This window comes from Budorcas taxicolor, chromosome 2 (assembly GCF_023091745.1).
Source record: "Budorcas taxicolor isolate Tak-1 chromosome 2, Takin1.1, whole genome shotgun sequence".
NCBI lineage: Eukaryota > Metazoa > Chordata > Mammalia > Artiodactyla > Bovidae > Budorcas > Budorcas taxicolor.
Window position 1 is genome coordinate 80,965,604 of NC_068911.1, and position 72,089 is coordinate 81,037,692.

At 36.9% G+C, this 72,089-nt stretch overlaps 1 protein-coding gene and 1 pseudogene across 2 annotated transcripts; one reads left to right on the forward strand and one right to left on the reverse strand.

Moving 5' to 3' along the window:
• Positions 1 to 1,983: 1,983 nt before the first annotated feature.
• On the reverse strand, positions 1,984 to 48,062 carry MARCHF7 (membrane associated ring-CH-type finger 7). Of its 2 annotated transcripts, XM_052657262.1 has the most exons (10): positions 47,895 to 48,062; positions 32,566 to 32,730; positions 23,893 to 24,082; positions 22,163 to 22,315; positions 19,424 to 20,531; positions 16,617 to 16,786; positions 9,991 to 10,100; positions 7,314 to 7,427; positions 5,858 to 5,906; positions 1,984 to 3,290 (listed from the first exon to the last, which is right to left on the reverse strand). In XM_052657262.1, the coding sequence occupies exons 2-10, from the start codon at positions 32,716 to 32,718 to the stop codon at positions 3,232 to 3,234; spliced, it is 2,106 nt and encodes a 701-aa protein (XP_052513222.1). In that variant the 5' UTR covers positions 32,719 to 32,730; positions 47,895 to 48,062; the 3' UTR covers positions 1,984 to 3,231. The 2 variants fall into 2 exon arrangements, with proteins under 2 accessions (XP_052513222.1, XP_052513230.1); XM_052657270.1 differs by lacking the exon at positions 5,858 to 5,906.
• Positions 48,063 to 55,987: 7,925 nt separating this feature from the next.
• Positions 55,988 to 56,753, forward strand: LOC128060636 (60S ribosomal protein L7-like 1; annotated as a pseudogene).
• The last annotated feature ends 15,336 nt before the right edge of the window (positions 56,754 to 72,089 follow it).

The window sequence follows — 72,089 nt, forward strand, 5'->3', positions numbered from 1 at the left end:
ATGTTCCTATCTATCTCATGCTCCCCAAGCCTCAGTGAAGTATTTCAATGACATGAAAACTATGTAAGCAATAACTACAGAGAACTGCATACTACTGTAGTGATGATGTTCAAGTTTCTGGTACGTATACTGTACATTTTAAGACAGAATCATTTGGTGGTAAAAAGTGAAAATGCAGTACAGCTGAAGCAAGAATGCTTTCTTTAGCAACTTTTATAACTTAACATTATTAGAAAAGATAAGGTATGTACTTAACAAAATTGTATTTACTATATGAAGAAACATGAAAGTGCAAGGAAAGTGCGTCTCTCCCTAATGCATATCCCATCAGTCATTTCATGGGAATACTTTTCATATGTAGAGATACTCTCTCAAGCTTAACCAGTGGCAACAAAGTCTTGGCTTGTGACACCTGTTTCCACTGGCCACCATGAAGCAGAATCATTCCTCATCACAATTAATGGCAGTTTTTTTTTTAACAAGACACGAGTGAACTACAAAGTGATGATAATGTATGTGTTGTACTAAAGAACTGGGTGTTACTACACAATTATGTTTTGTAATATTGAGATTTTGTGTTATTGACTGAAATGTCTATTTTATTAAGAGTATTAACAGGGCTATTAATCGTGAAAATTAGACTGGAATTCCTTCCTGCTTTTCTAACTAAAATTCTACCAATCCTTTAAGAATTAAGACCAACTTTCTGTTCTTAAAACTTTCTATCACAGATCTTTACAATATATATTTTAGTAGCCACTGGCTACATGTGGCAACTTAAAGTTCACTTCCTCAATTAACACTAGCCATATTTCAAATGCTCAGATCACATGCAGTTAGTAGCTACCATATTTGGCAATATTTCCATTATGATAGAAAGTTTCACTGGAAAATGATGTTCCAGTCTCCTGTTCCATTTCTAAATAACTAATAATTTCTTCAGTTCATTTCAATAACTTCTACCCAATGACAGCTCTACCAAAATGGTTGTTCTAAGTGACTTGATTTTTCATGTTTGATTTCAAACAAGTCCTTAAAAGGCCCTGGTAATGCAGTGTTAAATCTTAATTCTCTTTATATATTTGAACATCTGTAACAGGCCTTTGTGTCTATTCATTGTTCAACAGATAACTGGATAATTCAAGTCTGTATTTATTTTTAATATTAGTAATAACATAAGCATGCCTGTTTACGCTCAGAATGTATAAACTGCTTTTCTTCAAATGTCTTGATTCTATCTAATAATGACAATGTAATTCTTAGCTTTGGTAGCTGTTGTTACCATCCTTTCTTTTAGTTACCATTTACCATTTACTTTTAACATTTTATTAGAAATCTGTATTCTTAAATTCTTAGGAATTTGAGTATTGTATGGTCTCTATTTTGTTCAGAATCTAAAAAATGATAACCAATGAAAGATTTTTCTTATTTCCTCTAATTCACATTTATAGGTAATTAGAAGCTTATATAATATTGAAATCCTAAGTAGTACTAACAAACTATAAGAATACTATAAAGCTCAAGTCACTGGGGCCGCACAGAGTCAGACACGACTGAAGTGACTTAGCAGCAGCAGCAAGTCATTGTGTATCTGTCATTCATTTAGCAGTTAATTTAGCAAAACTATAAATAAACTATATGCATATCAATGGAATGTATTCTACCATTTACTTCAAATTTTTAAATAAAAAATTTTGTAGGTTAAGAAGACATTACATTTTCATACTAAGTTCTATTAAAATGCATAAATGTTTTGAATTCAAAGCAAAGACCTGTAGTAAAGATACTGATACTGGCATCCTTAAATTTTGCATATCTGCTTTAAGGAAGGTAATACAAAGATAACAGGCAGAAGCTGAGCAAATGTTTAGAAACAGTTATTTTCATATAAAATGGAATTTGAAACTGTAAGGTTTTTGGCTATAATATTTGAAGGCTTCTTTGAGCACCAGTTTAAAAGGAAACATTTCAAACTATAAAGTAAATCAGTATGCACTTTATTTCAAGCCAAAGTTTTACATTAAGACCAACAGTCTGAAAGTGAGCAAACTGTTGATTCACATTTGGGAAATTACATAGTTTCTATTTAGATTCTGAAAAAGTAGTCTGACATAGACTTTATTTAACCTGAAACCACCTGAAGGCATTTTAAAGTGTATCCTAAGGGTGCTGATGAAGAAAATATACAGTGTTATGGATGTATACACAACTCAGGACCACAGTGTTAATCTAGTCATGGTGAATAGGTGATGTTCATCTCTTCTCTAAAGGTAGTGAAAAATATTAGGTCATCAAATAAAGGTTTAGAATTACCAAGGAACAGTTAAAAACAACCAGGATCCAAACAGGTTATTTATATCTTACTTATCTATAAAGAAGTGACAACACTAAAAAACACATTGAAAACCAGTGTTTTAGACTCTGAATGTGGGCCTTAAAAGTATCTCATTAACTTGAGATTGCAATAATTTTTTTTTTTAAACAAACAGCATTTGGCTAGCAATTCTGATATAATTTACAGCTGCAATATTCCTAAGAGGAATATCTACATACTACATACTATGGTCTATCAAATATAATCTGCATTTTCCAAATCAATACAAAAATTTATCCATCATTTGTACACTTTATTTTTATATACTTTTTTAGAAAATTAGATTTTACTGCTAAGTGAATTTAGAATTCAAATTAAATTTGGAAACCTAATATAATGCTCTTAACTTTCTCCCTATTTTTTTTTAAACACTGGAAGCAAATGATTATAAAACTGAAACTGCAACTTAAGGCATTTTAAAAATAAAAATACTTAGGTGCCATCTGGCAATTTATTTTGAAATCCTATTTTGCCCCACTTTTACCACTAACAGACCAAAACACCAACCTTTCTTCATAAATATAACTACAGTAATCAGAACACAAAAAAGGGCTGTCAACATTGCTTATTTAAAACAAGGGTAACACTTTCCCCACTCATTAAAAGAAAAATACTTTTAATTACCAGTTTATAAACATTAGATTCACTGGCCATGTTAAAGGTCCAGCAGAATTTTAATTCAGTAACACTTGAGAATGAACATATATATACATGCATAATGTGTATATATGAATATATATATATTCATTCTATAGAGAGAATATATTCAACAGACATTTCCCCACAAAATTCACTCATACGTAATTGCCAGTTTTAATAACGCCTGTTCACAGATCATCCATTTGTCCTATTTGCAGTTAGGCAATATCAAATGTTCTGTTATGGTCTCCATCTTCTTCAGAATCATCTTCTGAAGCTGTTGAAAGAAAACAGCATGATCAAGGATGATTTTAAGGGGGATGAGAATGGAAGTGTAAGTATGAAGCCAGAACAGCCATGATTTATAAAACAAAAATCCCAATTTATTATATACTGTTTGGTCAAAATGATAAATTATGATGACGGCATTAGGGTAGTTTGTAGGTGACGCCTAGCCACAATGCCCCCACCCCCACAATTTTTTGTTATGTTAGTTTTTATTGAAATGAAAATTTTAAAATGTGGTTCAAGAACATCTAAAACATTCCTGAGATCAGTTTGTGTCCATAACAGCTAATGATAAATACACTAGACAAAGAGTAAACTTGAGGCAAGTGCTCTCACACACCTGAGGAGAATCTGGCTTATTACCGCTGCATGTTTGATGTATCCGATGACAATGAAAAAAAATGTACATAGAAATAGAATAATAGGTTATGGATGTTCTTGCAATTTACATCAGAGCTATGTCTATAGAATGCCAAGAAAAAGTTCTGTTTAATCAAAAAAGCTTTATATAGATACAGCCTAAATTAAAATAATTGGATTTAGTAAAAACCTTTTGTTGAGAGTATTTCTATGCCTCCATGTTGTCAAAGACTCACCACTCTTGCAACAGTTCTGACCTCAATTTATTTTAGAGTCATTAGTAGCTCAAGAGTTTAATAGAAAACATTCTTGAATGTCTTAGGACATAGTAAGTGTAAGACTGTATAAACTGTATGTGAAGGAAAATGGAAATTCACTAAACATCTAACCAGCATCTCCCCTATTATCAAGAGCAGAAAAGATAAATGCACTCTTCTTATATTTAATACTGGACAATTTAAGAGCACCCAGCAAATGCAATCAACAAGAAAAAAATCATGCAGCCATGTACAGATGAAACTAAAGTCTCCATATATTTACCTTGCAGAAATTTTAAATAAATGATACCAAGCATAGACTTAATTAGCTCATAAGGAGTAAAATCCTACACTTAAGTTTTATATATATCATGGAGAAATGTCAAACTAAAAAATAAAATAGTTTTTCAGAGAATTTCTGTTTTCTACTGGATTAACTCTACAGAAGAAAATTCAGTCAAAACCAGTTTTCAGAATATATTAGTACTCTGGTATTTAGGAGTCAACTAGTAACACCCACGACATCTTTCACCCTCAGTCTGGATATACATATTTCAACTCCATCTTTTCCCTTTCATTCACGTGCTTAATAAACTAAATTCTAAATAAGAACATTAGTAAAAAAATTAACAGCAATCTGGGTAAATGTACACTGCAACAGATTACTCTCATCACATTTGACAAAATATAAATTGTAACTTACAAAAAAGAGATCTTTGTATTAGCCAACACGATGGACCTGAACTAAGACGGTATGAAGGAAAAAAAGATTTACACTCAATGAAGTCCCACTTTATTATACCATTTTGACTCCTTTACATCCATTTCCACACATACTAACCAAGACTGTGAAACTGTATCACTAACTGCAGCTCTAAATCCTTTTAAAACTTAAAATTATACAAACTCAATGACAAAAACCCATGCCTAAGAATATTCAAGGAATTAAAAAAAGGAGGATTAGGTCCTTTTGAAACCTTACTTCAAAGGATGCTAAATTTTCTTTAAAGGTAAAACATTACACAGACTACATATAATAGTCCAAGTATTTTAAAGGTGAGTATAGAAGATAATCAACTGGATAACACTTCAAAGAGTGTACTGGAATCTGATCATGGGGAGTGCCAATTGCTTTGGGTAAAAAAGCACAATAGCTAAGTAGGGTAATCTTGGATTCCCAAGAACTGTTCCAGAGCCACCAATATCTGTGCCCACCTGGTATGAAGCACCCTGGAGATTGTAGGACTTTGAGAAGAGGGTAAGCTGTGCAGATGCCTGTAAAGATTTGGGCATTAAGTGCCTTCACAAAGGAGCCCAGGCAGAAGTCCTAAAGCTGGAACGTGATCTTAAGAGATTGGAGCTGCTGGCGTAGCTGGCTGCCTATTAAAGGTCCATGAGGACCTGAACAAGGAGCAAAAAAACAAAACAAAACAAAAAAACAAAACAAAAAAAACTATGGCTTCTGTTAGGGACTCAGAATTAGGACTCTTTCACTCCTATTTTCCTCGAACTGTATATAAACCCAGGGAACACCTTTTATGATCTAACAAAGCTAAATAACAAAATTTCATACACGAAATAAAAAATCTAGCCAATTAAGAAATGTGTTTTGATTGGTAAACATGTCTTTTTAAAAAAAGTGTTAACATTAGAAGTGTTAAAATTAAGGTGATTAAATATATTTTTATTTTATATAAAAGCAAAATACTGATGGTTAAAATAATATCCTTCTATACATTAAAATTAATGCAATTTAAAAAATATGCTATTAAACTAATGTCAGTTGCCCAACCCATCTTTCCCAAATCAATTATTCTGGTATTATTAAGCCTATAAATTAAGCTCTAATTTGGTAGAGTATATATACTTGGGTTTTGTTCTATGGGTTTAATTTGCAAAAGTAAATTCAACAAGTCTGGGGAGGGGAAATTCCACCTACTTTCGAGATCTTCCATATGTGCCTGAAGAGTTCTTGCAAGGTTAATAAACTAGAAACAATGCAGAAAGAAATACAGTAGTTTAAATGTAGCAAATGGATCTAGAGAGAATCAGTATAAGAGATTCATTTCTACTTAAAAGTCAAACATAATTTTAAGCCTTTAAATAGGGGGGTCTTTCATCCCCCACATCAAAAATTACAAGCTTTTAATGATATGACTTTTAAAAACATCTTATATATCATTATCAGTTATGTAGAAATTATGTATTAATCATATAGAAACTGGGAGCAGATAACAATAATCTTATTCAATACCACTGTGTTCTTGCATAAATATAACACTTCCAAAAACTATGGAGAAAATTAATCCTTTGCAATTTGAAACCAAATGATTTGTTAGTGGTCAACTAAAAAATATAAATCAATTATTTTCCTGCCTAAAAATATGACATATGATTCTGTACTTTAAATGTATATACCTTTTACAAAGGCATGAATTCAACAGATATTAATTAATATGGTTCATTTATTCTGAAGAGACAAGTTGCCTTTTTAGAAATCAAGAGATTTTTGCTCAAATTCTGAAAGCCTTTGAGAGTTCCTTCTCTTTTCTCTGAATGATAAAAATTAACAATTGGCTAGTAGGAATAATGTTTACATGATTACAAAAAAAGTTCTATCCATATACACTGAATTTGTTATTTGATAATTTTCAAAATATAACACAAACGTTATACCTCACCATAAACTCTGCTGAATTTTTATCACCAAAGAGAACATTTGTATAAAAAACTGTCTGAAGGATATATTTATGAAGACATTTCAAGAATCACGTGTTCAGAATGCTACTGTAATGACATGCAGACTCTAGTCCCTGCTACATAAAATGGCAAGGCAGTAGAGTATAAATTTCCATAACAGTACCATTTAATTAAAAATACCTAACAAACAACTTTCTTACGTGTTAAACTAAGACAATAGTGTACAGAGTAAACACCAAATAGTCCAAATTTTAAGTAGTTTGAAATACAGATGCTTAAAAACTACTAGAGTGATAATCTTTTACAGGATAGTAATGAATAAAATGAAGTTAATTTCCCATACTGTCTCAGTTTTTGGAGTTCAGTATCAGGTTTCTAAGTTATAACACTGAGTCTTGTTAGAAAGAGCAGTTTCCGTAGTCCTTCCAAGTCCCTGTTTCTCACTGACAAATATTCCAATTAACTTCTAGAGCTAGAAAATTACTTCTTTTTAAAAACAGCTTTATGAAAAATTTATGCTCCTTGATAAAGACAGTAATTTCTATTAAAACTACAATACCTTTACTTTTAAGAAAGCTTTTAATATAGGAACTTCCCAAAGGAAATAGTGTGTGAACATATAAAACAATCTGCCTTCCATTGCAAACAACTGTTGCATCATATCCTCCCGTTCCCCCTGCTCCAAGGTTACTTACTCGGACACGTGTGCTTGGTTCATTCGTATTTCCAATCATATCAGAAAAGCTTTGTTCGCACAAGTGCAATAACACAACTAGGTAGAGACCAGAGCTGATAAATTCATACTCAGCCTTTAAGAGGGAAGCAAACGAGAAAAAGAAGATATATGGAGAATGAAAAATTAATAGACAAGAGATTGACATTCATATACTGATAACTAGAGGAAATGTATTCATATCCAGTTCTTAGAGATATAACACCATCTATTAAATCAAGAAATATCCTCCATAATATCGTAATTGTACTAATGCTGTGATACAAATAGGTGTATGAATATCCTCTTTATTTAATTTATAGTCTTCTGTCATGTAATGACTTATATGTAAAAGTGGGGCTTTTAACTCATTTGAGGGCAGAATGAATGATCTAATTCTATAATGCACCTAACAGATTTTATTAATACAAATGGCTATAAATGTTTACCTAAAAATTACCATTTCATGTATAGCTATGTATCAATATATGCAAATAAAACCTATTCAAATGGGTCAAATACTTATTATATGATATTATTAACTTTTAGGCAACAATACATATAAAGGTAACAGAGTAACTGTTCCTTGGATGATTCACATAGAAATTTCTAGTGGGTAAAAACTGTCCTTTGGTTCAAAATTATTGTTCTGAAGCTAACAATACAAGTCATGAATATAGTGTTATTAAAAATCTAAACTATCCTGTAATTTTTATACAGTAAACTATCTAAATTGTACTATTTTTGGTAATTAACTCATCTGAAGTTAAGAGCTATACGTTCTTAGTTATCAACTTCAGCAACTACCTGTTCTCATATTCCACAGAGGATTCAAAAAATTTGAAACTGATTTAAAAACTGTCTTTATATCATCACTTCTTACTTTTATTTTTTACTTATAAGGAAATTTATGTCCAGAATTTTTTTTAATTTTAAAATTCATCACCTTGAAAAAAATGAAGCCACTGGATGAGGAAATAAACTGTATTAAACTAGTTATTTAAAATGACAGTTGTTAGGCCCCCAGAATCCAAGATTTACAGGGAACAAAGAAGTTAAAAGTGAAGCTTAATCAAGACTGTCATTGTTTTGTACTTCACCTAACATTTTCTCACACTTGTAAATTATTTAAGATTGTGGGCCATTCAATCCTTGGAGAACCATGAAAACATTCCTGGTTGAAATGAAATGCAAAGAACCACCTTTCAGAGACATGATAGAGCACCTAAAGGAAGGAAGGACAGCAGGAGAAAACCATCCTTTGAAACGTACTCATTTTGAGAAGATTAAAAAAAAATTTCTTTCCATCATTCTACCTTTAACTACTCTTTCCCTTGTTCTTTAAAACACCAATGCTCAGCTATCCAGAGAGATTCCTTGGAGACTGAAGACAATTCCTTGCTGAAACTAGGATTCTCTTTGGACAAGTGGCTCATTAGTGCGAGTAGCATCTGTGCTACATCAATTGCCCAGAGTTGCATTGAGTGAGTGATTCTTTACCTGGATAGAAGTAATCTGCTTCAAAGGATCTGAAAATCCTTTAAATCATATACAAATTTTGTGAATCTGTAAATTTTACTGAGTGTGGTCTTAATCAGATTTTTCAAAGGGTATTCATGATTTCTACATTTTAAAAGTAAAGGGTATCCATACAGGATTATGTTGCTTGATTCCACTTATGATTTTTATGTTTATGTGAAATTTGCCTTAATCAAAAAAAAGGGAGTGCCCATTACTCCTTCATTTAAAAAGTGTTTTTCAAGCATTTATGCATTCTCCCACCATCATCTCTCTTTTTATAATGAATATGCTAAGCAAACTTGTATAGTATGGCTCTTGAGTCAACTCTGTAATCTCCTTGAACATCTTTTTGCCCCAGAATTTTCCATTGGCAGGGGGGAAAGGGAGGAAATACTGAGTTCTTCATTCTCCATAAGCACATCAAAATTTTTTAAAGTTTAAAGCTTCAAAAAATAAACATTAGTGACACCAAGTCAATTCTCAGGAGAATAGTTATCAATATACATCAAAAAAAATCTGAGAAATGAGAATATCTGAAAAACTTTTAAATAAGATTGGAGATTATTCATTATATAAATAGACTAAAATGACACAAATACTAAAAGAAAGAGGTTTATAAACAATGTGAACTTGGAATCAAAGATTTCATAAGGTATTCTATATAAAGCTGCAGGAAGCAATAAGGAGACTGGAGGGAACTAGGAGAGCAGAAGAACATGGGGAGTGCGCAGACAGACACACGAAAAGCTGCTTCTAACATTAAAAGAAGAGAGAAGATGTAGACCCAGGGCTAGGTGTTTCAATCACGCTCCAGGACTGAGGCATCCACAACTGAGACAGCTCTGGGGAGGTAAGGTTAGCATGCCTGTTTGGGGACCACTTTCCTAAGCCTTTATTTTCAGGTTTATTTAGGAACCATATAATACATTTTACCTTAATAATTTAAAACCTGTGACTTGCTTTTTTTGCCCTTCATTTTCAAGTTATAGGAAAGTAAAGAAAAATGATACTTAATGCAGTAAAAGAAAATTACGTTACTATTTTAATGTAGGTTTTCAGATCATGATTTAATCTTTTCTTCAAGAGTTGTCCTTTATGCACAGAATAGACACTTACCAAATTAGGCAAAATATACTAACTTGTTCATTTGCACGAGCTCTATGTAGTTCATGAATATCAAAATCCTCCAGGTTAAGCTGCAACTTCTCTTTACAGAGTTCACAGGTGGTTACAGCCTCTAGTGAAGAACCTGGTGAAAAAACAAAGAAAAATCACAAATAAAGCTTAATTTTGCTATGTCTCCACGAAACATTTTTCCTTGTGGGTTTTTAGCTTAGAATATAGAAAACTAGAAGGAAGAAGGGAGGAAGAGACAGCAGGGAGACTGTACTACTACCATAAACCAGTAACATCTCCTAAAAGAGCAATTAGTAACACCTGACGTGCATATCCTATTCTTGTGGTACCTAAGCCTCCACCTTGTGTTTATTTTCCCATCCCAGATACTCATATATTTTGATGTGGGATGCTGACAATGGAATATTACCTGTACTTCCTACTTCCTCTTTAAGTCCTTTGATAAGATGCCATAAAGGTTGAGTTCAGTTCAGTCATTCAGTTGTGTCTGACTCTTTGCGACCCTATGGACTGTAGCACGCCAGGCTTCCCTGTCCATCCCCAACTCCCAGAGATTGCTCAAACTCATGTCCACTGAGTCAGTGATGCCATCCAACCATTTCATCCTCTGTCGTCCCCTTCTTTTCCTGCTTTCAATCTTTCCCAGCATCAGGGTCTTTTTCAAGGAGTCAGTTCTTTGCATCAGGTACCCAAAGTACTGGAATTTCACCTTCAGTATCAATCCTTCCAATGAATATTCAGGACTGATTTCCTTTAGGATGAACTGGTTGGATATCCTTGCAATCCAAGGGACTCTCAAGAATATTCTCCGACACCACAGTTCAAAAGCATCAATTTTTTGGCACTCAGATTTCTTTATATCCAACTCTCACATCCATACATGACTACTGGAAAAACCATAGCTTTGACTAGATGGACCTTTGTTGGTAAAGTAACGTCTCTGCTTTTTAATATGCTGTCTAGGTTGGTCATTTCTTCTAAGAAAATATAGTCTGTCACTGTTTCCATTGTCTCCTCATCTATTTGCCATGAAATGATGGGACTGGATGCCATTAAAACATGATATCTAAAACAACTAGTTACATAGACCTAGGCCAGTATCTTTGATGTGATAACATACACTAAGATTGTCTGTGGTCTAAGAAATGTGTCTTCCCTATAACACAGGAGGCAAAGAAAGGGATCCATTCTTCTTCAGATAAAAACAGCTCCCCTCGGCCATAAAACGAATGAAGTCCTGATACGTGGTACAACTGCTAAGCAAAAAAATAAGGCACAGGTAAGGTACAAAAAGCCCCCAAATATTGTATGATTTCATTTATATGAAATATGTAGAATAAGCAAATTCAGAGAGAAAGTAGATCAGAATTTACCAGGGGCTTGGGAAGAGGGTGAGAAGGGTGTTAGTGCCTAACAGATACAGAATTTCTGTTTTGGATGACTTAAAAAAGTTTTGTAAATAAACAGTGGTGATGCTTACACAACATTTTAAATCTACTTAATGCCACTGAATTATACACTAAATAATGGTTAAAAGGGCAAATTTTATGTTATATACTTTTTTACTGTAATTAAATACAATTCCTTCTGTCCTATATGCACTCAACATTTTGTTACTCCTAAGCTTCTGTATCTAATTAAGTACCAGTCTTGTTTAATTAAACATATTGCCATTTTCCTCCTTGTGTTCATTTTTAAACAGGGCTTTAAAATGAAAAACTGTCCTAAAAACTAGAATAAGTCATATGCATAATAAGGTAAAGATTTAGATTCAATTTAACATTTGTTGAGTGCTTGTTATATGCCAAAAAAATATTAGAAGTTCTAAACATTAAGAAAGTAGTCATGCCTGTCTTGAAGAGCTCATAAACTCTTAGAATTAGTGTTATTTAATAACAATTCGTTAAATAAAAATTTAGCATAAAGTCTAACACAACAGTAGTAGTAACTTACATGCATTTTCTAAAAACAGCTGACAGGAAAATGAATGAGTGCTATTTTGAGGTAGTAACATGTCTATGTCACCTCAAGATGAGGTGGAGTGAAACTGCAAAAGACATTTCTATTTATCAAGTAGGTGAATAGTATCGATTTGCTTTTTAGAAGTCAAGCATACTTGAAAGTGGTGAAATTAAAATGCATTCATAATATTTTCTTAATCTTTAAAAATATCCTACTGAAAAATATTACACTCAAGATGGAGGATATAAAAAATGTGACATTTCAAAAGGTTTTCTCTTATTAAGACATTTATTCTTTGAATCAGAAGCAGGGAAAGTATGATGATCATAAAATATGGACACTGGATGCAATTTAATAATGGTCTTTCACACCTTAAGGCTTCATGTTTCTCTTTTATGGGACAAGTAATATAAAGAAGTTGTTCAAAAAGGCCATATGCAGCTTGGAGGAACTATTTATCCTTGAAATCTTTAATGCAGGACCCCTCATTTAATCCAGGACATCCCTCAGGTGTCCTTCATATCCCACCTCACTCAGTAGGCCCTGCCTACATTTGCCTAAGCTTATATTAAACTATTCTATTCATCTTTGAACATCCACAGAGTTTTTAACAGTCTACATATAGCAGCTGCTTAAATGTTTAAACAAATCTCTATCAGACTGAATCATCTACCAGATGCGGTCTTCAAGTAAATATGAGAAAGCCTTGTGAAAACTTAACAGGAAGGTTCAGTTCTTGAGATCTTAACATTCATCACCATGAATACATATCATTACCTTTAAAACCTATTTACTTACTGTGAGCCCAGTCCTGTGAGAAACTATTCATAAACATCATCTCATTTGATCTTAACAACAAACTATTCCTCAATTTGACTCTTGATGGAACTGAGGGCCAGCCCCAGACCTACTTAACATTCAAGAATGTTTAGAAATTGGATTTAAGGAATCTGTTTTTAAAACATAGATGGCTAATTCTGATCAGCTACCAGAACTGAGAACCAAAGTTAAGAGACTTACTCAAAATCCTATAGTTAAGTGTTGGGGAGTCATTATTCCAATCTAAAGCATGTCTAACTCTCAAAAGCCAATGTTCTTAAATAATATATTGTATTACTTGTTTTCCTACCTATACAATACTAAGAATCCAATTGCAAATATAATAGAAGGTGAGTCAAGGTGTTTTTCATTCTGGTAATAGCTAACATTTCTGGGCCCTTGCTAAGTGTCAAGAACCACGCTGAGCATTCATTTAAACTTATAACACCCCAGGGCAGTGCCTAATAAAGTCTATAAGGCTTCCATAACATCACACAGTCAAAAAGAGGCTGCTACAGGTAAGACTGGCCCATCCCACAGGTTTGGGATCAGATTAGTTTAGAAAAAAAAAATAATCCCCTACCCCAATGAGGCCTTTGCTATCTTGCTACAGGAAGAAAAGTTTTCCACTAGACTCACCATCTCCAGCTTGAACATGTTTATCAAATTTCAACAGATCACTAACACTGAAATTAATACCATCATACTTCACAACCTATTTTTCTGTCACCCAACTATCATCATCAGACCATCACTGCCACACAAGTATGTCCATTTATTACTATGATCTAGTTTCCCACCCTACTAGTCATATTTCACTAGGTCCTCCTGGTACTCATGGCTAAACACAGGTCAATTCTTCTCAACCAATTTCCTTTATGAATTCCCTGTTCAACTTCAAGACTGAACCACAGGGCCTCACAGACTGATAAAATATTCTTCTGCAATCACTTCCTCCCAACAACCATTTGCACCTCAGGACCAAGAAACAGGGACAGATGTCCCCAATACCTATTGCTGTTTTGAAACTCAAAGTTCCTCCTCATTCATTAACGACTTTAGCACCTAGCTTCTTTACACAACTTATTTCTTGGTTATTTCCACATCAACAAAGACCACAATTGATTCTGACTTCCTCAACATCCTTGCTTCCAATATTACCTGTCCCCACCTCAGCCACCCACTTTATGGTCATTAACCTTGACCTGTCATTGCACTTTATAGCACTACTCCTAAAAATCTGTGTGTTAAGCATCTCTTCTGTATACCTACTAGCTTTCTCTATTCTAGCTCACCTACTCTGGCAATTATCTTCAATGTCAATGAGGTTCAAAAGACACAGATCCGACTTCTCACTATCTACTTCCTAATGTCCTTACTCCCTCTTTCTTGTCTAATTTCTAGGCTCACTACAACCACATCCAACTTTAACTCCCTTCATCATTTTTTGCCTGGCAAAGGTCTCAACCCTACTGAACTCAAATCCTTGTCTGTATCCAAGCATCTGAAAATTGCTTCTTAAAAATGTACATGTATCCCAATCCCACTTTTAAATCATATTCATGGCCACAGATTTTTATGGACACTAGTACTATCCGAAAACCCTGAAAGCATTTTAGAATGTTCTTTTCCTCACACACGAAAATTTCTTAACCCATCCCCTCCATCAGCTAAAGACCCTTATTAAGAAAACAGAGGCAATTATATGGGAATTTAAGCACTTTCTCACCAAAGCAACACACTTTGGTTAGAAATAATCCATATCTACACTAGCAGGTACCCTTTTCCTATTAAAAACTACCTATTCAACCTGTACTCTGGATCCCATCTTCCCCTTTTCTTTTCATAAATATTTCTCTTCACAGTATCTCTTGTTAAAATAAAAACATGTCCTCAAATTTTCTACTCTGAAAACAAAAAACAAAAACATGTACTGTCCATGTTGCTGTTTCCCTAGTCTTAGCCCAATTTAGTAATACAATGACACCTCACCTCATCCACTTTGCCCAGCAATGAAGTCACCAAGGACATCCATGCTGCCAAATTCCAGCTGTCATTTCTTTGTTCTTATTTCTCTGTTCTGACTTCTTTGTGGTACCTGACAGGGTTGATTACATCCTCTTAGAACACGTTCTTCTTTTGGCTTGCACAACACTACATTTTCTCAGTTTTCTTCATACCAGACTGAGGCTGCTCCACAAATCTTCTCTGTTCCTACTAAATGTGTGGGTGCTTCAAAGCTCTGTTTCGGGTTCATTTTTTTTGTATCTGCCCTTGTGCTAGTGACATTTAATCTCAAAGCTTAAAATACTATTTATGTGCTCATGATTCCCCAAACTGCAATTTTCAGCACTGAAACCCTTGAAACATCATGCCTGTCTATGGGGTCGCACAGGGTCGGACACGACTGAAGTGACTTAGCAGCAGCAGCAGCAGCAGCAGCAGCAGCAGCAGCAGCAGCAGCAGCAGCAGCAGCAGCAGCATCTCAACAAGGCATTCCTTTAACTGCCCAGCTGACATTTCCATATCATTATTTAATAAACAGTTCATATACAATTATTTCCAAAACAGAACTCTTGGTTTCCTTTCCCAAATTTACACTTTTCTCAGTCTTCCTTATTTTAGTAAATGGTCCCACAATTTACTTAGTAGATCAAGGCAAAAACAGTTCCTTCTCTAACTGTCCTTCTCCACTCTACCACATCCAATCCATCTGCAAGTCCCATAGACTCTACTTCCAAAACATACCGGAATCATCTGTCTCTACCACCACCATCACCACCTCCAAAACAATAGATTCCTACTTGGTCACAGAAGCTCCCTGCTTCTACTCTTGTCCCAATAAAATCCACTCTTCACAGAGCAGCCAAAATAGAAATAAGATCATTCCACTCCCCTGACCTTCAGTGGCTTCGTATAACACTTATAAAAATCTAAGCTTCTGACATTAGCTTTCAAAGTCCTAAATGAGCAAGCCTTTGCTCATCTCTTGTATCTCAACTTATCACCCCCGTCCCTTCCCACAAGTTACAGCCACACTGGGCCTTCATTCAGTTCCTCAAACACACCTAAGTCATTCCCACCTTAAAGGCTCTGTGCTAGTTGTTCCATGTGTTGGAATGCTCTTCCTCTCATTCTAGAATAGCTAGCTCCTCTTTGTTAAAGTTTAAAATGCCCTCATCTCAATAAGATTGGAGAAGGAAATGGCAACCCACTCCAGTGTTCTTGCCTGGAGAATCCCAGGGACAGGGGAGCCTGGTGGGCTGCTGTCTACGGGGTCGCACAGGGTCGGACACGACTGAAGTGACTTAGCAGCAGCAGCAGCAGCATCTCAACAAGGCATTCCTTTAATACATAATACTACCTCCATGGGAGAAAGCTGCCTTGTCTGACTTCTCTATATCCCGTATCTGGAACGATGCCTGGGTCCGTAACAGCACTTAATAAACAATGACTCCCTATAGAAATCCTACTGCTGCATAATAACATTAGAGAAAATAAATCTTTCTCAAGGACACAAAACTGCTAAATAGTAACAGTATTTCTTTGATTCAAAAGCATCTTACATGATATAAGGGTCACCAGCAATAACAAATCACAGTTAACTATACACATATGGAAGTAAATAAGACTATTCAGTAAATGAAATATAATACTACTATACATTAAATTTTATGAAGCAAAACTAATGCTCTTTAATGCTTTTGCTTGAAAAATGATTGACACTTTTGATGAGTATAAATTTGAGTAAATTATAATCAGAATTGTTAACTAAAATGCATACACGCATGCATTTCTTAAAAAAAAAAAACTGTGAAAAAAAAATACACACATGGGTAAATCTTACCAGAGTTAATTTTGGCCTGTAACCATTTCTTCATACACTCCTGGTGGACATACTGTAAACTTCCGGTGCACTTGCATGGCTCTATCAGCAAGTTAGAGGATGATGCAGCTGCCATCTGACAAATTCTACATAAATCACCTTCTTCTTCTTCGGAGTCCTCTAAAAGGAGGCTGGAAAAGACGGTATATTTCTTAAACAGAGCTATCAAAACTCATCCTAGTCGGTCATTTCTAGTTATACATAATCCCAAAATATATCATGGTCTCTCTGGGGAGAAAAAAGGCAAACAATAACAGTAATAAATAGCAACTATCAAGAGAAATACTTTCAACAAGAGTAAAAAATGTAATATTTTAAAAGCAAATCAAATAGGCTATCCTATTACTCATCTTCAAACAATTTAAAGTAATTTGTCCTTGGTACCACAGCTTAAGTTCCACAGCTTTCATAATTTCTAAGTTTCGCTAAGATTTTAATTTCTGCAATATCACAGACTACTTCAATTCCAGAAGTATAAAGATAATGTCCATATATACCCATTACTTTTGTCCCCTCAAAACTTTTAAGACAACTTTGATGAATTAAACAGACTTGTGATTTTTCAATTTACATGTTAGAACCACGTAATGTTTAAACTGATTAATTTTTGTATTAATACAATCAAAACAATACATTTTAAAATTCCTCATTTTCCCCACCCCCAGTAATGTTAGTAAATCATTCTCATTTCTTTAAGGTTAGGATTTTAAAGTGTGGAGCAGTTCCCATTAACCGACATCCTATTTCACAGGCCAACATGTACTGCTTATTTAAATGCAGAAATGATCACTATAGAGCAAGTAATTTTTTTGGTTAAAATCTCTCACCTTAGTCCACTGCTGACACAAAAAAGGCACTCAATAAATTGATGATACAGAATACTAAACTTTAACTGAAATACAACCTGGATTATATTACATGGATTCCATGTGAGTTTAGCAAAAGATTTGTGGAAAGACAAACAGATGTACTTTGAGGTGACTTCCATACCTAGGCTTAAGCAGAGATAGAACCTCAAGTATTAATCTTGGTTTTTTATTTATTTATTTTTGGCTGGGTCCTTGGTGCTGCATGGGCTTTGCTCTAGTTGCCGTGAGTGGGAGCTCCTCTCTAGCTGCGGTGTGTAGACTTCTCACTGAGGGGCTTCTCCTGTTGCAGAGCACAGGGTCTGGGTGTGCAGGCCCCAGCAGTTGCAGCTCCTGGACTCTAGAACACAGGCTCAGTAGTTGTGGCGCACAGGCTTGGTTGCTCTGTGGCATGTGGGATTTTCCTGGACCAGGGATCCAATCTGTGTCTACTGCTCTGGCAGGCAGACTCTACCACTAAGCCACCAGAGAAGCCCCCCGAACGTTAATCTTTATGTTTTACCTTTAGATGTGACTTTCCTTGGCTCTTGAGTTTTTACTTTGGGAGAGTCCACTTTTTACACTTTTATTCATTTAATTGTAAAGTATCTTATAATCCTCATGTATAAATGAAAAACATAATAAAGGAACACACACATGTAAGCTCCATGTCAAAATACCCCAACAAATGTGCTTTTGAACTAGCTAACCAGACAGGGCAGTGCTGGCTTAATTGGTTACTCTTTGGAAATCAGTAAACTAATGCTTTGCCTACTTACACTACTGTACTCAAATTAATCTCACTTTGAGCAAGAGAAATATAGTTACTTACTATATTACTCAGCAGACTTCACAAATAGAGGCTGCTCCTGTAACATTAAACCTAACACTACCACAGCTGAGTAAATTCTTCTCTACGAAAGGAGAAAAAGCAAATTTTAAGGGAATCTTCACTTGGTACAATTTGTTTTTTCTAAGGAAAAGTGGAAACATATTCGTCTATATTCACTATCTTAGAAAGCATATAAAGCTCCCTTTATTACCCAGAGTAAGATTTGAATTGTTTCTTGTTAAAAACAAAAAAAAGTCTAAAGTGATTGTAACAACTATGCTCCCCAACGATTTCATTACTGGGGCCTTTATGAATAAGAAAAAACAAAAACCAAAAACACCCAAAGACCTTAGCATCACGTAAGTCTTTTCTTCTTACAAGTATCTTTTATGTGCACTATCCTATCCCATTTCATCATAAAAGTAATTTTAATACATGGAAAAACTAAGCAACAATTATTAACCAGCAAAATAATTAAGTTGGACTGAAAATCTCTGATCTTTCATCTTTCCCCAGAGCTTTTTAAGCAATCTAAGCTCTACAAAAGATTTCATATGAATAAAAGATTCTAAGTTCTGAATTTAAACTGACATTTCTGTCAGTCACCGTAATTCAGCATACATTTAGACTTTTAAAAAAATTTAAAAATCTGTGATTTTACCTCATCCCCCAAAAGATTTGAAATCAGAAATATAAATAAATGGTAAATAAATGATCTTATTAAAAGGTGAAATACTGTCTTGATACACATGACCACTTGGGTCAACTTACCAATTCCATGTAGCCCTAGCCTACCAAGACAAAGGGTAAGAGAGATTAAGGCCTTTTGTTTCCATATGTATCTGTGTCCAAAGCTGGTTAAAAACAACCTTTAGATTTTTTCCCGATGCAATTTACACCCCCAGTACCTACCTCTAGTATTAATTCTCATCCATTTTACCTCTGAGCAAGATACTAACATCTTACTGGATATAAATTTTAAAGGAAGAAAATTTCAGACATCATTCTTATGAGAAACCATTTTAGAAACAAACAGTTCTTTCTCTAATCTGTTCATGCTTTACAGGCTAAAGACATGTATTCAAACTTACCTCTCTTTTATTTTCTGTAGTCTTTCTGGGTCTCTTGAAGGTACATTTTTAGTTTTATCATTTTTTCCATCAGATGAACTCCACCCTGAAGGAATAATATCTACAGTGATCATAACATTGTCAGTCAAATTATTTCCAAGTGCTGGGGGCACTGCAAATCGAAATAAGGAACCAGGAAGGATCCCTGTTATTCCTGTACTTCGTCCACTACGAGTTGAATCTGATGGGGAGTCACCTGTACCAACACTGCTTGGTGCTGCAGATGCTTGTGGTCTGCTGGCACTAGCCCCAAGGGGATCACTCTGTGCTTCAAGGTGAACCACTTCATTTGATTCTCTTCTAAAAAGATGATGAGATCTAGATGGTATATCAGAGGTAGATATCCTTGAAGATTCATCTCGTCCCTCTCGCCTCCTTCTAGAGAACAAAGGTGTGCATCTATTTCTAAGTGAGGAAGATAACCATGGTCCTGTATTTCTACCTTCAGATTCTTGGTTAAAATTTTGGGAATCTGGCTCAGAGTTATGATTTTGGCTAAGAGATGACAAACCCCATCTTCGCCGAAGAAATCGAAATCCCTGAGAAGCTTCGGATGCCCTATTATCAGGGATATCAGAAGCTGATGCTGCATTACCACGAGACTGAGAACCTGTCAAGATTCTTGGTGAAACATAAGAATTTTCAGAACTCAATGACCTTGTATTCAAGGATTCTTGATTAGACCTTCGTGAAAAAAAAGTAGATGACATACTAGAAGCTATACGTGACAGCAATCTCCTTGTTGTGCGTCTACCTTCATTGTCAGAAGATTCTTGAAATGATCTGTGAGATGAGTTAATCCTATCTGAACTGCCTATAGTTGAGGGTTCACCTCTATTTGAAGTATAAGAAAATCCAGGCTGCATACTGCTTTGGGGAGATTCTAATTCTCTTGAAGAAAAATTTGATCTTAAAGAATTTCTAGCCGAGTCCCTAGAACATGGAATGGTTTGATGTTCAGAAGGCATTTGGTGGTTAGTAGATGATGTACTCAGTTGTAAAGTGCTCAGTGAGTTCTCTTTTGGTCTTGCTCCTTGTGAATATGAAGAAGGAACTCTGTCTTGAACATCTATTTTTTTAAAAAAGGAAAAGATAACCAATTTCATGAATTATCTGTGCATTATTAAATTTAAGTCTATTAACCACTAATTAATGCCAAAATTAACCCCTAGATTCAAACTGAACACTGGCATATTATAACTACATAGCCTAACTATTATAACAGAAAAAAAATTAACATATTTAACTATCTGTCTACACTTTTGGTAAAATCCAGTGCTGCTGAATAAAGTCATCATTACAAATTTTTACAAACAGAAATGCATTATAGCTTTATAAGAGGCAAACAGCAATCTACTAACGCGGATGAAGGTATAACAGTAGAATTTATCGATCAAAAATTGATACGGGGGAAGAATACCTAACATCTAAATGGATTAGGAATTTTAAATGGGTCAAAAACTCAATGTGAATGACTCATAACAAGTAAAAGCAAAATTCTCATAGGGAGATGGTGTTTTGGAAATTTTTCTTACTCTAATAAGTACAAAGTTATTTCATGTAAATACTATCATTCTTGTAATTTTATGGCAAACCATGCTAATAGTTCAAACTTTCTCCAACCTTTGGCTTCTTCTTTCAAGTTAACAACAGGGATTCTAATCTCTGATTACTCATCAACCATAACTATGTTTCAAAAAAAAAAAACTGGCCGGGAACTCCTAGTCAGAATAGAGCTCTGGCATCTACAATTTTAACAGTACATTGCTGATGATTCTAACCTTCAAGTGGAATGAGAAATATCACAGCATTCCTTTATAAAAAATATTCATCCATATATCTAGTTTAAGAACTAGATTGTTACTGTGCTAACACATGGTACCTCACAGAAGAATCAATGGGGACGAATCTATTCCATACACTTATACTTCCAAGATGTAGAAGCTACTGACACTGTTTACTAAACCTCCTCCATCCAAAGTCAAGCAAATGAAAATAATACACTTTCATTTGTCTTAAATAAAGCAAAAAATTGCCCTAGTAAGGTCATTTAACAAACCTAGTTAAACCGTCCAACAGAAATGCATATTCTTCTTTGTAAATCAAATTCCACTTTTGTCTGCTATGACTGTCAACTTCAGTTAGTATCTTTTATCTTCAGTTATGTACTATTATTGTTTTATTTTTATTTTTTTAATTGCACGTATTTTTTTTCAGATGGATTCACTGCATAATGGATAACTCATTGGACTTCTTTATTTTTTTTAATTTAGGCTTACATACACTGACAGAAACAGTGTGGGTTTTTATTTCAACTAAATGAAAACAAAAACAAATTCATGCTAAAATAAAGGAATCCTAAATTATGTCTTAAAATGATGATTTCATGTTTTACTTAATTCATAAGGCAAATTATACTGCAGCATATAAGAATTATCAAGTATATATAAAACATACATTCAGAAGAGTAGAAAAGTTATAAGCAAACAGAATTTGGATACCTGTGTCTAAATATTTTAAATTGGTTACAATTTTTACAGTAAAACAACAAAGTCCTAGAATATATATCAAGCTATCCTATATTCTAAATCTTCATAGTATTTATTTCATTAATTCCTCTGTACTGTGATTTTAATGATACAAAGAAGAAAATGTAACATTATTAGATAAATTATGCATAACAGTATAGCTTATACATACATGATGAAGTTGTGAAATCACCACTTCGGTGACTATAATCCGCAAGATTACTAATGGAGGAATCTGTTCTCCTCTCTCTCATCAAGTCAGTTCCAAATGATCCAAGTACCACTGATGAAGATCTGGGAACTTGACTATGCCTCCAAGTAGAATCTTAAAATAATTGAGGAAGTTTTAATTCAGAGAAACCTTTCACGGTTTCTGATGACAACAAATTTTCAATACTACACAGAGATAATTATGGTTTATTGGTGGCGCTAGTGGTAAAGAAACTGCCTGCCAGTGCAAGAGATTTAAGAGACGCGGGTTTGATCCCTGGGTCAGGAAGACCCCTGGAGGAGGGCATGGCAACCTATTCCAGTATTCTTGCCTGGAGAATCCCATGGACAGAGAAGCCTGCCAGGGTACAGTCTATGGAGGTGCAAAGAGTTGGACACAACTCTTAGTGATCAGGCATGCATGCACACACAGGAATCCAGTTATATAGTTGCAATGAAAAGCAAAATCCACTAATGCACTAATCACTCATAAAATTATCTCCTACTCAAACATGTTCTTCTCTAATACTAAAATCTACCCCTCGTCTAGAGTGCCAATGTCTCAGTCACTCCCTGAAATATCTGAATACACAATATACACATGATGTAAAAATGATTACAGCAAAAGTGATGAGAACAGCCAAAATCAAAGCCATCTTGGAAAGAAAAGAGGTTATACTGCAAGTTACATTATTTTGTTGGAACTATTATTGCTGCCACACTTCGTTTATCCTTATGCTAAGAATTAATGTATCATTCCAATTATAATCTAAATTTTGTTAGAGATAATTTCATTTAAAAAGAAATTAAAAATTTCTCAAAACTTACCCCCCTTTACTGTTTATCTTGAAATTCTGGGTCTTCCTCTCCTAGTCCTAAACTCCTCAAATAATTTCCCCTCATTAAGGGAAAAGCCCAGGGGTTAATATTAAGCCTTCACAGAGCAGAAGAGAACAAAAGTATCACTATGTAACGATGTCTGTCTACAAAGTTAAGGTCAGTCTGCTCTTACCCATCACATTACTCTTAGTATCTTTCAGATGGCCAGTGTCTTTCTCATGGCCGTCCTACCTAACAAAATAGAAAGGAACTGCTTATGCTCATTCAATTACTTTATGCCTAAGTCTTTCATACCAGAGTGATTGAGTGATTTGTCCAATGTCACGCAATTAGAAGACTAGAATCATAGCTTTCCAACTCCTTGTACAGAACTTCTAGTACAATACCACCAACTATTTTTCAACTAAAGAATTTCTACATTTTCTTAAAGTAAGTGTCATACAGCACAATGTGTATCATTTACAAATATGCTAAGGAAACATTTAAAACATGTTATCTGTAAATCTGGCATTCCCAGTAACAATTTAGAACTTCATCTCCTACAATAATAAGCAGAAGACAGGTCAGTTTTACAAACTTTGCTACTATAACATATCAGCTATTCTAATTAAATAAAATCCATTAAAATCCCATTTGTGTAAGACATTTTTGCCAAATTTAGAACAAAAATCCAAGATGAAGAGTTAATTTCAGTTCCAGCACTAACCCAAGGTAAGATATTGGAAGATCCACTCTTATTTCTGACTCAGTCTTACATTCAATCTACTTGTTTAAAACAGAACAGCTTGGGAAACAGGCTTTTATCCAAAATACATATAGAGTGACTCGTACGTACATAAATTTAATTATTACCTGATACTGCATTTAAACCATGGCCAATACTTCTTCCAGTTGAGGTAGATGTACAGTTTGTACAAGAAAGTTTAGGTCTTTTTGAATCATGATCCCGTTGCTGGTTTTGTGATCTTGAGCGTGCTCCCTGAGTTATCTCAGACTCACTATACCATGTAGGTTGAAATGGTGACGCAGCTGCTGATGCAGACTGGAAGTTAAAATGAAATTTTACAAAGGAACAAAACACTTGAAATTTTAAAATATTAAGTTGAAATATTAAATTTAATCCATAGTGTTCTAATAAATTGCCGAGGATCATTCATTCTTCACCAAGCACAAATTCTTCTACCATGTAGGTTCTATTGTCTTCTACCACTTGTTCCTTTACATGGTAACTTATTTTGCTAGATTTAGGTATGTCTTCTTTGTAACTGAATATATACACTAGGCTAGGAAACACTGGAGAGTAAAAATTTATATGTAATTATTTTGTTCTCTTAACCCATTGATGAACCTTGTTTCTTCCTCTTATATAGGTAGACAGAACACCAAGAAAGGCACTAAGTGATTGTGAGTACTCTACTGTAAGAATAAGATTTTCAAGTAACCAAAAACACATCTGGATCTTATGCCCATTCAGGAAGAGTCATACAACACTGCTGCTGCTGCTAAGTCACTTCAGTCGAGTCCGACTCTTAGCGACCCCATGGACTGCAGCCTACCAGGCTCCTCCACCCATGGGATTTTCCAGGCAAGAGTACTGGAGTGGGGTGCCATTGCCTTCTCCACATACAACACTATACATGGTACTAACAACAACAACAAAACTAAAATATGGAATTGCTTCATCAGAGAAACAGCTAAAATTAAGTATTTTAAAACTCTTAGCTCAACATTTTCTCTTTAAACATATATGTACAACCGAGTGAAATAACACAAAAATTACAATGTACAAATACACACATACACACATACACACAAAGACCATATATTTCTCCACAAAAGAAGGTTAAAAATGGAATGTTATCATGGGCCATAAATTCAGTCTATGTTAACATAATATTCAAACATAAGTATGCAAACAATGTGCTCAAACAGTTTTAGAGTACAGATAAACAAATAGTTATCATATGAGTAAGCACTATAAATAGGAAATATGTTCAAAGTTCTACAGAAAAGAAAAAACTTAACTGTGTCTAAGGAAAGGGAAGAACTAGTAGAAGGTGATAACTGGAGTTCACTGAATAGGCAAATGAGGAAGGAGGTTATAGGTGGATAACACAAAAAGATAAAAAGATGTCTTAACTATTCTACCATGGGAATTCTTCTAAAGCATCACTACTTACTTGATCTTCTATTATCTTTCAATTATGAGAAGCATACTGCATGTATACAGGAAACTGTATTAGTCCATAGTAACTCTACAGAATAAACCATGCACATATATGGAAAAGTGTAACATACAAAGCTGAGAAAGTACTAATGGGCAGATCAAGATTTCTTCTAACTCTTGCCCAGAGAATATTTTGTTAATTGAATGTAGGACTCCTTAGCTTAGCATAGACTTGGTCTCACAAGCCTTCTCTACCAAGTAAGTCATCCACAGAGACCCAATCAATGAACTGAATATCAAGTGAGATGAAATTCATTAAATATTTCAAAATAAAACCATGTTATGAGCCACCATCATCTATCAGGGACCTAATCCTGCAGGCCAATGGTTTTAAGACCTTTGAATTTCAAAGATCGAGAACTTCTATTTCTGACTCGTAAATCTAAAATAGCAAGTATCACCTAACCTGATCCCCAAACTTTTTAAATGGGCATTTTATACGCTCCTAAAACATGAACACACCAGGCATAGAAAACATCCTTTGCTGATAACACGAGACAATTCTATACATGGACATCATCAAATGGTCAATATCAAAATCAGACTGATTATATTCTTTGTGGTCAAAGATGGAGCAGTTCTGTACAGTAGCAAAACAAGACTTGGAACAGACTGGCTCAGATCATCAGCTCTTTACTGCAAAATTCAGACTTAAATTAAAGAAAGTAGGGGAAAACACTAGGCCAAGCCCATTCAGATATGATCTGAGTCAAATCCCTTATTACACAGTAGAGGTGACGAACAGATTCAACGGGTTATATCTGGTAGACAGAGGGCCTGAAGATTTGTACGGAGGTTTTAACAGTGTACAGGAGACAGTGACCAAAACAATCCCAAAGGAAATGAAATGCAAGGCAAAGTGGTTGTCTGAGGAAGCTTTACAAATAGCTGAAGGTTCAAATTTCTCTATAACATTGTCAACTCTAAGTACTGTCTCACTTGTTTTATTTTAGCCATTCTAGTGGGTATGAAGTGGTGTCTCATTAAGAGCGTACATTTGCATTTCTTAATGATGTTGAGCATCTATTCATGTGTTCCTTGGCCATTTATACATCTGCCAAAAAATGTTCAGTTGCTTTGCTCATTTTAAACTGAGTTGTTTTTTTGTTATAACCTAAGAGTTCTTGATATAGTCTGGTTACAAGTTCCTTGTCATATGGCATATGGTTCACAAATAACTGCTCCCATTTTGTAAGTTGCCTTTTCACACTCTTCATGGCACTGTTATGGGCTTCCCTAGTAGCTCAGCTGGTAAGAATCCATGCAATGCAGAACCCGGTTAGACTCCTGGGTCAGGAAGGTCCCCTGGAGAAGGGATAGGCTACCCAGTACAGTACTCTAGGGTTTTCCTGGTGGCTCAGACAATAAAGAATCTGCCTGCAATGCGGGAGACCTGGGTTTGATCCCTGGGTTGGGAAAATGCCCTGGAAGACGACATGGCAATCCAGGGCAGCATTCTTGCCTGGAGAATCCCCATGGGCCAAGGAGCCTGGCGGGCTAAGGTCCACAGGGTCACAAAGACAGAGCTGAGCGACTAAGCAAATGGATATATGGCATTTCAGTTCAGTTCAGTCACTCAGTCGTGTGCGACTCTTTGCGACCCCATGAATCGCAACAACCAGGCCTCCCAGTCCATCACCAACTCCTGGAGTCCACCCAAACTCATGTCCATTGAGTCGGTGACGCCATCCAACCATCTCATTCTCTGTTGTCCCCTTCTCCTCCTACCTTCAATCTTTCCCAGCATCAGGGTGTTCCCAAATGAGTCAGCTTTTCACATCAGGTGGCCAAAGTAATGGAGTTTCAGCTTCAACATCAGTCCTCCCAATGAACACCCAGGGCTGATCTCCTTTAGGATGGACTGGTTGGATCTCCTTGCAGTCCAAGGGACTCTCAAGAGTCTTCTCCAACACCACAGTTCAAAAGCATCAATTCTTCGGTGCTCAGCTTTCTTTATAGTCCAACTCTCACATCCATACATGACCACTGGAAACACCATAGCCTTGACTAGACAAAACTTTGTTGACAAAGTAATGTCTCTGCTTTTTAATATGCTGTCTAGGTTTGTCATAACTTTCCTTCCAAGGAGTAAGCGTCTTTTAATTTCATGGCTGCAGTCACTATCTGCAGTGATTTTGGAGCCCCCAAAAATAAAATCAGCCACTATTTTCACATCTATTTGCCATGAAGTGATGGGACCAGATGCCATGATCTTCGTTTTCTGAATGTTGAGCTTTAAGCCAACCTTTTCACTCTCCTCTTTCACTTTCATCAAGAGGCTTTTTAGTTCCTCTTCACTTTCTGCCATAAGGGTGGTATCATCTGCATATCTGAGGTTATTGACATTTCCCCTGGCAATCTTGATTCCAGCTTGTGCTTCCTCCAGTCCAGCGTTTCTCATGATGTACTCTGCATATAAGTTAAATAAGCAGGGTGACAATAAGACAGCCTTGACGTACTCCTTTCCCTATATGGAGCCAGTCTGTTGTTCCATGTCCAGTTCATACAGGTTTGTCAAGAGGCAGGTTAGGTGGTCTGGTATTCCCATGTCTTTCAGAATTTTCCAGTTTATTGTGATCCACACAGTCAAAGGCTTTGACATAGTCAATAAAGTAAAAGTAGATGTTTTTCTGGAACTCTCTTGCTTTTTTGATGATCCAGTGGATGTTGGCAATTTGATCTCTGGTTCCTCTGCCTTTTCTAAAACCAGCTTGAACATCTGAAAGTTCATGGTTCATGTATTGCTGAAGCCTGGCTTAGAGAATTTTGAGCATTACTTTACTAGAGTGTGAGATGAGTGCAATTGTGTGGTAGTTTGAGCATTCTTTGGCATTCCGTTTCATATGAAATTAAGAAGTGGATGAAGAGCATGAAAAGACAACTTAGAGAATGGGAGAAAATATTTGTGAATACACTTAAAAATCACTAAATTGTACACTTTAAATGGGCAAGTCATATGCTATCTGATTTATATCTTAATAAAACTATTATTTAATGAATGTTATCTATCAGACAATGCTTAATCATGGGAAATAATGTAATGCACAGAAATGAAAGTACAAGTCCAGAATAAAATGCTCTTCCTTGGTTCCTCATTTCCATGAATCAATACCTTATCTGAGATGACTGACAGTTCCTTCCTTGAAAATTTTTCATATCATAATCAACTAAAAACTCTGACCTCTTCTTTATATAGTCTTCTCTATCACTCACCATTCCCCCTTTTAGACTAAAATGCCAAGCACTGCTTCCTTTTCCATATGAACAAAACACTTTATAGATTTGATTGTGTTTCTTTGCGATCTCCCTGACACCCAAACAAGGGCCTAAGATTAACTTTCAGTTCAGTTCAGTTCAGTTGCTCAGTCGTGTCCGACTCTTTGCGACCCCATGAATTGCAGCACGCCAGGCCTCTCTGTCCATCACCAAATCCCGGAGTTGACTCAGACTCACGTCCATCTAGCCATCTCATCCTCTGTCGTCCCCTTCTCCTCCTGCCCCCAATCCCTCCCAGCATCAGAGTCTTTTCCAATGAGTCAACTCTTCGCGTGAGGCGGCCAAAGTACTGGAGTTTCAGCTTTAGCATCAGTCCTTCCAAAGAAATCCCAGGGCTGATCTCCTTCAGAATGGACTGGTTGGATCTCCTTGCAGTCCAAGGGACTCTCAAGAGTCTTCTCCAACAGCACAGTTCAAAAGCATCAATTCTTTGGCCCTCAGCCTTCTTCACAGTCCAACTCTCACATCCATACATGACCACTGGAAAAGCCATAGCCTTGACTAGACGGACCTTTGTTGGCAAAGTAATGTCTCTGCTTTTGAATATGCTATCTAGGTTGTTCATAGCTTTTCCTCCAAGGAGTAAGGATCTTTTAATTTCATGGCTGCAATCACCATCTGCAGTAATTTTGGAGCCCCAAAATATAGTCTGACACAGTTTCCACTGTTTTCCCATCTATTTCCCATGAAGTGATGGGACCAGATGCCATGATCTTCGTTTTCTGAATGTTGAGCTTTAGGCCAACTTTTTCACTCTCCTCTTTCACTTTCATCAAGAGGCTTTTTAGTTCCTCTTCACTTGCTGCCGTAAGGGTAGATTAACTTTAGAATACTGCAAAAGGGCTTACAAATCTAACAGTTAACTCTGACCCACTCTCAGTATTTTATCTGTATTTTCCTGATTGCATTTAAAACTATTTTTATTTTCTCATCTGATTTTGTGTGCGTTATGTATGTATGTATTTCCTTGGAAACTGTGTACTAGATAAACAAACCAAAGCAAACAAAAAAAGAAAAAGGTCAATGACAATTGGTTATTTTAACTGTTGAAAATTTATACTATGCAAAATATGCCATTGTACCGAGCTTTGTAACAGCTATAAACTAGAAAACGATGTAAAAACCTAGAACTTCCATTAAATGCCTCTTTTATCATTTCATATTAAAAAAGCACTCTCTCCACAAAGCAAAAAGTGGGATTAGAGGTTGCTTAAATTAAATTACAGAAAAAAAATAAAAGTAATAAAAATAATTACATATTCACAGAATACTCCCAAATTTTCACTTTTAACCATCATGTAAATTAAATTTTCTTTCCCAAAACATACAAAATTCTACCTACTGTTACCAAAGAGAGAAGATGATCATAGTTTTGCACCATTCAAATTGTAACAAAAATTTAAACATGGAGTAGCAGAAATATCAGTAAGGTTAATAACAGAGACAGCCCAGCTTAAAAATGGACAAGAACCAAAAGATATTTAGAAAATCAATTGTTCGGAACTTAGAACTTACATTTCCCAAAGACACAATGCCACCCAGAAGTCTTAGATTCTTCAGCTCAGGCACACTGTATACTAATTGTGTGGCTGGGAGAAACCACCTATTTATCCAGATTTCAGATCTTTATTTATGAAATGACACAACCATCTGTCCTTGTGTATTTAAGATTAAAAATGAAAAATGTTCTGCAAAATGTCAAACACTGTACAAATAAGGTATTTTCACATCATTCGATCCATAACATAAATGATCTACTATGCCATCACCTGACCCTTCTTTCTGAAGCTTCAGGTTCACTAAGTGCAGTAAAGAAAGGGAGTGTTATGCTGCAGACACTTTTGAGTCAGAAAATATCAACAAATAACCAAAAATGTTCCCTTTGATAGTCAAAGGTCTCTCATTCATTAAATACACATCTTGTTGAAAGATCATGTGATATATAATCTGATATTAATACTGTCCCCTAATGATATTTATCATTTAAACCAATGGCAAAGTCAGGAAATGGTAACAGCAGCAATAACAATCATTATAACCGGTTAACATCTGAACTCTTACTAGGTTCCAGGCACTGTTGTTCTAAGTGCTTTACATGTAGTACTTCTTCCAATTAAAACAGTAACTGTATGAGAAAACCACCCTTATTATCATTTCACATAAGAGGAAACAGAAAACTACTTTACTCAGAATATAGGAATTTCAGTTTCTAAATAAAAACTAAAACAGCAAAACAATCTGGAAATGTTCCTGTAACCCACTGGGGAAAAAAAGACCAAAAGCCACTTAAATAACTGAAAAACATTAAGGAAAACCCCAAAATTTACAAAACTGATTAATCTTATTGAGTCAATAAAACATTTACTTAAAAAAAAAATGTTTGCATTTGTTTAACTCCCACAATGAAAGCTTAGACTTTTGGAATAATCTATGACATTAGTTAGGAACAAGCTGAAAACTCTGGAAATAATATTTTAAAGGGATGTCAATAAGTTTTCTAAATATATTCAAGACTTTTAGTCTTGTTTTACAGTCTGTGTTCCTCACTAATCATGAAAAACTGGACAAAGATCAGCAGGCAAAATTTCCTCAAGACCGTATTAAAAAAATCCCAATTCTGTGCTCTTAATAAGTCATAATGAGGGACTTCCCTGGTGGTCCAGTGGTTAAGAATCCACCTTGCAATGCAGGGGATGTGAGTTCAATCCCTGGTCAGGGAACAAAAATCCCACATGCCATGCAGCAACTAATTAAGCCTACCAGCCACAGCTACTGAGCTCGTTTACCACACCTAGAGAATCTGTGCGCCACAAGATCCCACATGATACAACGAACATCCTGCATGTCACAACTAAGACCTGACACAACCAAATAAATAAATATTGAAAAAAAAATTACAACCATTTAACCTACATTTCTAGCAGAATGAAAAACATGTGATTCTGGCAAGAATACTCTTGCCTAGCAACAGAGTAAAACAAATACATTGTCAAAACAACATTTAAAATAAGTATAAACAAACAGTACACAGAACATTAGCAAGCTGGCAGTAAATATGGGCATTTTAGAGAAATTATCTTATTTCATTTGTATAACATGTTATTACTATGCAGAAATGCTTCTAAGTGACTTCTGTTAATAGAGTATATTACATGATATATAAATATTAAGACATAAATAAACATTTCCACTAAAGGATTCTCTTCAGAGTCAGTTACCAAACATTAGACTTTTGCAAATCGTATGTGACTTAATCAGGTTTTCAGTCAATAATGCAATAAATTTAAATGTGATAGACAGGCAAGATAAACTGAATTAAACCTATAATCCATGACTATAGATTTATACCATTTAGACTACAACCATACAACTGGAGAAGGAAATGGCAACCCACTCCAGTATTCTTGCCTGGAGAATCCCAGAGACAGAGGAGTCTGGTGGGCTGCTGTCTATGGGGTCGCACAGAGTCGGACACGACTGAAGCGACTTAGCAGCAGCAGCAGCAGCAGCATTGTTACAACACTAATATGCTAGTTAAAAAAAAAAAAAAACTATTAGTCTTAATGAAAATTAGCTACATAAAAGGAACTTATGTCACTTTATGTAAATTATGAATCAATCAACTCATTACTAACCGTAAAAACCCTGTAATTCATATAAAAGAATGTTAGTGATGTATCTTCATCAAAGAACAGGTTGTTAATTTAAACTGACACTTAAATGTTTTTAGGTTAATACGTTTGCAAGTCTTCGGAAAGTATGAACATTTATATATGATCACAGTTCTTCATAAAAAATTTCTAAGTCCAAAAAGTTTGAAAAACCTCAAGGTTTTGCTACTTAGTGTGGAACAGTCCCTCAGTGTGCAGAAATATATTAATGTTTTGATTACAGGATGCCTCAGATCCAGCTGAGGTGTTAAAAACACACTCTACTACTTTTCTGAAATCCAGAAAATAATACGGCTCCAAGGACTTTGAAAATGAGACTGTACGTACACATATTTCAAATTAAGATGTTACCTGATATTCAGAATCCAGTCTAAAGGAAGAGTCCCTTGAGTGATAGGTATCATTTAAACCACTTCCTCTGCTTCCAGACATCAACCTAGCACTTAAAGAGCTAGCGGGTTGAACAGAAATTCTTCTTGGAATCCTTGAAGGTTTAGACTCCATTCTTAATGTTTCCTGTGAAATGCAAATTTTGATTACTGGCCTTTGGGAAAACACTCAAACCTCTGATTCTTAATCCTCTCCTTAAAGATCAGTTCAAAATCAAGAATTAACCATGCAAATTAACTAAATCTGGTATAGTAAACTGTGAGACTACCATCACTCTCCTACAAGGCAGAGAGGTCTGAAGTTGATCAAAGATTCCCACTGTACATAAAATGAAGGAAACATGATAAAACTGGTGATGGAAAACCTCTGCTTATTCTTTCCAAACCCTGAACTCTTTCCTTACTCAATTTTACCTCTATATAGAATCCCACAGGAATGAGCCTTTGACTCTTGCTATTTCTGTTCAGTTCAGTCGCTCAGTCGTGTCCGACTCTCTGCAACCCCATGAATCGCAGCACGCCAGGCCCCCCTGCCCACCACCAACTCCCAGAGTTCACCGAAACCCATGTCCATTGAGTCAGTGATGCCATCCAACCATCTCATTCTCTGTTGTCCCCTTCTCCTCCTGCCCTCGATCTTTCCCAGCATCAGGGTCTTTCCAAATGAGTCAGCTCTTCGCATCAAGTGGCCAAAGTACTGGAGTTGCAGCTTTAGCATCAGTCCTTCCAATGAACACCCAGGGCTGATCTCCTTTAGGATGGACTGGTTGGATCTCCTTGCAGTCCAAAGGACTCGCAAGAGTCTTCTCCAACACCACAGTTCAAAATCAATTCTTTGGCGCTCAGCTTTCTTCACAGTCCAACTCTCACATCCATACATGACCACTGGAAACACCATAGCCTTGACTAGACGAAACTTTGTTGACAAAGTAATGTCTCTGCTTTTTAATATGCTGTCTAGGTTTGTCATAATTTCCTTCCAAGGAGTAAGTATCTTTTAATTTCACGGCTGCAGTCACCATCTGCAGTGATTTTGGAGCTCAAAAAAATATTATTAAAGAGATGGGAATACCAGATCACCTGACCTGCCCCCTGAGAAATCTGTATGCAGGTCAAGAAGCAACAGTTAGAACTGGACATGGAAAAACAGACTGGTTCCAAATCAGGAAAGGAGTACGTCAAGGCTATATACTGTCACCCTGCTTATTTAACTTACATGCAGAGTACGTCATGAGAAACACTGGGCTGGAAGAAGCACAAGCTGGAATCAAGATTGCTGGGAGAAATACCAATAATCTCAGATACGCAGATGATACTACCCTTATGGCAGAAAGTGAAGGACTAAAGAGCCTCTTGATGAAAAGTGAAAGAGGAGAGTGAAAAAGTTAGCTTTAAACTCAACATTCAGAAAACTAAGATCATGGCATCTGGTCCCATCACTTCACGGGAAATAGATGGGAAATTGATGTGGAAACAATGGAAACAGTGAGACTTTATTTTTGGGGCCTCCAAAATCACTGCAGATGGTGATTGCAGCCATGAAATTAAAAGACGCTTGCTCCTTGGAAGAAAAGCTATGACCAACCTAGACAGCATATTAGAAAGCTGAGACATTACTTTGCGAACAAAGGTCCATCTAGTCCAAGCTACGGTTTTTTCAGTAGTCATGTATGGATGGGAGAGTTGGACTATAAAGAAAGCTGAGTGCCAAAAACTTGATGCTTTTGAACTGTTGTGCTGGAGAAGACTCTTGAGGGTTCCTTGGACTGCAAGGAGATATACCAGTCAATCCTAAAGGAAATCAGTCCTGAATATTCACTGCAAAGACTGATGTTAAAGCTGAAATTCCAATACTTTGGCCACCTGATGGGAAGAACGGACTCCTTGAAAAAGACCCTGATGCTGGGAAAGATTGAGAGCAGGAAGAGAAAGGGACAACAAAGGATGAAATGGTTGGATGGCATCACCAACTCAATGGACATGAGTTTGAGCAAGCTCTGAGAGTTGGTGATGGACAGGGAAGCCTGGCGTGCTGCAGTCCATAGGGTCGCAAAGAGTTGGACACGACTGAGCCACTGAACTGAACTGATATAAATGGATTCTTACAACATGTACTCTTTTTCTGTCTGGCTTCATTTGATTAACACTATATTTGTGAGATTAATTCATTCTGTGGTTTATGTAACATTCCACTGTATCAATACACCCAATTTATTTGTCTTTTCTACTGTGGGTGAACACTGGATTCTTTCCAGTTTTAGGCTATTACAAGTAAGTGCAACTATGAAAACATTTTATGAAGTAAAAAAAGAAAAAAAAAACTTGTATAGTTTTTCTTGGAAAAACATTTACAACGCACACCCTGTGAACAACTGAGATGACACCAGCCATGAGAGTAAAATGAGACAGGCAAAAGAAAGTAACAGTAAAAAGAAATCACAATAATGTCTTCAACTTGTCCCAGTTACCACTTTCAAAGTCAAAAATCATTCCCATATTTTTCTGGCAGTGGACTGAAATTAATGTGCTTTACTTGCCTGATATGCAGCCTAAATAGTAATATCTGCTGTATTAAAACATTCAAATCTAAACATTTAAGTTAAAAATACCTAATTCACTTTCAATTCATTAACTTATCAACTAAGTTTTAGATCAATCATATGGCCCTACCTTAAAAGTTACTACAAAAGACTATCTATCTGCCAAAAAAACATGGTATCAACCAATGAGGGAAAAGAGGATAAAGAGAGCTAAGACATCAACAAAATAAAAGGTCTATACTACAGTAGGAGATATACAACACACATGAAAAAGATAAAAACACAAGCCCAGTATCAATTAAAATTATTCATCTAAGAATATCTAGTTGAGGAACCAGAGAAAAAGCTATACTTTGGAACATGATTAAATCAAAGATAGCTTATCAGAAAAGATCAGTTTTGAAGTCCCAGTTAAACATGAGGTTATCTTTATGTACCTATTTTGGTCCCTTTTTCCAAAACCCCTGTAAAATGACAGTTGATGAATCCAAAAGCTTTAACTATGAAAAGAATAGGAGAAAGGATCATAAAAGGCAAGAGATTTCAATGTAATTTGGAAAATCAAAAAAAGTTGGAGGAGAGGCAGAATAATTCAGGAGAGGATAATATTTCCTAAGCATTTTTACAGAAAGGTAGGAACTGGAAGCAGAGCAGTAAGCTGTAGCATCCTAGAAAGAATCACTGTCTGGAGATACAAGATACCGTAATAAAGGGATAATGCATGGAGTTGCATGCATTAAAATTAAAATCTGTACTTGAAGCAGTAAAACCTCCAGTTCTTCCCACAGCTCCATTCTTTCAAAAAATAGGGTATTTATTCTTTGGAGAATAAGGAACTCCCTTGTAAAACACCAACCCTTCTCCCAATGTACAACCACCTCTGCAAAGGTTAAGTATAAGGAATAAAAGAAAATCTACGTACTCAAAGTTGAGACCCAAAACCTCTCTCTTTTCTGATGCTTTGTCTACAATGCTGTCAGAAAACCAAACAAAAATACTAGACACTTCTGGATACTGCTATTTGGAATGCTTTCAATTACAAAGCTAGCTTGTCATTTGACCATCCAACCCAAAGTGAAGTCCACTAGTAACCATGAATTTCTAATCACTTTTTTTAGTGCTTCCCTCTAATAGACAAACACCAAGGATCACTATGTATCCAAAAAGAAAGCCCAAAATAAACAACAAAAAAAGGAACTCAGAGGAAATCTGGGGAAAGAAGCTAATAAAAATTACTATTCTCAAAAGGAGCAAAAGATATTCATTATTAAGAATGGATGCTTCCAGTATAATGAACAGCTTATGGAAATCCAAAATGCTACAGACTTAAAAAAAAAAAAAAAAAAGCTATACACTTAAAAAAAACAGGTATGTGATACACTGAAATAAATCCAACACAAGAGTTGGGAGTAAACTGAGGACACCTCCCAAAGCAGAAAATGTAACTCAAAAAGCACAGAACTGTCTAGGGGAGTTACTGATCATTTGACTGTAAGCATGGTTATCGAGAGAAAAAAAGAAAATGGAGTAGAAAAAATTACCAAAACATTGAAAAAAACTTCTAGAACTGAAGGACATATATCTCCACATTGAAAGCAGTCAAGTGAAGCTGGCAGGATCAAAGAATGAAGACCAACACTAAGCACCGTTTATCATCTTGAAATTTCAGAACACCAGAAATAAAGATACTATAATTTACCAGAATGGAAAAATGGGTCAAATACAAAAGAAATCAGAATGGCTTCTTAATTACAACTTTAAAAACTCTGAGGATGATAAAACAATGCCTGCAGTACTAAAAAAAAATTTGCACTGAACCCCAATCTAGAAACTAAATATGAGGTGGAGAAAATAATATTCAGACATGACAGATTTTTTAAAACAATCAAAAGACAAAACTATAGGAAGTTAGTTAAATGAAAAGGAGGTCCTAGGAAAACCAGCATGTAAAGAATTAAAAGAATCAGACACAGAACCTAGGAGACAGGGTTCTTTGATGGCTCAGTGGTAAAGAATCTGCCTGCAATGCAGCAGGCACAGGAGATGCTGGTTTGATCCCTGGATCGGGAAGATTCCCTGGAGAGGAAATGACAACACTCTAGTATTCTTACCAGGAAAATCCCATGAACAGAGAAGCCTGGTGGGCTATAGATCATGGGATCGCAAAGAGGCGGACATGACTGAGCACCCTTCACACACACGTATATATATATAAAGCACACTGAAAAATCATGAACACATCATTTAGAAATATGAAGGTAATTCCTAAAACAGCTAAAAGTTAAGGATAGCTGCCTATGGAAAGTGGACTGGGAAAGAGGTAAACGGTGAGGCAAAGGATTGCTGCTTTTCTTTTAAGCAGGATGACCATATTTCCTGGTTTGCTGAGCCAGTTTCAGTTTATGGCAAGAAAAGTCCTAGTCTGTGCTCATTATCTGTGGGCAATTATTAATAGTACCTGTGTTGTCTCTCAAAAGTGGCCTGGTTTGGATGATAAAGCATACAGTCACCTAATGTAAATCTTTCCTACCTTTAGCTTTTTATAAACTCTATATATCCATATAAATATTTGTATTTAAAAAGTGAATTATGAATAGTAGAAAGAATACTAATGGTTAGGGACATACAAAAGCCCATGAAAGATTTAACAAGTAGCAAATTTGTTATTTTATCAAGAAGACTATAAAAATATTAAACAAGGGACTGTATTTGTTGAGGATTTTAAACGGGAAATATGTTTTTAAAAAGATACAGGCCTACAGTTGGTTCTTTAACAATAATGCTTCTTAATCATACTTCTCATGGTTTACTTTGACTGTATCTATACTCACTTCTTACTTGCATACTTACTTGCAGAATAAAACTAACCTAGTAGGAAATCTCTAAAAACAAAGCTCCTAGGAGAAGGCAAAGAGGCAGAATCCTCCGAGAGCTGTAATTTATACTGCATAAACTATTTTTGGAACCTCCTCTACATTAGCTGATTGAATTTTGACAATGTAGGTGTTACCAGAAAACTTACATAATTTGATTGTGTAAGTTGTAGGTCAAAAGCACAAAAAATAGTAAAAAATAAAATGTGCAGTCCTTGAAAAACTTCTATCAGACCAGTTACAAGGTACTATGAGGCATCTTCTCAAGTTCATTCATTCATTCATTCATTCAAGTAGTTTTTCACACGCTTACATGTGCTGCTACTGCTGCTGCTGCTAAGTCACTTCAGTTGTGTCCGACTCTGTGTGACCCCATAGACGGCAGCCCACCAGGCTCCCCCGTCCCTGGGATTCTCCAGGCAAGAACACTGGAGTGGGTTGCCATTTCCTTCTCCAATGCATGAAAGTGAAAAGTGAAAGTGAAGTTGCTCAGTCGTGTCCGACTAGTAGTGACCCCATGGACTGCAGCCTACCAGGCTCCTCTGTCCATGGGATTTTCCAGGCAAGAGTACTGGAGTGGGGTGCCATTGCCTTCTCCGTACACGTGCTAGTATAAATTAATACTAAGCAAAGGGATGGAGAGAGGGGACAACACTGAACCTAGTGAGATAATATAAAGAAGCTGTGGTCTAGGAGAGAACAAACTACATAAATAACAATATAACTTAAACAGCTATAAATGCTCTAACAGAAAGAATATAAGCCAATCAAGCTGGAAAAAAGTATCCTGAAGCTCAATGCTTTCATCCAAGACTAAAAAAGTAAAGCACAAAAAGTTGCATATGTATACTCTTTCCTCAGCGGTCAATATATAATGGCCTCTTACTTTCCTTCTGTCACTACACATGAGTGCTAAGTCGTGTCTCTTTGCAACCCTACAGACTATTGCCCTCAAGGCTCCTCTGTCCATGGGATTCTCCAGGAAAGAATACTCAGTGGGTTGCCATGCCCTCCTCCAGGGAACCTTTCCGACTCAGGGACAGAACCTGCATCTCTTACGTCTCCTGCGTGGGCAAGCAGGTTCTTTACCACCAACGCCACCTCGGAAGCCCTTGCCACTATGCAGTTTCTTTAAATATATATTTCTTTCAGTTTGATTCCAGAGTTGGTTAGTTGAGGTCTTTTTCTTTCTGGTGACAAGATAAAAACATCAGCAGGGCTAATTTTACAAATGTATGACCACTTACGCAAACACATGAGGCCCTGTGTTTCATTAAAAGCTCCACTATTGACATCTGAAAATCATTAATACTTGAGAATTTGAACTTGTATCTTATAAGTCAAGTCAGATAGCATAGTGGAGCACAAGCTTGAGCAGAAGCGGTATGTGCCTGTCTGCCATGCCTTGCCACTCAACCTGTATTTAACACTCACTGCTATGAAGCTTTGATCATTAACAAACACACTTCAATTTTTACTCTGAGTCGCACTCATATCCTAGGCATCTGGATCAAGTGGACTTGGGTGCTCATGTTCCATATCAACACATCTATCTCTGAGTAAGATGAGGCACTGACTGTTTCAAGAGGTCTTATTTTTCATTCACAACTTGCTTCAATTTCAAATGCAGAAAGAATGAAACACAAAGTCATAAAAATCTTATGATCAATATTTTATTTTTTTACTGTATTGAACTTTTCAACTTGTAAGATTCTCTGAAGCTGGTATTTAACTGCTAGTTTACCCAACTAGTCTTAATGTGACTTTTAAGTGTTCCCTTACTTTCAAGCATTTTAAAAGAGTAACTGGCGTAAGGAACAGTAGTGGAAAACAAATATTTATACCAACTCCGAAATTTATGTAGTCTGTCATCTCATAAACCTGTGACTTGTTAACTACTACTAAAAAAAATTGACAATATTTTAAACAGGTAATTTCATTCAGCTAGGCTTCATAGGAAACCTCTGTAGAGCTCTTTAAGAACAAGTTCATGTTTCTGGTGGCTGATTTTAACATTATAGGGCTTCCTTTGTGGTTCAGCTGGTAAAGAATCCGCCTGCAATGCCAGAGACCTGGGTTCAATTCTTGGGTTGGGAAGATCCCCTGGAGAAAGGAAAGACTACCCACTCAGGTATTCTGGCCTGGAGAATTCCATGGACTGTATAGTCCATGGGGTCGCAGAGTTGGACGCAACTGAGAGACTTTCACTTAACACAATAAAGGAATTCTAGACCAAAAACAGTTTCTCCTACCTATAAACAGTACAATTCAACTCTAGTCTATGGAAATAATCTTAAAAACTATTTTAGAGTAGGTAAAAAGCCTCAAAGAATTCTGTCATTATCTGACATGCAAAATTGTGTGCCCAAAGTCACCTGCAAGTTAACAAGATCTCAGTCACATGCTAAATGCAACTGAAAACTTATCACACAACTTATAGTAAAATACAAATTTAAACTAAATTTTTACGTTTTTCAGCAAGACTTTACATGAATGAGACCTACTCTAAGTATACCAACGTTTGTCTCTAATAATAGCACAATAGGCCTTGTCTAAAGGGAATCTGTCATTAATCCAGACATTTTCTCACTTCTATTTCATCTTACTAGTAATGACACCACTCCCCAATCAGATTTTCAACTGTTCTCTACTACCTTAAAAATGAAGTCTAAACTCTTTACCCCCGTATCCAGAATTCTAACCCATCTTTTCCACTTAACTTTCAAATTGTTGTTGTTAAGTCACTATGTCCAACTCTTTTGCCATCCCATGGATTGCAGCCTGGCAGGCTTCTCCGTCCATGGGATTTCCCAGGCAAGAATACTCGAGTGGGATGCCATTTCCGTCGCTACTGGATCTTCCCAACCCAGGGATGGAATCTGCATCTGCACATTAGCAAAGCGGATTCTTTACCGCTGAGCCACCAGAGAACTACCACCTTAAAATAATGCAGGAGACCGGGGTTCGATCCCTGGGTTGGGAGGTTCCCTTGGAGAAGGAAATGGCAACCCACTCCAGTACTCTTGCCTGGAAAATCCCATGGACGAATGGAAGAGCCTGGTAGGCTACAGTCCATGGGGTCGCAAAGAGTCAGACATGACTGAGCGACTTCAACTTTCTTTCTTTCTTTCTAGTTCACCCTGGTGGAGAGGAGGTGACAGGGGTCCGGGAAAAGGACATAAATCTTGGGACAGCCCCACCTCTGAGCATCAGGCACTTAGAGGCTGCCTAAACTCAAGAAGGATGCATAAAACTAAGAACACCTCCTTTCCCATGGACTTTCCTCCAAGTATCTAAGAAGGTATAGCAGTTTACTGTTTAGGGAGTTACAACAGCCTTCGAGTTGTAGGCCTCTCTGTAGTGCAGATACGCAGGGCCTATAGAAGTTGAGGTTAGTGAAAGAATACTGAAATAAATGCTCTAGCACTCCAGCTTCACACTGAGCACCATGCAGAAGCAGTCAAAGAATACTCTGAAAAGTATACAAAGCAGTAGTAACATTCAAACCCAGCTGCACTACAGACTAAACCAACTCAATCTACCACACTAACAGTCTGACAAGATATGGCCATATCCAGGCATAAAAATTACGACCTCAGTCTCCACTGTTCTTTCGTTTGCAACATTTCACCATCAATCAAAAATTATAAGACACAAAACTACAAGGAACCAACACAACACTGTAAAACAATTATCCTCCAATTAAAAATAAATTTTAAAAAACAAGGAAAAAAAGTTCATCATCAAGAGATATCAATCAACAGAACCAGATGAATAAATGGCTCTAACGTTAGCAAACTGGGAAACTGATGCATTTATCAGTAGCCTATGCAAAACTGAGAAAACCAGAGAACTGGGAAACAGGCTAGAGGAAAACTATCCAGAATGAAGGATGGAAAAACAGATGATGGCAAATACCAGAGAGGGTTTAAGAGAAACTGAGGAAAGAGTAAGAAAGTCTACTGTGCTTTTAGTTAGTTACAGAAGAAAAGAACTAGAGCACAAAAAATGTCAAGAGAAATTGGCTCAATTGATTTAACAGATGAATCTGCTTGTAAAGGAATCTCTCAAATAACATGCATCCTTTCCCATTACTCTATAGATCACTGTGTTCCATTCTTAAAATAATAGTCTTGTTCAGCATGTCATGAGTCACATAGTAATCATAAACCAAATGATGAGACTAACAAAAAGGCCCCAACTCCATTCATACTAACAGCCTATATCTAAGACACTCTCTTTACTTTAAATGTATATATTAATAAAGGCAGTTTTTTCAAAACAGTAAACAGGATAAAAGCAAGATAAACAAAGTGCTGCCCAATTTTCAGCGTATGCACCAACTTCTACTTGTAAATACAATATTTGCGACCACAAGCTTTGAAGTCTGTCCCTTACTTGGTGTGACTCTGGGCTTGATATCACTAATGCTCTATTTTTTTCACCTACAAAATGGGAATAACAATAGTACCAATTTTACAAATGTAACATGAGCTTTACTGGCACACTGTATATAGTTAGTAAGTAGCTAGTATTAAGCAATACCATCAGATGGTAAAAAATTTTCATATAAACAGCTTTAGTAGGCATTACTTTGGGCCTCCCCAGGGGCTCAGTGGTAAAGAATCTGCCTGAATGCAGGAGATGCAGGTTTGATCCCTGGCTCAGGAAGATCCCCCGGAGGAGGAAATGGCAACTCACTCCAGAATTCTTGCTGGGAAAATCCCATGGGATGAGGAGCCTGGCTGGCTGCGATCCATGGGGTCGCAAAGACTCAGACATGACTGAGGGGCTGAACAGGTATTACTTTAGCTTTTTCATTATTTGAAATTTGTCTTTAACACAGAGTAGAAAGATTTTTTAAAGTCATTCAGATTTTGGTACCAGAGGATATAACTTATGTACCTTACTTATATTAAGCAAATGCATACAAAATTGGGGAAAAAATAGATATTATTAACATTTTACTTTATGTCTGGGAGGGTTGTGCTTTTAATTTTTTCAAAATGTTTTTACTCTAACTTTGATAATTAAGGGAAACAGTTCCTGGCAGATGAAAAGATATTTTTTTATCTTACATTACAATAAAATCTATAAAGAACTCCTAAAAATAATTTCCTTTCTAAATTGCAGCACTGCTGGTTTATACCCCTTTGTATCTATACACCACAAAAGTAGCAGCAAATTCTGGTAAATAAGAAATGGAAAATAAGGTCAAAATCACTTTGCAAAATGGAGTTTAGATTATCTGAGTATGCCTTAAAATTTTTACTTTTACTATGAGCAAACTTCAAACATACACAAAAATCAAGACAATAATAAACCTCCACATGCCAAACAACAGTCTTCAACAATTATCAATATTTGACTATTTCACCATCCTCTTATTTTAAAGCAAATTCCAGTCATGATATCTTTAAGAATGTCTGTTCTCAATAAAATATTCTAAGCCATCTGTGGTAAATTACAAAGCACGGCTACAAAATACCCATGGCCCTTCGCACTAATGGTGCTGATCTGCCTGGGGAGAGGATGGAATCTATTTCCCCACCCCTTGAATGTGGGTTACCTTGTGAAATTTATTTTGACTAAGAAAGTATTAGTCATTCATCCATGACTGATTCTTTGCAACCCCATGGATGCCCATTGCCTGAATTCCTCTGTCCATGGAATTCTCCAGGCAAGAATACTGGAGTGGGTAGCCATTCTCTTCCCCAGGGGATCTTCCGCACCCAGGGATGGGGCCCATGTCTCCCGTACTGCAGGCAGATTCTCTACCGTCTTTTGAGCCACCAGGAAGTAATGTGACACTGTATGATTTCCAAGGCTATAAGAAGTCTTATAGCTCCCATTTTCACTCTCCTCGAATGCGGTTTTGGAACCCTCATGCCACAAAAGCCCACAGTGAGCAAAGCCTAAACATTAACCAACACCAAGTGCCTGAAATGTAAGGGACACCTGCCATCTTGGACCTGCTGGCCTTAAAAATCTTGCATGAGTGAATCCAGACAAAACCAACAGAACTACCCAACAGGCACAAAGAACTGTAATAAGACTGTAAATACTAGTTTTATTCCAGAGGGTTCTGAGGTGGTGTGTTATGTAACAATACAGCAAAGCTTCGTAACTTATTCCTTTTCCTACAATTATCATCATGCACCTAGTCTCATGAAAAATCTAATCATTTCAGGGTCTAACTGAGACTTTTTCTTAAAATCCAGGGGAGTTAGTCATTGAATTACCAAAAGCACAACAGTACTCTGCAATGAATTCCTGGCATGAAGATCAGAGTTATTACAGAAAATACCAATGTATTTCAACAGCCAACAGTCTCCCAGAAATATAAACATAGTTAAAAACCTCTACATGGTATATAGCCTTTGTTTAAAACATCTGCTTCCGAGGAAAATTTGCATTCTATTGATATTAGTGAACATGGAGACATAAAATCTAGGGGTAGTCACAAGGAAAACACTATGAAAGCACAGAACTTTTGGGGTCTTTAAAAAAATTCCTCTTGATTTTCAGCTGACAGGTATTTAACACACACAGACAGATACACCTAAGTCTTAAAAAATAACTAGAAAAAAGTTAAACATCTTCATGAGAAAATGTTAGGTCTACATTACAATACTTGGAAATAATCTGTCCTCCTTTGAAGTGTATTTAATTTTGCCAAATTTCAACATTCACTGAGTAACTGGAAACTATTTTAGAGTTATTCTGAAACTGGCAAACATAACACTAAAGTGAAATGATCATAATAAAGAGATGAAAACTAGTTTTGAAGTTTCAAGATTTCTCTTCTTAAAGCTGTTGACTAAAGGGTGTATACCAGTAGGTAATTTCAAAACCAGGCGTTTGACTTATCTAGTCTAACCAGTAGAGCCAGAGAAATACTTTTGAGAACAAGAAAAACCAGCTTTGACATCAGGAGTTCAGACCAAAGAAAAGTTAAAAATTAAGATCATGAAAAGTAACCCAGCCAACTCTCAAATTATAACTTTACCCTGCTCCCCCTCTTCAGCTTCATCTTATGACTATTTTTTGTAGAATAACAACTATGAGAAAATAAACTATTTCCCTATAATCCTGCTTCATTGAATTCAAGGAGATCTTAGTAAGAACTCAAAATCTTTACTCATTTTAAATTGTAATTATACTAATGTGATCAGTTTTTGACTCAGTTACTAAACAGCTAAAAGGTTCACTAGTTAAGTTTAATTTGTTGGTTAAAAATGAGTATTGCTACAAGGCTATGCATTTCACTTATGCATTTCCCACTGTTCTTTATTACTAACACAATTATTTGTAGTAACAGAAGGATGTATCAAGAAAAATAATTTAAAGTCATTCCTTATTTGGCTTAGGGACACAAGAGCTCTTTAATCCCAAAAGCATAGAGCACTAACCTTCTAAAACAGTACAGGTCTTTTCCTGTCATGCTCTAACCTTCCACTCAACTGTTTCAGCTATGGAGAACAAACTGTACATTCCTAAAACAAACTGTGATACCATGACTTACAGGCTCCTTACCAAACTTTTAACCATCCTTCACATCTCAGCTCCAGTAATACTTCCTGTAAACATTTCCCCCAAGATTAAACACTGTTCTCAGTGCTCCCACAATAGGACCATGTTTCAATACTTATATTAAGATAATAGTAATTGTTTACACATTAGTCTAAATGTATAATTATTTGTAATGGCTCAGACAGTAAACAATCTGCCTGCAATGCGGGAGACCAGAGTTTGATCCCTGGGTCGGGAAGATCCCCTCGAGAAGGAAATGGTAATCTACTCTAGTATTCTTGCCTGGAAAATCCCATGGACAGAGGAGCCTGGCAGACTACTGTCCATGGAGTCGCAAAGAGTTGGACACAACCAAGTGACTTCACTTCTTCATACATTAGTTTGATGATTCAACTGTGAGCTGTGCAAGGCAGACGCTGTGTCAAGCTTCTTGTAAAGCCCTAATCTAGAATCTAGTAGCTAAAATACAACAATCAAAAATTGTTTTACATTTCTTGATAGTTTTGCACTACTTAAAATTATTTTCCTGAAATTAAGTGGGCAACTCTTGAACATATATCAGATGAAAAGTTGTGTGAAATGGATATGTAGCTGATTAAAAATTGGAGCCATGGATGTCTTTTTATAGTCAAGCTGATTATCTTACATCTTCGCATAGAACATATGTGTGTGCCTATATAGGGAATCTTTGTGCTTTATCTGGGAATATTAAGCTCTCTTGCCAATGAGGTAGAAACAGAAATTACCTATACTTAAGGAAGGAATCTTTAACCACCCTTTTTCCAGACCTCTGACCCACCATGCAGCTTCAAAAAAAAAAAACTCAGGACTGTACTTAACGACCATGCTGACATTACATCTGTCGTATGATTTAGGGCACAGAAAAAGTTGTAAAAAGTTCTTATCTAAAGTAAGAACTTTTAGTAGTAGAGAACTTTTATAAATATAATTATTGTGAGAAGCATTCAGTACCCTATGAGGAACATATTGCAGGTAGAGTAAAATTTGAAAAATCCATGAATAAAAACTGGACTTTGGTATGAATTCCAATTGTTTACATTTATCAAAAGTTCACTCTGCAAGTATTATGTCCCCCAGCGTGTTGACTGCTACACACACTACTAAATTTAATTTAATCCTCACTTCAACTCTAGGAAGGTTAAATAATTCTGGCGAAATCAAGACTCAAACCCATATGTCGGTCCCTAATGCCTCCTGTGTCACTGCTGTTTCACATATGCTGTAGAGCTGTGAATGAAATACTGACCCCATTTCTTAAACACAATTTTATTTCATGAAAAACAACAACAACAACGTATATGTATGCCTTTTAAACAACGGTATAGCGTTTGATTTTCAAATCTAAAATTCATATTTAACTTCATCTCTTAGTTCCGGACAGAAACAGATTAACGCAAGAAAAAGGGAGATTTTAAAATTCCTTTAATAATGAAAAATACCTAAAATATCCTACAAAATCGAAAAAAATAGTCTTAGGAATGCAATTTCACTTCGCACTTTGCTCTTAATAGCGCCAAACGACACCAGTTGTGATCAATTTATCAGTATTACCAAGACAGAGATGTTCCTTGTATATTTACATCTGCTCGCAGAAAAAGAGAATTACAGTATTTTTGGCGTGCGTACACATTCATCTTTACTACGCAGTTTCCTTAAAGTGAGGGAGTACTGTATTCAACTACTAGTGCCTTCCTTTTACTTCTTACGCCAACAGGTACGTTGTTAAACATATCACCACCTATTTCTATTTGAAGAACATACAGTATACTACAATACTAAAGAAATCCCAAAGTATCACGATACTCAAGACCTGGGATGATCAACGAGCAAATCTTTAGCCTTACATAAAGGGCTGGGAATGTTCCTTCAATTCGAGGTTGGTCTGGCAAAGCCCTAAATCTCCCCGCCTTTAACACCTCGATCATTAAATACCTCACTCGTGACACTCCCTGCCCGTGAGGTTCCGGAGGACCGTCCGTACCCCGATCGAAGAGAAGGCCGCCAAAGGCCAAAATCAGGGCTCAAGCCCCTTCTCCGAGGCCGCCACACGTCCACAAGGAAGACGCACGGCCTGCCCCCGCCGCCCGTCACAAACCCCACCACGGAACGAAAGGCCACCGGCACAGAAGGACTGCGCCCGGCTCGCTTAGCACCCGCGGTCCCGGATCAAGCGCCCGCACCCGGATACTGAAAGGAAGGAAGGGGCCTCGATGTCCCCAGCCCAGCACTTCGTTTCCTCCCCTCCCCCACCCGCGGCCTCGATCGGAACCACCTCCCCGAGAGCCAGAAACCCGAGGTCCGCAGTTTACTCCCCCTGCCCCGACCTGGCACTGAACAGGGTTTGTCCCGCTCCCAGCGATCACACCGCCGCCTTCCTCCTCGGAGTTCTAGGCCTCTACCTGAGGCAGAGCAGCAGACCACGAAGCACAATGGCGTCCGCCCAGCTCCCGGATCCGGCGCAGAACCAGCCTCCACCGTTAAATGCCCCTCCCTTCTCCTCTCCGCGACTTCGCGGACTCCCCCGAGTTCTCGCGAGATTGGTGGAGCTACGCGGACCCGAGAGCTGCGGGCGGGCTCGACGTACCCCACCGCGGGGTGGTGCTCTGACTGCGGCAACCGTTGAAGAGCTGCCCCCGGGGAGGCAGCGAGGCGCGACCGGTAAGCGGCTGCGGCTGATCGGCCGGCGGGCTGGCGACTGGGCCGGCGAGTTTGCGTGCACTGGGAGCGGGGCACTGGAGGCCCGGCCCTGGTTGGCCGCCCTCGCCTGGCTGGTGAAGGGCTCATATCCAGCCCTGCTGCTGCCCAACGCCCGAGTCCGCGCCACAGGATATTGGCCCCTTCGGCAAACCTGCGGGGCCCACTGCTTGAAATACCGCCCCCCCCTTTTTTTTTCTTTTGCGCTGGGTGAGTGGCGCAGTGAATGTTTATTGACTTGAATCAAACACTGCCTTTCCGACCTCCCCTCCTCCCATTCCCTGTCACCCTATGTGATGGCAGCGAGCCCTCCCCTTTAAGGGTCGGAGCCGATTCGTCCCAGACCATTCGTTCCTTGTAGTAGTTCAGTGTTGTTAGTAGTGTATTTCTGCAGTCATGTCTTTTAAAATCGTGGCACTAATCTTTGGTAGTGTAGCTACAGATTTTGTGGTAAAAATGCATCCACTTAGAAAGAGGGAGAAAAATTGTGTGATAAACGGTCTGATGAGAATGAGACGAAACTTGGAAAAAAAAACCTGTAAATGTGGTAAACCAAGATGTTAAGAATACTAAGGGAGTAGATTAGAGGGAAAAACCACCATTTCTGTGGATTTAGGTGATATGTGGCTTTTGAATAAGGTATCAAACATGTAAGTTACTCACCCGTAAAAATAAGTTATTGAAACTTGGAGGCATACTGATGACATTTGTAAACTGACTTATTTTATTGGTTTGCTTAAGGAATTCATTGGATACAAATGATTTCAATAAATGAAGTGTGAAGTTTATGTGTATTTCTTTGTCATTTTATCTGGAGGGTGTGCACTAATCAGTATCATCTCTGTTTCACATAGTGTTAGAGACTAACAGACTGTCCATGGTTCACTAACATAAATTGTAAAATATTAAAGATTATTATTGTTTAAAGTTGGTACATAAGTGCCAGTCTAACTTTTTAAAATGTGATTTGAAGATTAACTACCTGATGTGGCATTAAGTGAACAGAGACTAAGTTTGAGAAAATTGATTTGCCTTGTGTAGAAAACTTTTTCTTGCTCCAACCTCTTTTGTACCTGTAGCATTACAGTTATGGGTATACACATCCTGAAGCACCGTACTGCATAAGTTCAAACCCAACCCTGCCTTGCCCCACCTTTGTGATCTTGAGCGATTCTGTGTTGTTGTTGTTGTTTTTTGGTCTGCTGGGCATGTGGGATCTTGGTTTCCCAACCAAGGATCAAACCTGCACCTCTTCTATTGGAAGCAGAGTCTTTAACCATTGGACTGCCAAAGAAGTCCTTGAGCATTTAAATCTTTAACTTAGTCACTAAGCCCTGTCCTACTCTTTACTATCCCATGGACTGTAGCTCGCCAGACTCCTCTGTCCATGGGATTTCCTAGATAAGAATACTGGAGTGGGTTGCCATTTCCTTCTCCAAGGGATCTTCCCTACCCAGGGATGGAACCCAGGTCTCCTGCATTGCAGGCAGATTCTTTACTGTCTGTAAAATGAAGAATACCCACTGTGTTTTTAAAAGGATTAAATGAGATAATGCCTGAGTTCCTAGAACATAGCTTTCCGTAATTGTTAGCTATTACATTCCATGTCTAAATCACTACTAACATTATCTTTCTGGGGCTTATTACGTAGGTCCCTTAAACATCTTCTGAGGTACATTCTACACTAGAAGGATTGACTACCATTTTCCTGAGCTATGGCAGTCAGACCTGGTAGAGGTAACTTCTCTACAGAAACCCCAAACCTGTCAAGAATGGTTCAGGTTTTGGCAGACTGTGACTTCATCCCTACCCAGCCCTGATAATATCAGAAGAGGTGAGTGTGGCACCAATTTCTTAGGCTAAGCAGACCTTCCAAATTAGTGTCTTGTTGATGCTAGTAAATAAAGACCACTAGTAAGTATTTTTTCTGTTTAAGAATTGTTAGTTGATACTGTTTTTTAATGTACTTTCTCTGATTTGAGTTTCCAGATAATTCTCATTATCAAACAAGAATTATTGAGATTTTCTACATTAAAGAATTTGATAGAGATTGTAGATACAAATAGAGTGACTATATTTTCTGAACTTAAAATCAGGACCAATGCTTTGACAGGGAAATTGTTTGAAATTAGAACTTTTCTGACCAAGTTAGACCCCATGATTGTCTTTTTTTGCACAAATTTCCCCCTTTTGACCTTTCTTTGCCAAACTTTTTATCCTTATGATCAACTCTGATACCTTATGATCAACTCTAATAACTTTTTGTATATAAATATCTTTGTTTACCACTTGCCAAATCAACCCATTAATTTCCGTTTTTGAACTTGGCTTCTTCTCTAAATTATGGTCTTCTTTACTTTTATTAATTTATCCCCTTTTACTTTATAAATTTGTCTATCATTTGGTCATGGTCATAACAATTCTCTGCTCTTATGCTTGAATATTTCTTCAACTACCTGATAGGTTAGAATTCTCTTTCAGATACTGAATTTCAAAGTTTCTGTTTTCCCCGTATCATTCACAACCTAACCTTCCAAGAATCTTTTCTATGGTAAGGGCAATTTTATAGATATTCTCCACTTTGCATAAATGATGTGATCTTGAAAAGATGTGGTTATATATATTTACTTTTTAAAAATCAACTTATTTTTAAATGTCGTCATTGCTTAAACTTTTGTGGAACAGCAGATAATACCTAGGATCCTCTTATTCAGGGTGGGAGGGGGAGTGTCCCTAAGTTGAAAACAAAGGATGCCAATTTCTTCTTAAGTGGGAATTTTATTAATTCTGGAGAAGGGAACCTTGTGGCATCAACCAAATTGAAGATCTACTATTTAAAGTTATAACTAACTCTTAAGTATACGGTACTTATTATTATTGAATAACAGTCTATAGGTTGAAGATTCTTCCTTCTAAGGAACATGTTACTTAAAAGGTCCTTCGCTTTAAATCTTTGCTGTAAAAAATTCTTTTTATTCCAAAAGTAAAAACCTTTGATTTAGTGAATTAAGAATTTCCCCTTTTCAGGAACAGTTGAAAGGTTCTCCATTTAATAAATGAGCATCCAAGACATGCTCTTGGTTGACTTCTGTTGGATTAGCAGCAGCAATAACTTTTGTTGATCTCTGAAACCAGTAGAGAAAACAACATAAAAACCAAAAAAAAGAATACCATCTTGAAACCTTCTCTGAGAAGCTCTTTCTTAAACTTAAGCTTATGGTCTCACTGGTTCTAGGAAAATTATTCCTGCTCACATTGCTGCTCCAGAATATCTGGTCTGGTCAGAAATAATTCTCAGTTTATCAGACACTTGGATCCATGTATGAAACACCTTTCACAGTGTCAAAACATAGAGCTTTTAATAAAAGCAACTGTCTTTTATTATTGATAGTTCTAAAGGTTGGATTCACTGCTTCTTACTGTAAATAGTCTTATGGGAACACAGCCAGGCCCATTAGTTTATGTATTATCTGTGTATAAGTCAGAGTTCTCTATAGAAACAGAACCAATAGTGTATGATACATATCTGTCTATCCACAATTACAAAATATCTTCACTACAATGCCTAAATTAGAATTTGATTAAATGCCTTGATGTTCTAGCCTCCCCAAGTTAGCACATAAAATTAACCATCGCAGTCTATGACTGTTCTTACATACAGTGGCAGAGATAAGTAGTTATGATAGAGATGATATAGCCCAGAAAGCCTGAAATATTTACTAGTTGGTTTTTTGTAGAGAGTTTGATCACCCCCGGAATAAACCATAAAACCAGATTGAACTGACCCCTGTCCCTTTAGTACAGTGAAGCTGAACACATACATAACAACTTCAGATTAATAATAACCAAGACTATATATACTCTGCCTCATGTCCATGTTGGACTACATTTTGTGATACTTCGAGCAGAAGGGCATCTATTAATAAATAGTGATATGAATTCCTTGGATATGCCCTCTGGCAAGTTGGTTGCAATGTCCTTTATAATCTTAATTTTTTTCTTGTCTACATTTGTTTGTAATTTTGTAACAATGTGTCATACATGCTAGCTATTTTAGTATAGGCTTTTTTTTTTCCCTTCCCCCTTTTTCTTCCCTTTCTATTTAGCTCTTTTTTATTTACCTGTTTTATTTAGCTATCTTACCTCTATTTAATATTTTATAAACATTCTTGCAAATTTAGTATTCTTCATTTTTTTATTCACATAATACAATATTAAAAGAATAGTTAACACACATGCAGAGAGAGAAATACTCATATAGATATTTTTTCCATTTGATAAAACAGCATCATATTTCATGTGCATATTCATCTAATTTTGCAATCAAAGGTACCTTTTTCTCTAAATCCTTATTTATATCGATTATCCTTTCTTTTTATTTATTTATCGCTATACTGTGTCTTTGTTGCACATGGGCTTTCTCTAGTTGCAGTGAGCAAATGGGAGCTACTCTTCCTGCGATTCATGGGCTTCTCATTGCAATGGCTTCTCTTGTTGTGGGTCACAGGCTTTAGGTGTGCAGACTACAGTCATTGTGGCATGAGGGCTCCGTAGTTGCAGGCTGCGGGCTCTAGAGTGAGGGCTCAACAGTTACGGCACATGAACTTAGTTGCCACGCAGCACATGGAATTTTCCTGGACCAGAGATCAAACCTGTGACCCCTGCATTGGCAGGTGGATTCTTAACCACTAGACCACCAGGAAGTCCTATCATTTCTTTTCAGTGTCACAGATATTACTACTCTGTCCTGCCTTCACTGTGTTTCTTTAACTGTCTTCTGTCTGTTGTTCAGTCACTAAGTTGTGTCCTTTTCTTTGCAACCCTGTGGACTGCAGCGTGCTAGGCTCCCCTCTCCTCCGCTGTCTCCCAGAATTTGCTCAAACTCATGCCAACTGAGTCAGTGATGCTATCTAACTATCTCATACTCTGCCAACCCCCTTCTCCTTTTGTCTTCAATCTTTCCCATCATCAGGATTTTTTCCAGTGAGTCAGCTGTTTGCATTAGGTGACCAAAGTATTGGATCTTCAGCTTCAGCAGCAGTCCTTCCAGTGAATATTTGGGGTTGATTTCCTTTAGGATTGACTGGTTTGATCTCCTTCGATCCTAGGGTTTGGACCAAACTTAGTCCAAGCACCACAGTTTGCAAGCATCAATTCTTTGGCACTCAGCCATGTTTATGGTCCAACTCTCACATCTGTATATGACTACTGGAAAAACCATAGCTTTGATTATACGAACCTTTGTTGACAAAGTGATATCTTTGCTTTTTAATATGCTGTCTTGGTTTGTCATAGCTTTTCTTTGAAGGAGCAAGCGTCTTGCCATTTATTTTATTTTGCCATGTGTTCATAGAAATGTTCACATGGTAAAATATGTCTGTGATTTCTTTATAATTTTGGGCTTGCTAGCTAAACTTATATATTGCCTATTCCCAGATTGTATCATGTAATATCCTAGATTTTCTAGACTGTGTTTAATTAAACTGAAATAAATGTTTATTTCCACAATAAAAATCAAAGAAGAATCCCATCAGGCTTCTGGGAGGGAGAGAGAGAAAGGAACCAGTTTGAAATACACCAGAGCAGTCCATTCTTAACAAACAGTGACCTCAGGGGAAACTAGTTAAGTTGACAAGAGTATAATACAACATTGGAAATCGACTATATTCCAATGTAAAATAAAATTTTAAAAAAGAGAATGTAGAGTCCCCTAGATGAGAAAGATTTTTGAAAATGTTCTTTTACTCCTAGAAAGCATCAGTTTCATATAAATTTTGTAGGAATAACCAAAAAATTAGCAAGAAATAAAGACATTTTCAGGCAGCTTTTTCCAATAGAATGGTGTCATATCTCAATATTTCTAAAATATTTCAAGAAAAGTTATTAATAAAGATAATAAATTCTGGGGGATAAAATATAAATTATATTATTAAAAGAAAAAAGAGAAGATCAATGTCTTCATCCCTTAGGTTCCTGTTGATCTGATGGTTGAGCACTTTAGGCTAATTTTTACCACTGAAACAAAATTGAGAGTTTGCTGTTGTTACTTCTCTTGCCTGATAACAGTTGTTTGTTCCTCCTCTTTTAAGGTGATTGATTACTGAGACGTGTTCAAAGGCAAGCATTGTGGCCGGGATTAGATCACAAAATGGTTAATGTAAAAAATGTCTTCCCTTATGTCAAGAAAGCCATGCCTCATTCTCTTTCTCCAGGGACCCCCACCCTGTCTGCTTACACAAAGACTGTGGGACAACTAGAAAAGGTTTAACGTGGATGTAATGGGACTATCAGAAGGAGAAGAAAGAAAATAAGAACTATTTGAAAGAAAAATGACTGAGAATTTCCCCCAAATTAATGTTAGACCCCAGACCACAGATCCAGGAAACTCGGAGAACACCAAGCAGGATAAATATCCCCCACAACTATACCTTGGTATATCACTTTCAATTTTAAAAAGTCAAAGATTAAAAAAAGAAAACCTGAAATAGGACAGAATTTAAAAAAATCTTACCTATAAAGGAACAAAATAATTACATCCAATATCTCCTCAGAAGCCACATAAACACGAAGACTGTGGTGTGGACTGGAATATCAAAACTGTTGGGAGAAAAAAACACCACGAATGTAGAATTCTGTACTATGTGAAATTACCTTCAAAACTGAAGGGAAAAATTGACAAAAATTAAGAGAGTTTGTGGCCTATAGACCAGCCTTGCCAAAAATAGAGAGAAATTCATTAGAGACAAGGAAAATAATATAGTTCAGAAGCTCAGATCTACATAAATAAAGGAAGAACATTAAAGAAGGAAAAAGTGAAGATAAAATAACTTTTATTTACTTTATTCTTAATTGAGTTCACAGCACCATGTTAAAAATAATAATACCAACAATATATTCAGTTATGTATATGTCTTATCTATATATGTATATGCTTGTGTGTGTGTGTATACTAAGTTGCTCAATCATGTCCAACTTTTTGTGGCCCCATGGACTGTAGACCATCAATTTTCTCTCTCCATGGAATTTTCCAGGCTAGAGTACTGGAGTGGGTTGCCATTTCCTACTCCAGGGGATCTTCCTGACCCAGGGATTCAACTTGTGTCTCTTGCATCTTCTACATTGGCAGGTGGATTCTTTATCACTAGTGCCACCTGGGAAGCCCACATATATGCTTAAGTATTCTCATATGTTGGCATAGGAAATGACAACCCACTCCAGTATTCTTGCCTGGAAAATTCCATGGACAGAGGAGCCTGGCTAGCTTCAGTTCATGGGGTCACAAAATGTCAAACACAACTCAGCATAGCACAGCACAGCATTCTCATATATGTTTGTTTTGTTTTAGTCTCTTAAGTCGTGTCTGACTCTTGTAACCCCATGGACTGTAGCCTTCCAGGCTTCTCTGTCCATGGGATTTTCCAGGCAAGAATACTGGAGTGGGTTGCCATTTCCTTCTCCTGGGGATCTTCCCAAACCCAGAGATAAGTGAAATGAATAATAGCAGTGAAACAAAGGATAGGAGGGAGAAATTAGAATTATTTTGTTATTATGAGGTATACTACATGTGAAGTGGAGTAGTGTTATTTGAAAGTGCATTTGGACTTGCATATTAAAAACTCTAATAAAACCAATAAAAAATCAAAATATGAACTATAGCTGATGGACTAGGAAAGGAGACAAAGTGGAATCCTATAAAATGCTCATTTAAAACCACAAGAGAGACATGAGTAGTAGCTGCAGTGTTGGAAAAATGGTGGAGGAAGAGCCAAGAAGAAAGATCCCTTTCGTTCCAGAGACTCATGAAGAAGAAGAAGGCTTATCAGGCCCTCAAAGCCACCCAGGCAAAACAGGCACTTTTGCAAAGGAAGGAGCAGAGGAAATGAAAAGAGATCAAGTTTAAGTGACTAGAGTGGTTCATGGATGATTCCTGGCAGCAACTATGGGACAGGGTGCAGCTCAGATGGCTAAAAGTGAAACTTTGTGGCTTGGAAGTGCCAGACAAACATTTGTTGGCCTTTGTTGTACATATTGAAAGGATTAATGGGGTGAGTTCTCTGGTGCAGAGGACAGTTGCAAGATTTTGCCTGAATAAGATTTTTGGTGATGTCATTATGAAAGTGACGCCTCCAACCATAAAGACGCTTTGTATTGTGGAACCTTATGTGACCTGGGGATTTCCAAATCTGAAGTCTGTTCAGGAACTCATCTTGAAACGTGGACAAGCCAAGGCCAAAAACAAGGTCGAGACCATTCCTCTGACAGACAACACAGTGATTGAGAAGCACCTGGGGAAGTTTGATGTTATTTGCTTAGAAGACCTCATTCATGAAGTTGCCTTCCCAGGGAAGAATTTCCAGGTGATCGCAGGATTCCTGCACCCTTTCCAACTCTCAATGGCTGATCACACTACAAAGAATAGAGTGGGCTTCATCAAGGAAGTAGGCTCACCTGGCTATTGAGGTGAACCCATCAGCTCATCTGGCAGCTGAACTAAACCCAGTGTACCTGAAAACAGAGTGCACTGGAAGTGTGTGTTTTTGTTTCATGAAATTTTCACTCAATATCTTCAAGGAAGATTGTTTTCTGCTAGAATATATCTTCAAAAACTGGAGGCAAAGGGTCAGGGAAAACATAGTGATGTTCACAACAAACACTTTTCATCCCACCTCAGTTCCAAGAAAAAGTTCCTGTGTGTTTTCTCTGATAACCACTGTCCACCTCTGAAACCAGCAAAGGGCTCATGCCATGAAGAAGGAAGTCCTGTTTTATCACATCTATCCTGGGCTTTGCTGTTGGTGAACTACCTGTGAATACAAGACAGCAGTGGACCAAGCCTAGGAGCATATTGAACCTGGGATTTCCTGGGGCCTTGTTTTTGGAAAGAACTTGAAATTAGAATTAAATTAAACTAGAACTTGAAATTAAAATTAGAAGCATGCACACACACACACACACACACACACACACACACACACAAGACCATAAGAGACAGATAAGAGAATACTGTGAACAGTTATATGCCAACAAATTGGACAACCTAGAAGACATGGACACGTTTCTAGAAACATACATCCCATCAAAACTGAATCAAGATGAAACTGATAATTTGAACAGACCAATCACTAGAATTAAAGTAGAATTTGTAATTTAAAAACTCATTCCAGCAACAGTCCAAGACTGGATGGCTTCACTGGGCAATTCCACCAAACAAAACTTATATCTGTTCTTCTCAAACTCTTCCAAAAGATTGAAGAGAAGGGAGCTCTCCCAAAATCATTGTGTCAAGCCACCATCACCCTGATACCAAAGCCAAAGATGCTACCAAAAAAGAAAATTACAGGTCAATATTTTTGATGAATATAGATGTAAAAATCCTCAACAAAATTTTAGCAAACTGAATCCAACAACATATAAAAAGGATCATGCTCTGTGATCAAATGGGTTTCATTCCAGGGTCACCAGGATTGTTCAACATATGCAAATCAATTAATTTGATATACCACATTAACAGAAAAAGACAAAAATCACATGATCATCTCTACAAATGGAGAAAAAGCATTTGATAAAATTAAACAACAACAAAAATCAACATTTATTCCTGATAAAAACTCTTCCTAAAGTGAATATAGAGGGAAGATACCTCAACATAATAAAAGCCATTTGGGACAAGCCCACAGCCAACAAAATACCAAATGGTGAAAAGCTGAAAGTCTTCTGGTAAATTCTGGAATAAGACAAGGATGCCCATTCTCACCATTACTATTCAACATTGTATTGGAAGTCCTAGCCACATAAGTCAGAGAAGAAAAAGAAATAAAAGGCATCCAAGTTGGAAGGGAAGGGGTAAAATTTGTCATTTGATACAGATGCCTGATACTCCATCTAGAAAACCCTAAAAACTCCACATAAAAACTATGAGAACTGTTAACTGAGTTCATCAAGAGAGCAGGATAAAAGAGTAATATATAGAAACCTGTTGCATTTCTTTACATTAGCAATGAAATACCAGAAAGAGAAAGTTAAAATTCTCTTTAAAATTGCATGAAAGAAGAAAATAGTTGTGAATGTAGTAATCAAGGAGGTAAAAGATACATATTTAGAACTATAAAAATTGGAAATTTAAGAAGATTCAAGGAAATGAAAAAAATCTATGCTCTTGGATTGGAAGAATTAATACAGTTAAAATGGCTGGACTACCCAAAGCAATCTACAGATTTAATGCAATCCCTATCAAATTACCCATAACATTTTTCATAGAGCTAGAACAAATAATCCTAAAATTTATATGGAATCAGAAAAGACCAGTAATTGCCAAAGCAATCATGAGGAAGTAGAACAAACCGGGTGGCATAATCCTTCCAGAATTCAGAAAATACTACAAAGCTACAGTAATCAAAACAGTGTGATATTGAGACAAAAACAGATGTATTAATCAGTTGAACAGAAAAAAGAGCCCTGAGATGAATCCGCACATACTGTGGTCAATTAGTTGTGAACAGAGGAGGCAAGAATGTACAATGGTGAAAAAACAATCTCTTTAGCAAGTGGTGTTGGGAAAACTGGACAGCCACATGTGGATCAATGAAGTTAGATCACCCCCTCAGAGCATACACAAAAATAAACTCAAAATGATTTAAAGACTTAAATATAAACATGACACCATAAACTCTTAGAAGAGAGCATAGGCAAATAGCCTCTTACATAAACTGTAGCAGTATTTCCTTAGCTCAGTCTCCCAAAGCAATAGAAATAAAAGAAAAACAAATAGGACCCAATCAAACATAGAAATTTTTACATATTAAACAAAATCATAAATGAAAAGACAGTTAATGGGAGAAAGTGTTTGCAAACAATGCAACCCACAAGGGCTTAATTTCCAAAATATATTAACAGTTTATACAACTCATTGATGGAAAAAAAATTTTTTAATGGGCAGAAGGAACTTCCTTAGTGGCACAGAGGATAAGAATCTGCCTGCCAATGCAGGGGATATGGATTTGATCCCTGGTCCGGGAAGATTCCACATGCCAGGTAACAACTAAGTCTGTGCACCACAGCTACTGAGCCCGTGCTCTAGAGCCTCTGAGCTGCAACTGCCAGGCCCTGGAGCTGTAACTACTCTAGCCTGTGTCCCCTAAAGCCCATGTGCTGCAACTACTGAGCCCATGTGCTACAGCTACTAAAATCTGAATGTCTAGAGTTGGTGACCCACAACAAGAGCAGCCACTGCAATGAGAAGTCCATGCCCTACAACAAAGAGTAGCACCCACTTGCCACAACTAGAGAAAGCCCATGCAAAGCAACGAAGACCCAGTGCAACCAAAAATAAATAAATTTACTACTAATAAAAAAAGAACCAAAAAATGGGCAGAAGACCTAAATAGACATTTCTCCAAATGACATACAGATGGCTAGCAGACACATGAAAATATGCTCAGCATTGCTAATTATTGGAGAAATGCAGATCAAAACTATAGTGAGGTATCACCTCACTCCAGTGAGAAAAGCCATCTTCAAAAAGTCTACAAATAAATGCTGAAGAGAGTGCGATGAAAAGGGAACCCTTTTATGTTGGTGGGAATGTAAATTGGTGCAGTCACTATGGGAAGCTCATTAAAAAACTGAAAATGAAGTTACCATATGATCCAGCAGTTCCATTCCTGGGCATATATCCAGAAAGAAATAAAAACTCTAATTGGAAAAGATATATGCACCCCAGTGTTCATAGCAGCACTGTTTACAATAGCCAAGATATGGAAGCAACCTAAGTGTCTATCAACAGATGAACAGATAAAGAATATATGATATATGTGTGATACACACACATATACATGTAGTGAAATATTAGTCATTTAAAAAAGAGTGAAACTGACATTTATAGCTACATGGATGAATGTAGAGATTATTAAGCTAAGTGAAATAAGTCAGATATAGACAAATATTGTATGCTATCACATATATGGCTTCTAAAAAATAGTAGAAATTGATCTATTTACTAAACAGGAACAGACTGACAAATGGAAGACAAATTTATGGTTACCAAAGGGGAAGAGGGGAGAAATAAATTGGGAGTATGGAATTAACAGATGCTCACTACCACACTATATATATGCACACTATATAAAATAGATAATAAAAGTTTTACTGTGTAGCATAGGAAATGATATGCAATATCTTGTAATAAGCTATAATAAAAAAAAATTTTTCAAAAAGAGTGTAGGGGCTTCCCTGGAAGCTCAGTAAAAAGAATCTGCCCACCAGTGCAGGAGACATGGGTTTGATACCTGATCCTGGAAGATTGCACGTGCTGCAGAGCAACTACTGAGCCCCCGATCTAGATCCTGAGAGCCACAACTACGGAGCCCATGGGCTGCAGCTACTGAAGCCCACATGCCCTGGAGCTGGTGCTCCATGGTAAGCAGAGCAACCACAGTGAGAAGCCGTAGCACCTCAGTAAACAGTAACTCACACTCACTGCAGGTAGAGAAGAGCTCATGCACCAACAAAGCCCAATACAGCAAAAATGAATTTTAAAATTAAAAAATGAGTGTATATGTGTGTGTATCTCCAAATCATCACTTTGCTGTACATCTGAAACTAATGAAATATTGTAAAACAGCTATACTTCAAACACACAAGGCAGAAAAGGAGTTCAGTTCAGTCACTCAGTCGTGTCCAACTCTTTGTGACCCCATGATCCGCAGCATGCCAGGCCTCCCTGTCCATCACCAACTCCTTGAGTTTACCCAAACTCGTCCACTGAATCGGTGATGCCGTCCAACCATCTCATCCTCTGTTGTCCCCTTCTCTTCCTGCCCTCAATCTTTTCCAACATCAGGGTCTTTTCAAATGAGTCAGCTCTTCGCATGAGGTGGCCAAAATATTGGAGATTCAACTTCAACATCAGTCCTTCCAATGACCACCCAGGACTGACCTCCTTTAGAATGGACTGGTTGGATCTCCTTGCAGTCTCAGGGACTCTCAAGAGTCTTCTCCAACACCACAGTTCAAAAGCATCAATTCTTCGGTGCTCAGCTTTCTTTATTGTCCAACTCTCACATTCATGCATGACTACTGGAAAAACCATAGCCTTGACTAGATGGACCTTTGTTGGCAAAGTAATGTCTCTGCTTTTTAATATGCTATCTAGGTTGACCATAACTTCCCTTCCAAGGAGTAAGCATCTTTTAATTTCATGGCTGCAATCACCATCCGCAGTGATTTTGGAGCCCCTCAAAATAAAGGCTCTCACTGTTTCCACTGTTTCCCCATCTATTTCCCATGAAGTGATGGGACCAAATGCCATGATCTTAGTTTTTTGAATGTTGAGTTTTAAGCCAACTTTTTCACTCTCCTCTTTCACTTTCATTAAGAGGCTCTTTAGTTCTTCACTTTCTGCCATAAGGGTGCTATCATCTGCATATCTGAGGTATATTGATATTTCTCCCAGCAGTCTTTTTTTTTTTCCCCCAGAAATCTTGATTCCAGCTTGTGCTTCTTCCAGCCCAGCATTTCTTATGATTTAGTCTACATATAAGTTAAGTAAGCAGGGTGACAGTATACAACCTTGACATACTCCTTTTCCTATTTGGAACCAGTCTTTTGTTCCATGTCCAGTTCTAGCTGTTGCTTCCTGACCTGCATACAGGTTTCTCAAGAAGCAGGTCACATGGTCTGATATTCCTATCTCTCTCAGAATTTTCCACAGTTTATTGTGATCCACACAGTCAAAGGCTTTGGCATAGTCAGTAAAGCAGAAATAGATGTTTTTCTGGAACTCTCTTGCTTTTTTGATGATCCAGTGGATGTTGGCAATTTGATCTCTGGTTCCTCTGCCTTTTCTAAAACCAGCTTGAACATCAGGAAGTTCACGGTTCACGTATTGCTGAAGCCTGGCTTGGAGAATTTTGAGCATTACTAGCGTGTGAGATGAGTGCAATTGTGTGGTAGTTTGAGCATTCTTTGGCATTGCCTTTCTTTGGGATTGGAATGAAAACTGACCTTTTCCAGTCCTGCGGCCACTGCTGAGTTTTCCAAATTTGTTTATAGGTTGAGTGCAGCACTTTCACAGCATCATCTTTTAGGATTCTAAATAGCTCAACTGGAATGCCGTCACCTCCACTAGCTCTGTTCCTAGTGATGCTTCCTAAGGCCCACTTGACTTCACATTCCAGGATGTCTGGCTCTAGGTGAGTGATCACCCCAGTGATTATCTGGGTCATGAAGATCTTTTTTGTATAGTTCTTCTGTGTATTCTTGCCACCTCTTCTTAATATCTTCTGCTTCTGTTAGGTCCATACCGTTTCTGTCCTTTATTGTGCTCACCTTTGGATGAAATGTTCCCTTGGTATCTCTGATTTTCTAGTAGAGATCTCTAGTCTTTCCTAATCTATTGTTTTCCTCTAATTATTTCCAATGATCGCTGACGAAGGCTTTCTTATCTCTCCTTGCTATTCTTTGGAACTCTGCATTCAAATGGGCATGGAAGATAAAAACAGGAACAAAGAACAAGGGCAACAAATATGAAACAGTAACAGATATGGTAGATATTAATCCAAATATATCAGTAGCCATGTTAAATGTCAGTGGTTGAAATGCACCAAATGAAAGACACAGAGATCATCATGGTGGATCAACAAATAAGACCCAGATATAAATTGTCTACAGGAAGATACTTATGAAATGTAGATTAAAAGCAAGTGGATAGAGGGTTTCCTTGGTGGCTCAGTGGTAAAGAATCTTTCTGCCAGTTGGTCCCTAGTTGGGCTTGGGTTTGGTCCCTAATCTGGGAAAATCCTGCATGCCAAGGAATTAAGGCCTTGCGCCACAACTATTGAGGGTATGCTCTAGAGTTTGGGGACTGCAACTACTGAGTCCATGTTCCACAACTACTGAAGCTTTTGTGCCCCAGATCCTGTGCTCCACAACGAGAAGTCATGACAATGAGAAGCCTTCAAACTGCAGTTAGAGAGTAGCCCCAGCTTACCACAACTAGAGAAAAGCCCATGAAACAACAAAGACCCAGCACAGGCAAAAAAGCAAACACAAAAAATTACTTTAAAAAGTAAATGGGAGAAATCAAAAGCTTTACAGACAAGCAAAAGCTGAGAGAATTCAGCACCACCAAACCAGCTCTCCAACAAATTCTAAAGGATATTATCTAGACAGGAAACACGAAAAGAGTGTATAAACCCGAACCCAAAACAATAAAGTAAATGGTAACTGGATCATACTTATCAATAATTACCTTAAACGTAAATGGGTTGAACGCCCCAACCAAAAGGCAAAGACTGGCCAAATGGATACAAAAACAAGACCCCTCTATATGCTGCTTACAAGAGACCCACCTCAAAACAAGAGACACATACAGACTGAAAGTGAAGGGCTGGAAAAAGATATACCACGCAAATAGAGACCAAAAGAAAGCAGGAGTGGCAATACTCATATCTGATAAAATAGACTTTAAAACAAAGACTGTGAAAAGAGACAAAGAAGGCCACTACATAATGATCAAAGGATCAATCCAAGAAGAAGATATAACAATTATAAATATATATGCACCCAATATAGGAGCACCGCAATATGTCAGACAAAGGCTAACAAGTATGAAAGGGGAAATCAACAATAACACAATAATAGTGGGAGACTTTAATACCCCGCTCACACCTATGGACAGATCAACTAAACAGAAAATTAACAAAGAAACGCAAACTTTAAATGATACATTAGATCAATTAGACCTAATTGATATCTATAGGACATTTCACCCCAAAACAATAAATTTCACCTTTTTTTCAAGTGCTCATGGAACCTTCTCCAGGATAGATCACATCCTGGGCCATAAATCTAAACTTGATAAATTCAAAAAAATCGAAATCATTCCAAGCATCTTTTCTGACCATAATGCATTAAGATTAGATCTCAATTACAGGAGAAAAACTACTAAAAATTCCAACATATGGAGGTTGAACAACACACTTCTGAATAACCAACAAATCACAGAAGAAATCAAAAAAGAAATCAAAATATGCATAGAAACTAATGAAAATGAAAACACAACAACCCAAAACCTGTGGGACAGTATAAAAGCAGTGCTAAAAGTTCATAGCAATACAGGCATACCTCAAGAAATAAGAAAAAAGTCAAATAAATAACCTAACTCTACAACTAAAGCAACTAGAAAAGGAAGAATTGGAGAACCCCAGAGTTAGTAGAAGGAAAGAAATCTTAAAAATTAGGGCAGAAATAAATGCAAAAGAAACAAAAGAGACCATAGCAAAAATCAACAAGGCCAAAAGCTGGTTCTTTGAAAGGATAAATAAAATTGACAAACCACTAGCCAGACTCATCAAGAAGCAAAGACAGAAAAATCAAATCAATAAAATTAGAAATGAAAATGGAGAGATCACAACAGACAACACAGAAATACAAAGGATCATAAGAGACTACTATCAGCAGTTGTTTGCCAATAAAATGGACAACATGGAAGAAATGGACATATTCTTAGAAAAGTACAATTTTCCAAAACTGAACCAGGAAGAAATAGAAAATCTTAACAGACCCATCACAGGCACGGAAATTGAAACTGTAATCAGAAATCTTCCAGCAAACAAAAGCCCAGGTCCAGACGGCTTCACAGCTGAATTCTACCAAAAATTTCGAGAAGAGCTAACACCTATCATACTCAAGCTCTTCCAGAAAATTGCAGAGGAAGGTAAACTTCCAAACTCATTCTATGAGGCCACCATCACCCAAATACCAAAACCTGACAAAGATGTCACAAAAAACGAAAACTACAGGCCAATATCACTGATGAACATAGATGCAAAAATCCTCAACAAAATTCTAGCAATCAGAATCCAACAACACATTAAAAAGATCATACACCTTGACCAAGTGGGCTTTATCCCAGGGATGCAAGGATTCTTCAATATCCGCAAATCAATCAATGTAATTCACCACATTAACAAATTGAAAAATAAAAACCATATGATTATCTCAATAGATGCAGAGAAGGCCTTTGACAAAATTCAACATCCATTTATGATAAAAACTCTCCAGAAAGCAGGAATAGAAGGAACATACCTCAACATAATAAAAGCTATATATGACAAACCCACAGCAAACATTATCCTCAATGGTGAAAAATTGAAAGCATTTCCCCTAAAGTCAGGAACAAGACAAGGGTGTCCACTTTCACCGCTACTATTCAACATAGTTCTGGAAGTTTTGGCCACAGCAATCAGAGCAGAAAAAGAAATAAAAGGAATCCAAATTGGAAAAGAAGAAGTAAAACTCTCACTGTTTGCAGATGACATGATCCTCTACATGGAAAACCCTAAAGACTCCACCAGAAAATTACTAGAGCTCATCAATGAATATAGTAAAGTTGCAGGATATAAAATCAACACACAGAAATCCCTTGCATTCCTATACACTAATAATGAGAAAGTAGAAAAAGAAATTAAGGAAACAATTCCATTCACCATTGCAACGAAAAGAATAAAATACTTAGGAATATATCTACCCAAAGAAACTAAAGACCTATATATAGAAAACTATAAAACACTGGTGAAAGAAATCAAAGAGGACACTAATAGATGGAGAAATATACCATGTTCATGGATCGGAAGAATCAATATAGTGAAAATGAGTATACTACCCAAAGCAATTTACAAATTCAGTGCAATCCCTATCAAGCTACCAGCCATATTTTTCACAGAACTAGAACAAATAATTTCAAGATTTGTATGGAAATACAAAAAACCTCGAATTGCCAAAGCAATCTTGGGAAAGAAGAATGGAACTGGAGGAATCAACTTGCCTGACTTCAGGCTCTACTACAAAGCCACACTCATCAAAACAGTATGGTACTGGCACAAAGACAGACATATAGATCAATGGAACAAAATAGAAAGCCCAGAGATAAATCCACACATCTATGGACACCTTATCTTTGACAAAGGAGGCAAGAATATACAATGGAGTAAAGACAATCTCTTTAACAAGTGGTGCTGGGAAAACTGGTCAACCACTTGTAAAAGAATGAAACTAGATCACTTTCTAACACCGCACACAAAAATAAACTCAAAATGGATTAAAGATCTAAATGTAAGACCAGAAACTATAAAACTCCTAGAGGAGAACATAGGCAAAACACTCTCAGACATAAATCACAGCAGGATCCTCTATGATCCACCTCCCAGAATTCTGGAAATAAAAGCAAAAATAAACAAATGGGATCTAATTAAAATTAAAAGCTTCTGCACAACAAAGGAAAATATAAGCAAGGTGAAAAGACAGCCTTCTGAATGGGAGAAAATAATAGCAAATGAAGAAACTGACAAACAACTAATCTCAAAAATATACAAGCAACTTATGCAGCTCAATTCCAGAAATATAAACAACCCAATCAAAAAATGGGCCAAAGAACTAAATAGACATTTCTCCAAAGAGGACATACGGATGGCTAACAAACACATGAAAAGATGCTCAACATCGCTCATTATTGGAGAAATGCAAATCAAAACCACAATGAGGTACCACTTCACACCAGTCAGAATGGCTGCGATCCAAAAATCTGCAAGCAATAAATGCTGGAGAGGGTGTGGAGAAAAGGGAACCCTCCTACACTGTTGGTGGGAATGCAAACTAGTACAGCCACTATGGAGAACAGTGTGGAGATTCCTTAAAAAATTGCAAATAGAACTCCCTTATGACCCAGCAATCCCACTGCTGGGCATACACACCGAGGAAACCAGAATTGAAAGAGACACATGTACCCCAGTGTTCATCGCAGCACTGTTTATAATAGCCAGGACATGGAAACAACCTAGATGTCCATCAGCAGATGAATGGATAAGAAAGCTGTGGTACATATACACAATGGAGTATTACTCAGCCGTTAAAAAGAATTCATTTGATTCAGTTCTGATGAGATGGATGAAACTGGAGCCGATTATACAGAGTGAAGTAAGCCAGAGAGAAAAACACCAATACAGTATACTAACACATATATATGGAATTTAGAAAGATGACAATGACGACCCTGTATGCAAGACAGGAAAAAAGACACAGCTGTGTATAACGGACTTTTGGACTCAGAGGGAGAGGGAGAGGGTGGGATGATTTGGGAGAATGGCATTCTATCATGTATACTATCATGTAAGAATTGAATCGCCAGTCTATGTCTGATGCAGGATACAGCATGCTTGGGGCTGGTGCATGGGGATGACCCACAGAGATGTTATGGGGAGGGAGGTGGGAGGGGGGTTCATGTTTGGGAACACATGTAAGAATTAAAGATTTTAAAATTTAAAAAAAAAAAATTAAAAAAAAAAAGAAATCAAGAAAATTAGTTTTGGCAAAAATACGGCAGAATATAAATTATCACAAGGTTCAAAAATTTTCTATTTGCATCATTTGTAACTCTGCTAGTTTACAATCAGTGTAAATCTTTACATGTAATTTTGCTTTACATTTTTATATTGTCTTAACACAGAATAGTGGGACAAATATTTAATATAAATGTGTTATAAAATATAAAATAAATGTGTTATTTTACAAAAAAAAAAAAAGAATCAGCAGATTCTGTGTACCTACAATAGTCAGATATATTCAGTTATATATGTAACTAAATGCCACTTTAATATTTGCTCTATAAAATTTATATATATATTTACTTTTATGATAGCTATCTAGTTTAGTTATAATTACACTATTAGTTTACTTTATAGAATACTGTACAATAATCATTCCATTAGTTGTAGACTGAATGCTTATATTGCCCCAAATTCATATGTTGAATCCCTAAACCTCTAATGTGATGATATTTGGAGGTGGTACCTTTGGGAGATAACTAGGTTTAGATTATGTCATGGAAAAATCAGATTGATTATATTCTTTGTAGCTGAAGATGGAGAAGCTCTGTACAGTCAGCAAAGACAAGACGTGGAGCTGACTGTGGCTCAGATCATCAGCTCTTTATTGCAGAGTTGAGGCTGAATTTGAAGACAGTAGGGAGAACCACGACATCATTCAGGTATGACCTAAATCAAATCCCTTATGATTATACAGTAGAGGTCATGAATATATTCAAGGAATTAGATTTGGTAGGGTACCTGAAGAACTATGGATGGAGATTTGTAACATTGTACAGGAAGTGGTGACCGAAACCATCCCCAAGAAAAAGAAATGCAAGACAGCAAAGTGGTTGTCTGAGGAGGCCTTACAAATAGCTGAGAAAAGAAGAGAAGTGAAAGGCAGAGGAGTAAGGGAAAGACACACCCAACTGAATACAGAGTTCCAGAGAATAGCAAGGAGAGACATTGAGTGAACAATGCAAAGAAACAGGAAAACAATAGAATGGGAAAGACTGGCGATCTCTTTAAGAAACTGGAGATACCAAGGGAACATTTCATGCAAAAATGGGCACAATAAAGGAAAGAAATGGCAAAGACCTAACAGAAGCAGAAGAGATTAATAAGAGGTGACAAGGATACACAGAAAACTATACAAAAAAGTTCTTAATGACCCAGATAACCATGATGGTGTGGTCATTCACCTAGAGCCAAGCATCCTGGAGTATAAAGTCAAGTGGGCCTTAGGAAGCATTACTAAGAACAAAGCTAGAGGAGGTGGTGGAATTCCAGGTGAGCTATTTCAAATCCTAAAAGATGATGCTGTGAAAGTGCTGCACTCAACCTATAAACAAATTTGGAAAACTCAGGAATGGCCACAGGACTGGAAAAGTTCAGTTTTCATTTCAGTACTAAAGAATGTCAGTGCTAAAGAATGTTCAAACTTCCGTGCAATTGTGCTCATTTCACATGCTAGCAAGGTAATGCTCTAGGCTATAGCAGTATGTGAAGTGAGACCTTCCAGATTTACTAGCTGGATTTAGAAAAGGCAGATGAACCAGAGATCAAATTGGCAACATCCTTTGGATCATAAAGAAAACTAGAGAATTCCAAAACAACATTTGCTTTATTGACTACGCTAAAGCCTGTGCCTATGTGAATCACAGCAAACTGTGAAAAATTCTTCAAGAGATAGGACTACCAAACCAGCTTACCTGCTTCCTAGGAAATCTGTATGCAGGACAAGAATGAACAGTTAAAACCGAACATTGAACAACAGATTGGTTCCAGATTGGGAAAGGAGTACGTCAAGGCGATATATTGTCACCCTGCTTATTTAACATATGCAGAGTACATCATGCAAAATGCCAAGCTGGAGGAAGCACACACTGGAATCAAGATTTCTGGGAGAGATATCAATAACCTCAGATAGGCAGATGATGTCATTCTACTGTCAGAAAGTGAAGAGGAACTAAAGCGGAACTAAAGAGCCTCTTAATGAAGGTGAAAGAGGAGAGTCGAAAAACCTGGCTTAAAACTCAACATTCAAAGAACTACAATCATGGCATCTGGTTCCATCACTTCATGGCAAATAGAAGGGGGAAAAGTGGAAACAGTGACATTTTATTTTCTCGGGCTCTAAAATCTCGGCGGATGGTGACTGCAACCAGGAAAGATGTTTGTTCCTTGGCAGAAAAGCTATGACAAACCTAGACACCGTGTTAAAAAACAGAGACATCACTTTACTGACAAAGGTCCATGCTGTCAAAGCTGTGGTTTTACCAGTACAGATGTGAGTTTTGAACCATAAAGAAGGCTGAGCACCAAAAAATTGATGCTTTCAAATTGTGATGCTAGGGAAGACTCAAGAGTCCCTTGGACTGCAAGGAAATCAAACCAGTCTATCCCAAAGGAAATCAACCCTAAATATTCACTGGAAGGACTGATGCTGAAGCTGAAGTTTCAATATGTGGCCACCTGATGCAAAGAACCAATTCATTTGAAAAAACCCCAATGCCGAGGAAAATTGAGGTCAAGAGTAAAAGGGGGCAACGGGATGAGACGGCTGGATGGCATCACTGACTCAATGCACGTGAATTTGAGCAAACTCAAAGATAGAGGACAGGGAAGCCTGGCAATGCTGTAGTTCATGGGGTTGACAGTGGGATCCTCATAATGGAGTTAGTGCCTCTGTAAGGAGCGACTGAAGGAGAGAAGGAGAGTCATGTGAGCATACAGTGAGAAAGGAACTGTCTGCAAACCAGAAAGTGGAGCCTCACCAGTCACCAAAATCTGCAGGTAACTTGATCCTGGACTCTCTAGCCTCCAGAATTGTAAGAGATGTCTGTTGTTTAAGCCATCCAGTCCATTTGTCCTAGAAGCCCAAGCTAATTAAATAAAATAGTATAGAATAAATAATAATAAATAGTGTAAAAAGATTCTGTTAAATGGAAATTACAATTAGTCACACTCTTTTATAGTTATTTTATAAATTGCAAATCTGATATCAGGGAAAAAAGTAGTATCTTTGAATTGCCAGACTTCATTATTTAATTAACAGTCTTTGGGGGTAGAAATTGCCATCTGCAAATAAATTGTCAATAGCAAGTGAAGTAAAACAAAAACAATTCAATTATTTATTTTATATTATATATGCATGAATAGAAATTAATTGAATTATGGTATCTTTCTGTAATTTGAAAGGAGCAAAAGGACATTTAAAAAGTTTATAGATAGCTGTTTTGAAAAAGATTTTTAAGTGATTCAGTTGAAGGTATGCATTCATTCTCTCAATTTCTTTCAAATAACCATCATTGGGAATTCCCTGGTGGTCCAGTGGTTGTGCAATGTGCTCAGTTGTGTCCGACTCTTTGCATCCCTATGGACTGTAGCCCACCAGGCACTTCTGTCCATGGGATTCTTTGCAACCCTATGGACTATAGCCCACCAGGCTTCTCTGTAGATTTTCCCTGCAAGAATACTGGAGTGGGTTGCCATTTCCCTCTCCAGGGGATCTTTGCTACCCAGGGATGAAATTGGCATCTCCTGCATTGCAGCCAGATTCTTTACCACTGAGCCACCAGGGAAGCCCAGTCCAGTGGTTAGGACTTGGCATTTTCACTGTAGGAGCAGGCCAAGATCCCTTATTGGAGAACTAAAAGATCCTACAAGCTGTGCTGAGCAGCCCAAAAAAAGGTCTTTATTATAATTTTTTCAGATGCACTATTGCTCTTTTTTTCATCTTCTTGGGAGAGATGTATTTTTTGCATCTTATTTTTAAATAGAAAATGCAGACTCTTCATAATATATGAATAAAACTTTCTATATATCATTCAAAATTATTATAGATGTTTAAAATATGATGTAGAAGTATAGTATTAATGCCGAATTCTCAAAGCTTTTCAAAAGATCATTTATCTAAAAGGTGAACAGCTGTCTATCTAGCATTACTCATATTTTTGATTATTTAAAATAATTTTAAGGTGAGTTTAATAAATTTAAGATAGATTCCTTAGTTTAAGACAGGTGGCAAGATAAAGAATTTGAGAACTTTATGTCCATATCCTTTGCGGTGTTATAATCTAACATGTATGTAGTATGCTTTTCATTGATATTTTGAAACTATTTTGAAATAGTTTTCTATTTTAAATACTTTGAAAATTTTATTAGGATAACTTGATTAAGTGATTTTTACTAATAATAAGAGATAGTATTCATAGCTCAAATATTTCAGACTCGAAACAATTTGAAGGTGGATACTTTTTCATTACTTCACATTTTTTAAAAGATTTTTTTTATGGACCATTTTTAAAAGTCTTTATTGAATTTGTTACAATATTGATTCTGTTTTATATTTTGTTTTTTCAGCTACAAGTTATGTGGGATGGTAAAGAATCTGCCTGCCAATGCAAGAGACATGTAAGCCGTAGGTTTGATCCCTGGGTCTTGAAGAGCCCCTGTAGGAGG

What these genes read in the sequence shown, in the direction of transcription:
- MARCHF7 (XM_052657262.1), bottom strand. Translation starts at nt 32,718, where the DNA reads ATGGAGTCTAAACCTTCAAGGATTCCAAGAAGAATTTCTGTTCAACCC. An exon ending in GACTGGATTCTGAATATCAG is followed by an intron (nt 24,083 to 32,565) that starts GTAACATCTTAA and finishes TTTAACTTCCAG; the next exon opens with TCTGCATCAGCAGCTGCGTC. An exon ending in GAGCTCGTGCAAATGAACAA is followed by an intron (nt 7,428 to 9,990) that starts GTTAGTATATTT and finishes TCCCTCTTAAAG; the next exon opens with GCTGAGTATGAATTTATCAG.